Here is a 72,089-nt window from a genome sequence, read left to right as displayed (position 1 = left end):
TTTGAATTAAGAGTTATATAGAAAATGTGTACAAAATAAAAAACACTAAAAAGGTAGTTAAACAAAATAAAAAAATTCCGGTTATGAACAATTAATATTATAGATACGTATTAAAAGAACAAATTTAATTATTGTGCTTTGAGTTTCAAAAATATTATTATTATAATGTGGAATATTTAAATTACAAGTATTTTTTAATCTAGTATTATACAAATGAGTAGGATGAGATTTGCTTATATTACATTTATATAAATACTATAAAATAACGCTTTCATAAATTTGAACCAAAGTTCCAACTCTAAGCTCATAATATATTAAATTAGTAAGATATAATTTAGGTTTTCCTAATATGATCTTAATCAAAAAATTGATTGTAGTAGATAGTACAGTCATATACGAGGAGTATGTAGACCCTCACATAGAAATTCCATAAGAGAAAACTGATTGAGCCAGAGCAAGATAATTCTAAGGGTTCTGATATCAAGCATATATTTAAGCTATCAAAACTTGAATAGTAATTATTATTTTAATTGTTATTTTTTTTTTATATCCTGGTAAAATGGAGGCTATTAGTAATTTATTACAATATAAGAACTGCACAATAATATTTGCATTATATTTTGAATTATAGCTACGCACATTCTAATTAATTAAAATACTGTAAATAAATGAAATAATAAGATAAAAACAAATCTTAAATAATTTAACAAAATGGATCTACCATTCAATGTACTCATATTCCAATACTCAAAGCATAATTAAATAATATTATTCAAATTTCATAGTCTATGGTAAATTTAATACCTACAAAAAAATTATAATTGTTGTATTATTTTACTTTTTGGAAAAACAAAATGAAATTAGCATTTTAATTTATTTTTTAGATTCTAAGCTGAAAGAAGCGTTCTAAGCGTTTTTATGTTTTTTTAAGTCACTTTTTATTGCAGAAAAAATGCTTCGGTATTATGTAAATTTGATGGTTAATATAAATACACTTTGTTGTAACTTTTGAATAGCCAAATTGAAATAATGTTTAGTACCTATTAAATTTTCTTAATAATTGGAAAAAACAAAAATAATATTTATGGAAAATGGAAATTTTTCCATAAACTCATATTAGACAAAATCAACTTTCTTATTTTCTGTACCTAAATTATAAATGAATGTCCTTATTGAAAATATTAATCTGAACGTTTAATAGACATGATTATATCTAATTATATTATAATTTTGACTTTTTTTGAATTATTCATGTAGGTAGGAAATGTTTTTATTATTTTAATTTTTTTAACATTGCTTTCAACAGATAATCAAATTTAGCTTGATAGAAAAAATGCTTAAGTAGAAAATCGAAGCATTTACTGTCCCAAAATGTGACACAAACAAAATTGGAAAAATATTGAGGTGTAATTTTTTTGATTTGACTGTAGCAAATTTGTGCTATTAAATTCTGTTAAAAAATTTAAGGCAGGAGTATGCAAGTAAGGAGCTATTTTACTATAGGTTTCACATATAACCATTCATAATTCATGTACTTGGACTTCTAATTCAACCATCACATTTTGCACCATAAGCAATGTTGAGGCCAGCTCAACAAATTTCCACCAGGGAAATATTAATATGGTCCGATAACTCAACCAACCAACTAATATATTACCTAGTACCTACATTAACTTAACCTCTAAAAAAGATATCCATAAAATCATTGGTTATAAAAGAATCATGACATCTTGGGGAGTGTTTTGAAATTATCAGATGAAGATTGGACAAAATATTGAGAAATATGGGTTAAGAATATTATTACCCAGCAGTCATCATATGTATTAATTATGTGTTTGTAACCAATAAAAACAGAAATATCTGTCCAGCAGAAATTTCTATAGAATATAAATGTATCAGGACATCTTGTGGAGTGTTTTGAAATTATCAGATCAAGATTGTACAAAATATTGAAAAAAAAGGGTTAGTAATTATTACCCAGCAGTTACCCTATGTATGAATGATGCGTTTGTAACTAAAACAAAAATAAATATCTGTCCAGCAGACATTTCCAGAGAATATAAGAGCATTAGGTATAAGTTTAAGAACCTTAAGAACAATTTTAAAGTGTATCGGACCGATATGAAAGAAATCAGTTCAAAACCAAACATTTGTTAGTCAAACATAACCTAATAAATGAGTAATGTTTGAAAAGATTTCCATTATGGTAGAAATAAGTTGAGCAAGCTATTTAAGTATGGTGCATTCTTACGTGTGATTTGTTTTGAAATACTTGAAAAGCAGAATTATGACTTTGTGTTGAAAATACTGTGTGCAAACGTATCACGCAACAATGCAACATAGACAGTAGAGTAGTTGACATAGCAGTCAGGCCTATAAAAAAAAAGTGCGGCCAGTGAAATAAAAACCTAACCTAATTTAGTAGGTGTTTAATTATTTGTAAATACTAAATAGTAATACGAGCTTCTTTCTTTTGTGTAACTTGGGCCGTGGTTGTATGCACAGACCAGCTGCTGCAACCTGCAGATAGCACTATCATAAATTGTGATAAAACTATGTCTATAATGATAACAGTGGCGATATGCAAGGAGGGATGGGGACAGTTGGGTCGCTTGATAAGAATTGGGTCCCGTGATAAGAAATTATAGTTGATAACCTTTCAAAAGTTTGAATTCTAACCTCAAATAAAAAAAGTTACAAATTAATACCAACCACCAGGGATTACATACCAGGGCTATACCAGGGATTTAGCAGTGACACCAATACGAAATAAGTCACGTCAGGGATGTCATGCTAGCGGCACTCGTCGCTACGCTCCTCGGCACCGTCGCTCCGCTCCGCTAATCGAAAATATCCCCCGACTTGCTGTGCAACACCACATCAAGTTAGTCACATGGTAACCACAGAGTAACCGCCGCATAACCACTCATACCATATTTGGACAAGTGCTTATCACTCAATTTTAATAATGCTGATAAATTTGGCTGTCATCAGGTAGGGACCCAACTGCCCGATGCCCTATCAATAACAGGGAGGTGTAGAAGCGCTGTCAATTATTTTATCGTTCTGTACAACCACGGGTTGATGCGCAAATGGTGTATATTGTACAGTACCATTGCTTTTGGGGAAAATAATAATGTATAATATTTGGTATTTTATTTGATGGTATCAATAGGAATTATTATATTATCACTGATAGCATGGCTCAGCATAGGTAACCGATTTATTAAATCTTTCACAATATCTTTTTTTCCCAGAACTATTCATCCTGTAAAATAAACACTACTTATATTACTCTATGATTCTTATTATTATATTATTACTATATAATTAAAATATTAATTGTAATATATTTGTAATAAACACTTTACAAAATTAAAAATTAAGTTCTAGGTGTTTTGTCTAAAATAGGTACATAATAAATACACAATTAATAATAATTATAAAAATATGATAAGTGAAAATCTTACAAAAAGTAATAAAATAAAAAACACTTACCTTAGTGAAATAGTGTATAGTACAGTACAAGTCTGGACAACTAACACAACTCGAATAGAAGTCAAGTTAGTTATATTTTGTATTGTATAGTAAAATACAAAACAAATTTAATAAAAAAAAATTATAAGAATAAAAGTTATGAGACACTAATAATAAATTAAAATTAAAACTACAAAATTGTATAAGGGGAAACAATAATAAACAGATCATTACTCAGTAGAAAATTTGAGAATAATTTTTAAAACAGTACCATCAAATAGCTGTAATTGAGCACTAAAATTTGGTGCTATAGCGGATTTTGGTGCTGATGGTGCACCCGCTGGGACGAAATACTGAAAACCCCATAACTCGGAGGGAAATATAGCACTAATTTTGAAAGCGGTACCATCGAATAGCACTAATTCAGCACTAAAATTTGGTGCTATAGCGGATTTTGGTGCTGATGGTGCACCCGCTGGGACGAAATACTGAAAACCCCATAACTCGGAGGGAAATATAGCACTAATTTTGAAAGCGGTACCATCGAATAGCACTAATTGAGCACTAAAATTTGGTGCTATAGCGGATTTTGGTGCTGATGGTGCACCCGCTGGGACGAAATACTGAAAACCCCATAACTCGGAGGGAAAGATAGCACTAATTTTGAAAGCGGTACCATCGAATAGCACTAATTGAGCACTAAAATTCGGTGCTATAGCGGATTTTGGTGCTGGTGTTGATCCCGCTACGTGAAGTTAGCGGAGAATGGTAAGCCCCCTTATAACTTTTTACTGGCCATAGCACTAATTTCTAAAATGCTACAGTTGAATAGCACCAATTTAGCACTAAATAATGGTGTTATAGCGGAAATTAGTGCTCGAATTTTTCCGCTAACTTCACGCATCTGTTATAACCATCTATAACAATACCGATTTCACCAGTCATGCTTAAAAATAACGTACATGAATAATTTGGTACACCGAAGTCTGTTTGATTGTTGTGGACATAAATCAATGTTGCGAATTCTATAACTTATGTTTAAAATTGTTGCAAGAAATCTATAACACCTCAGTACAAGTTTGACTTTGATCAACCATTCTCAGGGAGTCAACTTCAAGACGTAAAAAAGTTATATACAACAGCTAAATGATTTCAGTTTAAAATATTAAATGTCCTAAATGTTTGTTTAGGATACTAAATACTCGGAAATTCAAATTTTGGATTCAATTAGTAGGTATTTATGTTGAAACTAAAAAATACAGAAACAATATGTATACTTAGGTATATAAGATTTTTTTATATTAAGAAATAAAAATTTAATTTATTAATTTAGGCTTTTTATTAAATTTGGAATTTTTTATTTAACTTTTTTTTAGATATATTCAGTTTTTTTATTCTAATTCGATAAAAATCTATCTTGAAAAATTATTCTTAATTAATAAATAAAAAAAAATGATTCTACATTAAATAAAAAAAAAAACTGGGATAAAAACCGACCATCATGAATTGAAAATCTTATTTGGTTAAAAAAAGTCAAGTCGAGGACTAAAATCTATGTTTTAATTATAAAAATGTAATTTGAATAAAAATTAGAAGCAATTTTTCTAAAGAAGTTTGAAATTCCTAGGTTTAAGTGTGGGGGGCTACGGCGAAGTTGCCCCCCCCCCCCCAAGTAAAAAATTATTTTTGCCATGCAAATTGTGAAAAGTGCATAGCAAATTCTAGCAAATTAATAGCAAATTGCTTAGAGTGGTTTGAAGTTCCTGGGTTAAAGTGGGGGGGCCAACTTCACACACGTGCCGTCGTGACAGCTTTTAACCACGCCCATTGTATCAACGACGTAGCCGCGCGTATTAGTCTCGGGAGAGACGATTTATTCATGTTCAAACCGTTGACTCGTCCGTATCATATCAATATCATATCATATCTTTGCACATTGCACACTATTTGTTTTCTCTTTCTCTGACTCTTGCGCAACAGCACTTTTTCACTAGAATTAATCTCGTGTTGTCAACTTTAGTAAAATAGCAAATTTACCTATTACTAAATTTACATGGGTCAGAGAAAAAAAATCAAATAGTTCACCGACTATTATCAACCCATTTTATAAAACAATCGCGCGCGTTGGCTTATATGATCTGGTTCTTTAATATCACTTATTAATAAGCGTTTACAATACTGAGGATTTATCAATTCTGGTAGTAAACATTCCATATAAAATCTGAAACAACAATTTGAATTCATATTTTAAAATTTATAAAAAAAAAATTATTAAAAGTTATAAATTGTTGTGCGATAATAGGCAATACATACGTTTTTAAATAATTTAACATTTTTTCGGCCCAAAAGTGTTGATCGTAAATTATTTTTTCAACTGAAATCCATTTTTCAGAATATATTACGAAGTAACAAACGCTCCTTCTAGTTATATGCAATTGCCCTTGTATCTGCTAATAATAGTCACATGATTTCTTTAGTTCAGTTATGTTTTCACCGTTTATATTTTTTATACTGCTATACTTAATCTGTAAAATAAAATGAATAAGTTTTTTTTATGTTTTAGTTTTTAAAATGTGTTAAATAATTATAATTATTATATTATGGTACTTTTTTTTCCTTTATCGCATGAATTATGGTATCACAGTCTTTTGCTGAGAATGGACATTTAATTTCGATCAATGAATCATGATAAACCATCTAAAATATTAATTTTATTATAATATGATAATAATAAGGTAGGTTTAATGTTGTATAGCTTGAACTTTTTGTAGTTATATTAGGTACCTGGGCTCGCAGCTAAATAAGGTATTTCAGAATCCACACATAGACCAGCTGGAGAAACCTTTAACCCAAATTTATTTTCAAATTCATTTCTAGCATATTGCTCCATACTTTTTCCATAGTCTAACGCCTTTGCATGTATGTTGTTACCATACAGTAAACCATGAACGGTATTTTTACAAGACGTATGTGGTCTCATTTTACATATTTTTCCGAAGTTAGATGCAGTTATTCGGTTTCGTCGTTCGATATGCCAAAGTTGAGAGTCGGCTTGATTTCTAGTTTCTTTTTCCAAATAAGCTGTGTTAGTTATAAATAAATAATAAGTTAACATATACAAAAGATATATTTATTTATTTTATATAATCAGGGGCGTGCCTAGGGGGATGCAAGAGGTGCGCGTGCACCGGGCGCTATTGACCACCGGGGCGCCAAATGCATTTTTATAATCTAAGTAATATTACTAAAATACTCAATATTAATTTTTTTCTCGTCGAACACCACTATCTCGACATAATTAGCATTGCCTTGATTGCCTACTGGTTGACAAATATAGTGTTTTTATTTTTAGCGTTAGTATTTATCTTTTCCCCGAAATGACGACGTCGCTGATCGCCGTCGTCGATAACAACTATATTATTATTATTGTTACTTGATAAAATTAATTTAATAACAATAATAACATAGACTGCGACATATAACAACGACTGGAAGGAGTTGTACGATTTTATTTTGAACCCATGATATCTAGTGTTCAGACGTACAGTGTTCACGTCATAGTGCATATTTTTCATTAGGAAACAATTATTCATTAAAGCCTCAAAGGTAAGTTACTTTTCGTTTAATTGAACAAATAAAAATTTGTAAATAAATGACACCGGTTTAGTATGATACTCAATAGGTGTCCATGATATTGAATTATTTGATATAATTTTACTTATGACTAAAGACCGGATTTTTGTGCAGCTAAAATCTAAAAAATGTGCAATTAAAATGTTAAAATGTGCAAAAACGTGCAATAACAAAATTTTCATTATAGGTACTTCAAATTTTAATTTTAATAAGTAATAAATAATAACTAATAACTGACTTTACAATATTTGATTAAAATAATAATAAACTGACAATATGTATATAACTGACTTTACAATATTTGATTAAAATAATAATAAACTGACAATATGTATATAACTGACTTTATAATATTTGATTAAAATAATAATAAACTGACAATATGTATATAACTGACTTTACAATATTTGATTAAAATTTATAATCATGTACATTTCCAAGTTTTTTTCTTTAAAATTATGTCTTCTGTCACTTAATATATTATGTTTTAACTTATAGTTAAATTATTTAACTATAAAATTGTATATAACACGAGTTGACTACGACGGCTGCGGATAGACTGTAGTACTGTATGTGTACCTATACTGTATATGTAATCGATAATCTATCGACTATCGTAGTACCTTAGTCATTATCTTAATTACTTTGTATTATATCGTTATATATATATAATTATATTGTTAGATATAAAACACCGATAGCAGCATTTATCGATTAGCACCGATAAAATTAATACAAAAATACAAAAATATTTGTATAAAAGTACATTTTTATAAAAAAAACCCGAAACGTGCAATTTTGTGCAAAAACCCAAAAACGTGCAATTTTGTGCAACATAAAACTTTTTTTAAATTAATCTACATCTCTTGATTTGGATTTGTAGCTTGTTTCTATTGAATTTAGAACACGCCATAAAAAGATGCAATTGCACGGAAATCCGGTCTTTACTTATGACTAAAACCAATTTTGCTTTTTAACTGTTATAATTTTTACAATGAATTTACAATGAAATCACTCAAAACAACAAATGTTATAGATACTCATATTCATATACGGTTATAATTGTATAACATATTTATTCAGATAATAATAATAATCAGATATCTAATGACATGCTGTTTTAGTTATAAGTTTTGTTTAGTTTTAGTTCAAAATAGTTTTGAAATTAAATTTAGTTTCATATTGAACCAAAAAAGCAAATGTTTTAGTTATAACTACAAAATTAAAACTTAAGTAGTATTGTGGTATTTTTTTTTTGCGTGTAGGTATTAATTGAATTATTATAATTTGTAAATTTTGACGCGTGTACCTGAGTCAGGTTACCTCCGTCCGCCCTAATTAATTTAATTAATATAATATGTGCCTTTTCCGTAACCCGTATAACGAATAAAATTAGCCTATACACTATAATGTTCGTTTGTATTTTGTTCGTTTTTCTTTTTTGCTCCGGTGCAAGAGCCTTAAATTGTCTTGTTTCACAGTATTTTTCTTAAAAGAGTAATTAATTTTTAAAAATTGCTTTAAATAAAAATATTTTATTAAAAGCAAAATTTAAAATGTGTTAATTTTAATACATACACCCCCGACTCACCCTGATTGCGCCGGGGACGGAACAATAGTTAGCCCGTACGGCCCGATCGCTTTTTACTTCGCGCGCTGTACTCACACACCGACCGACCTGTGTATAGATGTGTATGTGTGTGTAGCGACTCAAAGGAAGTGGACGGGGTCGCCGAGCAAGACCAGAGAGTGCTAGTGTGTGGGTGGGTGTGTAAATGTGTGTGTAATGTGATGTGTATATAATTAAAAGAAAATTGTAACACGTTTTAGGTAAAATGCGTTGCTGTATAATTCACAAATTTAATTTAATAATATTGATAATACACAATATAATATATAATAATACCACAGCGGTACAGATATATAAATTATAATTATAAACGGCGCTGGTTGTACCAAACCGATAATACAAAAAGATATTTATAAAAGTATATATATATAATAAAAACTTACAATACGACGGTGATCAGCTGGCCAGCTATCCTATGGTTTTTAATAATAATTATAATAATAATGACGGCACACACAATGCGTCGTAATAATTATTAAATACAATAATTAAATACAATAATCAAAAACAATAATAATAGCGCCGGCGATTCGCGCCCGACTAAATACAATAATAAAAACGCTGGCGATTTGCGCCACGACAACTAGGTACGGTATAAAAAACGACGGCGATTCGCGCCTATAAAAAGGTAGCTACGTGTCGACTGTTTGCGACGAGCGAACGAACTGATTGCCGCACCGCGCCTGGCCCTTGCTGGACAGTACCTGGTTGCGGTCTAATCTACATATTACATAATAATTAATAATCTTAATAATAACTGTGTGTGGTCGGTCGGTGGGTACATTGCTATTGTCGCGGCGGCGACACACCCAGATACTAAGTTTGATAGATTTATAAAAAATAATGAACAATTAATATATTTTAGACTAAAATGGGCCCCCCAAAAAAATCTGGTGCCACGAATAGAAAAATTCAAAAACAAAAATTGGAAGATAATGATAAGTTGTCTAAGCAAATGAAATTATTTTTGTCGAAATCATTAGAAGATAATACTAGTAGGACGGAATTATCCAATGATTTACCACTTATTATTAATTCTCTACACCCTGAAGACTCTCAGGATCAGGAAGATCATGTAGACTTTTCTATTAATGTAGGAAATGATTTGTCTAAACAGACATCAACAAATAAAGATAATGTTTCGGTCGTTTCGGATTTCATAAATTCAATACCCTCCACTTCCTCGGATAATAATTTGGAAAATATTGTGCAAAAACCATTACATTTCAATGATCCGTCTTCTTGGCCTTTCATCAATGATAAAATTAGAACACTTCTAATAGAACACGGACCTAAACAAGGTAAAAATTCAGATTTTTCTTATTCAGAAAATTTTGAGCAAAGAAAATTTTCAGCAGATTGGTTTTTTAAAACCATCCCGAATGGAGATAAAAGTTGAACGAAATTGGTTAATGTATAGTGATGTTACAAAATCCATTTATTGTTTTCCCTGTATGCTATTTCCTTCACAAAAAATGAGTAAGGCATTACAGTCCCTAAAACCGGATTTAATGATTGGAGAAAACTTAGTCCGAGAATTCCTGACCACGAAAATACATTTGATCATAAATCTAATGTTTTTACATGGAAACGTTTTGAAAAACGTTTAAGAGAAGGAAAAACAATCGATAAAGAATTACAAAAAGAAATTTTAAATGAAAAAAAAAGGTGGAAACAAATTTTAAAAATTATCCTCGATTGTGTTCGTTTTTGTTGTGTTAATAATTTGGCTCTTAGAGGTTCCAGTAATGATATTACTAAGTCTAATTGTGGCATTTTTTAAAACTTGATTGAACTAATAAGTAGTTACAACCCTATTATTGCGCAACATTTATCAAATTCCAATAGAAGAACTACTTATTTATCTAACAAAGTTCAAAATGAGTTCATTTGCTTACTTGGTAATTCTGTCAGAGAAAAAATAATTTCTAATATCAAAGAAGCTAAATATTATTCTATAATTTTTGATTCAACGCCCGACATTTCACATAAAGAACAAATGACTCAAATTGTTCGTTATGTAGTTGAATCCAATGATAAATATACAATTGAGGAAAGTTTTATCGATTTTATAACTACAACTAAAAAAACAGGCCAAGGGTTAGCTGAAGAAATTTTAAAAAAACTTTCCGAAGATGGATTAGAATTTAAAAATTGTCGCGGTCAAGGTTATGACAATGGTGCCAACATGGCTGGAAAAATTAAAGGTGTCCAATCTCGATTACAGGAAATAAATAAACATGCACAATTTTGTCCTTGTACTGCGCATAGTCTAAATTTGGTTGGAGCCCATGCATCTCGAGTTTCAGTCAGAATGGTAACTTTTTTCGGAACAGTACAAAGTATATTTAATTTTTTTTCTAGTTCGACTGCTCGTTGGAACATAGTATCTCAGTTTTTAAAATGTACATTGAAATATCATAGTGATACACGTTGGGAATCGTAGTATAATGCTGTACATTCATTACTTACTCAGTTGAAATATGTTATACAAGCATTACAACACATATCTGAAAATTCAGAATTTGGGGATGGTTTCTCCGGTGCTCAAAGTCTACTTGGTTTAATTAATGTTGAGTTTGTCTATCTTTTGGTTATGTGGGACTCAATTTTAAATCAAGTATATAAAGTTAATATTACCTTGCAAAAATCAAATATTTCTATTTCTAATGCATCAAAAATTGTGATGGGCTTAAAAAATGCTTTGGAAGAAATGCGAAATGAGGGATCAGAAAATATTAATATTTTAGCAAATAATGTATGTAATGAAGCTGAAATTTCAACAATATTTAAATCTATAAGGCCAAAAAAAATTAAGAAAATGAGTGGTGAACAAGCATCTGATTCAACATTTACTATACAACAGGAACTTAAATTGGAGTACAACCAAGTTATGGACACTTTAATTTCACAAATATCTTGGCGTTTTGAAGCATTGTCGAACAATGCTAACGATTTTGAATTTCTTTCTGGGTTCCATCTTAATACGTTGTCGATTGAAGATCTTAAAAAACACGCTGCTGATCTAGTTTTAAAATATAGTTCAGACCTGAATAGTGAATTACTGAATGAAATTGAATGTTTTAAGTATCAAGGAGAAGCGATTATACCTAATTTAAAAATGGCATAAAAACATATGAACTAAGCTCAGTGTATCCAAATTTAGTTATCGCTTACAGACTATTACTTACTTTTCCTGTAACTGTTGCATCTGGGGAAAGATCATTCAGTAAACTTAAATTAATCAAAACATATCTCCGTTCAACTATGACTCAAGAAAGATTATCGAATCTTGCTATACTGTCAATAGAAAATAAAATTTCACAAACTTTCAATTGTGATGATGTTATTTGAAAATTTTGCATCGATCAAATCTCGAAAAATAAGTTTATGAAAATCTAGTCAAGTACTTATTATATTTTAAAAACTTAATTATTATAGTATTTTATTAAGACTATTTACTATAAATCCATTCAAAAGTTTAGTAATATTAAATTAAGAATTAAGATAATATACATTTTTAATACTTGTAACCTAAATAAAAATAATTAACTCAGTGATGCGATTTTTTATTTTGATTAACATATTAACTTAAATACTGTTTACTTCAAACATTATCACCTATTTTAATAACATGTTTATACTATTTCATACTTATAATTTATAACTATTATATCAGCGTTTCCCAAAGTGTGTTCCGCGGAACCCTAGGGTTCCGCCGGACTATCTCAAGGGTTCCGTCAGATGTATATGTGATGTTGAGAAAATTATTTCATATTATATTTGGATTATTTATATAAAAAATATTATTTTATATTATTTAAAAAAAGTTCACCTAAAGTCTAAATAATAGTTATTATAGTATAATATCGTTCTTAAATATTTGTTGTATGTACTTGAAATTGAACAGAATAAAATTATAACACTTATATACCTATAAACGTTGACATTACGTTAACGATGTAGATTTGTAGAATTAGATAAGCGTGTCAACGCGATTGCCAGTAAATTGTGCGATAACTTATAAAAATAACTTATGTGCACGCGTTCGCGTTCGATACGATTGATACATTATATCCGTAATCGTAATGAGTTAAAATTAAGAGATTATGATTCAGTTGGCATATAGTTGTCATACGACATACTTAGTGTACGTTGTTACTCCGTTATTAATTATTATTTATTATAAATACAACATAAGTACAAATAAAAAGTTTGCCATGCATAATTGGCTTAGAACAGGACGGTTGTTGGCCAAAACAACAAGTAATAATATTGATGAGACTGTGGCGTCTTCATCAACAATAGAATCTCAACAAGTTATATTGAAAGATGCTATTCCTAGTTGTTCGGTAAGAAATTATTATAATTATATAATATAATATTATATTATCATTATTATTATTTAATTTATTTTAGATTACTAATGTCATGGAAAATAATTCTCATAGTAATATTTCGGAAAAAAGTATAGTTGTACCTGAAATTATTGAGTTAAAACCTTCAAAAAAGAGAAAATACGATGAATCCTACCTTCAATTTGGATTTATTCCTGTTGGTACTGCAGAAAGACCTGATGGACAATGTGTTATTTGTAATGTAATTCTTCAGAACAGTTCTTTGGCACCTGCAAAACTTAAACGACACCTCAAAACCAACCATCCAAATTTGATGAACAAGGAAATGGGCTATTTTAAAAAACGTAAGGAAGAACATAATAGCAGCTTGTCTGCCTTACATAAATACGCGAAAAACGACAGTGAAAATGCAACAGAAGCATCATTTATTTTGAGTTACAGCATTGCTTGTGCTGGTAAACCACATACAATTGCTGAGTCTCTAATTAAACCATGTATGACTGAAATAGTTCGCTGCATGATTGGAGAAGAGGCTGCTAAGAAAATTGCAACTGTTCAATGCTCCAACAACACTATATCTGATCGGATACATAAAATATCGGACCATATTGAAGATCAACTAATAAACAGGTTGAAAAGTTGTAACATGTTTGCTATTCAACTTGACGAAAGTACTGACGTTGCTGGACTTTCAATACTGCTTGTTTTCGTGAGGTATATTTTTGAAACATCTATCGAAGAAGATTTATTGCTCTGTACTCCTTTGGACACAAATACCACAGGTGAAGAAATTTTTAAAGTCATCGATAGTTATATGAATAAACATCAGGTTGATTGGGTTAAATGTATCGATGTATGTAGTGATGGAGCTGCAGCTATGGTTGGAAAAATTAAAGGAACCGTGACAAGAATAAAAAATGTCGCACCAAAATGTCACAGTAGTCATTGCGTTTTACATCGCCACGCTTTTGTTAGTAAGAAAATGCCATTGGAGTTAAAACAAGTTCTTAACGAGGCTGTATGTATTGTAAACTATATTAAGAGTCGTCCACTCCAGTCTAGACTTTTTAAAAAAGTATGTGAAGAAATGGGTAGTCAGCATTATTCACTTCTTCTTCACACTGAAGTCAGATGGCTTTCAAGAGGAAAGGTTCTAAGTAGGTTGTTTGAACTGCGCGATGATTTAAAGATTTTTTTTTCGGGACAAAATCTGTCTATATCTATGAGTTATGTCGAGTTATTACATGATGACCAATGGCTTATAAAATTAGCTTATCTCGCAGACATATTCAGTAAACTGAATGAAGTTAACAAGTCTTTGCAAGGAAAAACAATAACAACATTCGTGGTCAGAGACAAAAATATAGCATTTAGAAACAAACTTAACTTTTGGATTGCATGTGTAAATGAGAATAATTTTGAATGTTTTCCTCTCTTGATGGATTTTTTAAAGGAAAACGAATCGCAGCTAACAACTAATATTAAAAAAATTGTTATCGAACATTTGGAAAACCTCGAAAAATCATTGTCTCAGTATTTTCCTGCTACTAATAATGACGTTGATTGGATACAAAATCCTTTTGTGAACAAAAAAAAACCTGCAATGTTATCCATGCTCGAATATGAGCAGTTAATTGAAATTAAAAGCATGTCAAACAGAAATTTGAATCTGGATCTTTAAACGAATTTTGGATTGAACTTAAGGACGAGTACCCATCTCTAGTTGAAAAAGCTATTTTTACTCTATTACCTTTCGTAACAACCTACCGTTGTGAGGCTGGATTTTCCTCTTATGCGTATACAAAAAATAAATACAGAAATAGAATGAATGCCGCTCCAGACCTACGAATTCAAGTTTCAGATATAAAACCTAATTTTAAAAATATTATAAATCAAACAATGAAACAGTTCCATTCTTCTCACTAAAAATATTAATAGTATGTATATTTTAAAATCTAATTAATTATAATTTTTTAAAAATAAATATTTGTGATGATTAAAAAATAAATGTTTGTTATTTAAATAAATAAAATTTTCATTGAAAAAATGGGATTGAGTTGGAAGTAAAGACACTAGGGTTCCGCAAAACACAAACTATTTCCTAAGGGTTCCGTGATCCTAAAAGTTTGGGAACCGCTGTATTATATTATATATTATACAGATTTGGTGAATTTCTGAGTTCAAATAAAATGTATAATAATTATTAATACTATTGCATTTGTCAATATTATTCACAAAATATATTCAAAAAAGGCTCTCTCCTTGTTTACATATCATCTTTAGATGTGTTTGTACAATTTACATGTCGACAAAAATGTTTAATGTGAAAAATAAGGTAAATCTGACAATTCTATCTCCGGCTCTTCCCTAATGTTTTTACAAGTATAAAAATATTTTTAGAGGAGGTGGGGGCGCTAGAAATTATTCTTCGCCCCGGGCGCTGATTATGCTAGGCACGGCACTGTATATAATATATATTTTTGGAGTATAATATATTGCAGTTATGGTTTGGTACGCAAGCCTCTTCATTGTTGTTGATTCAAAACAGGGTATTTACGTATTATACGTATCTACTTATTAAAACATTTTTTTTTTATGTATGCTTACTTCGATCCACTTCAGATAGACTCTTAATAAACGCATTTTTTTATTTTTTATATCTTCTTCTGATATATTATCCATCAATGGCTCAGTCAAACCATAATCCTCGTTGACGAAAAGCTTGAGCCCACAAGATTTAAAATTAATTTTATTTTTAGGAAATAAAATTCTTGTCTTGTGTTATTATCCCTTATCCTTTTAGCGTCAGATACAAACCGTTTTCCAAATGTTCCTGTTTATATATATATATATATATATATGTGTATAATAATAGGGTAAGGTACATTGTTAAGAAATGTATACAAATAATTTAAAAAATAAATATTTAGGTAGTTATTTTGTTTTTAAATTACCTGGACTTGCATTAGTTATAGATTTATGAATTGTACGTAAATATGATTGTGAATTAAATGCAATAACAGCTACCTCTATTCTCGTGTTATATGTGTTTTTTTGAGACAAATTTGTTCTTTTTCCACCAATAAATTTGTTAACCATACTATTAAATTGCTCACATATATTATTGTCAACATTTTTTAAGAGACTCTGGGCATTGTTGAATAAACGTCGATTAGCCATATTAATTTCCCTCATTATACCACAGTTTTCAGCGATGTAAACAAAATTTTGATCTCCAGATTTTGATCCTTTACAAAAATATTTGTCACACTTTCTATAGTCTCCTAATATGTGATAGGGACTGTTCATTATATCATTTGCCAAATCTTAAAATATACGAAATATATTAGCTTCTAAATTGATTAAAATTTTACTGATTCAGTAAATAATATTTATAAAAATTAACACCTGAAATTTTTTGCGTTATAGACTTATTCTCCTTTTTTCTATACTTTATAGCTGTTACAATACCAGTTCTAAATCTCATTATATTTGATAATATAAATCTACGTAGATTTATAGGATATACACATTTTTTTGCAGCCGCAGTAAGTTTTTGGCAATAATTCCTTAATAAATGGTTTCTACATTCGATTTTCTGTATTAAAAAATTAGGAACATACGGCAAAACTTCGTTGAGACGTTTGGTGACAGTACTATCTCCATCGCCTAAATAATATATAAAGACAATAATGACATTCACGAACTTTTATACATATATAAACATAGTAAGTATAATTATTTTAATAGAATAAAAGCCTACATGTATCATAAATAGTAAATACCATTATTTGTTTGTAATATTTAACTAGGATTATATATAAATACATACATATAGTTTAACTAATAAACATAATTACCGATTAATTTATTATATTTCAAATTGTGCATTTCAATACTTTTTTGAAATCTTTCCACTACACCATAAGCTTTAATACTAGTAGCCAATTTATTCCAGTTTTTATAACAGTCATGTTTAGGCTTTTCATTGTTTTTTAAAGCTGCGCGATGACATACGACACAATACCGATTTCGAATCCCGACGAATAATACATTTTTTGTCCTATGTCCTATAATAGTTGCCTATAGAAAAATCGTTTGCTTACTTTAAGTAATTTTAAAATTGACAGTTGACTTAATAGTTAAAATATTTTACCACTCCAGATAGAGCATCATATTTTGACTTGTAGCTTCTTTTACCCCATTGGCCATCTGCTACAACAGTACATAGAGCATTTCCATCTTCATCGACGTCTCCATCTTCTACTGCTAACCTCCTTTCTTCCTCGCCAGCTTTTAGCATTTCTGTCCAAGCAGTATCGTGAATACTAGAATGCATCGATTTGTGTATTCTTGAATACGTCGTATTAGCCATACAAGGCATTTCTAATGCTGCTGAAAATTCAGACAGTTGTCTTTGACCAATGCCTAAGGTAACAATTTGTGAACAAAAAAAAATATGTTGTACCTACCTTCTACAAAACTTAACATTTTGATTGAAATTTAAAAAAAAATTACCAATTGCAACAGAGCCATTTAAAACCGCTTTGTTTATAGACAAATAATCGGCTTTTAAATTGTCTGACCAAATACTCATTTTAATACAGCACATTTTACATTTAAACTCAAATGTAGAAAAAAAACCATTTATTTTTTCTGACATAATATATTCCATATCAGTAAATGTGCAATCAAAACCACCTTCATGTTGAAATGTTTTAATTTGTTCAAATATGTGAAAAATGTCTACTATCCTTCGACCAACTAATGGAACTTTTTTAAATTCAGCAGTCCTACGAATTAAAAAAAAGTGGGTAAGTGGTTGTCGCTCTGCTGTACAGTAGGTTACTACATAGTGGGTCACTATAATGGATGGTGTTAAATTTGAATTCAATGATATATCATTGTATATGAAAAACGATTCTGAGCGGAGACCGTTTGTCGGTCTAAGATATTTTATAAATTTTTAACTAAAAATCAATTTGCAAATATTCGAGGTTTCGATGAATTTAGCCCAAAACTTGTCAAATTTTTTTTTAAATTTTTTTGTTTTATAGAAAATGGTAATTTAAACAATTGGTGAAATTTCATCAAATTAAGAAATTCATGCCCGGAAATAACGGGCAAATTTTTTTACTTTTGACCCCCCAAAGTACTAACAAGATTCACTTTCCTATCAGAAAAGTTGCTGGTCGAGAAAATCGGAGCACTTTTACTGCTCCAAAACATAATGGCAAACACACAAAAAAAAAGTAAATAAAAAATACACATCATTGTAAAATCAATACATTCATCGCTCCACTCAGAATCTAAAATGTTATGATAATTATTGTAAGTAAACCTTGAATTTAATTTTCAAATCTTAGATTATATAAATATGAAAATTTTTATGATTTTAACTTTACTAAATAACTTGTAAACTTACGCGATTTTGACATGGTACCTACTTTAAAAATTTTAACTTTAACGCTTGTAAAAAATTTGTACTTTTAACGATTTTTGGTATTTTCTTATTTTGTATAAGTATGTAGTAATATTACGTTAGCTTGCCAGCCTGTATCCCCACTAATATGTCATTTTTAGTCAACAGTATGCGCGCGACCGATGAAGGCGATCGGCGTCGTTGCAGTTTGTTATGCATTTTTAGTTTGTAAATTGAAATAACATTGTGATTGCAAATTGTTTGTGAAATAAATACTAGTCGTGTTTGTAATATTGAAGTATTGTGTTTATCCTGACAACATTGTACCTGTAGCGGCCGAACGACCGTTACTACAACTTCAGAAGTGGGATTCGAGCGAGATATCCGCGTATTGTTACGGATTCTCAACACGTGTTCCATATTCCGTAATTGGAGACAATTGTCTGGTGAGACATCTTATAGTTTTGGATTCTCACAATTGTAATTGGTAAGTTGACTCTATTGTCAAGTCAATTTATTGCTAGTCAAGATGTCCGAGCACGTGGATTCACAAGGTAATGATGACCATAACCTCAAAAATCATATTGACCATGATTACGTTGGAAGTAATGACGCCAATGCAACCAATAGTGCGAATTTTTTTTCTACACCGTCAACTGTTGTTACACCTACTACTTCAACTGATACTCGTAGTCAGTTATCAAATTCTACAAACAATGCAAATGTTAACAACAGCTTGCCCCAACAATCGAACGTGATCTCGGATACGAATTATGTTGTGATGGCGTTGATTGAACAGAATCGATTGCTTATGGAACAATTATTGTTGCGCCGTTCTACGCCAAGTCCATCTGTTCAAAGTAATGTGTCTAACGGTTATTACGTTATGCCAGATTTCCATGAAACATTGTCAAACTTCATCGGAACTGAGTCACCCACTGAAGCGTCAAATTGGATGAAGAGTATTAATTCGACGGCTGATCTTCACAATTGGCCAGATTCATTTAAATTGGAGATCATACGAACTTAGTTTAAAGGTGCTGCTCGCAACTGGTACCTCGGAAGAACATTTTCTGACTGGGAGCATTTCGAAAGACAATTCAGAGAAACTTTTATTGGTACACAAACTTCAACAGTCGAGCGTACAAAATTATTAATTGCTCGCCACCAACGAAAAGGTGAAACAATTGTAGAATATTTTCACGACAAGGCTCGTATGTGCCGTGAACTTGAACTCAACTTTGTCGAATCTAAGGAACAGATTATCGAAGGAATATATTCTCGCGAATTATGTTTGTATTTATTGAGCCGAAGTCATACTCACGAAAATGAACTATTGAATGATATTGTTATGTTTATGAAAGTCAATGATTCTCGAAACACAAGGTTCAAAAATTCTAGTCGTCCATTACATCCAGAAGCAACGACTAAAAATATTAATTGTCAACCTGAAGCTACAACTAAACCACCCACTTCCGATGCATATTCCAAGCAATCATCTCAAGTAAAGAAAACACGATGTTTTAAGTGTGGGTCCGTAGATCATCAGATTAGCCAATGTTCTTCAGATCAGCTTCCAGCTGACAGTAAAAATAAGCAGGCTCCTAGCAACTCAGCCATGGTATTGCAGCAGTCAGATGTGGTAACTCCAGCTTATATTATAAATATTGATGTAAAATTTAACAATAGTTTGTTATCGAATATTTTGGCTGTTGTAGATACTGGTAGTCCTATAAGTTTAGTTAGGGAACAAGTGTTACCAGAACACACTAAAATTGTAGCAAGTCCAATTAACTCTGGTATTGTAGGCATTAATAGATCAGAATTGATAATTTTAGAACAGATATATGTAGATGTTTCTCAGCCTAATATTGGCGATCCATTAAATATTAAATTAAATGTATTGCCTAACGACACAATTAAATGTGATTGTTTGCTGGGTAGAGATTTCCTGTCGCATCCAAGAGTAATTTTTGGAGTTAATAATGGTAGTTTTGAAATTGAAATTAAACGTAGTGACATAATATCATTTAATGAAATTCTTAACTTGGAGATTTTGAATATGAAGGATGACAATATTGATCTTAAGTTGGACCATACCTTACCTGAACATATTAAAGTGAAAATCAATAATATATATAAACAATTTTACTTGGATAATACTAGTGAGCAGGATTATGAACCATTGGTTAGTGAACCTTTACAAATTGTTTTAAAAAATCAGGATGTGTTTAGTTTCCAACCAAGACGATTATCATATTATGAAAAAAATAAATTACAAGAAATAATAGATTCTTTACTTAAAAATGGTGTGATTAGAGAAAGTAACTCAGAATATAGTAGCACAATAGTGTTGGTGAAGAAGAAGTCTGGTGAACTGAGATTGTGTGTTGATTACAGAGAACTTAACAAGAGATGCTGTAGAGATAGGTATCCAATTCCACTAATCGATGACCACCTTGACCTATTGAGGGAAAAAAAATATTTCTCAAGCCTTGATTTAAAAGATGGTTTTCATCATATTGAAGTGGCCGAATCATCTAGGAAGTACACATCTTTTATATCTCCATTGGGCCAATATGAATTTTGTAAGATTCCATTTGGACTTTGTAATGGTCCAAGTAAATTTCAAAGATTTGTCAATAATATTTTTAAAGAACTTGTTAAAGCAAATAAGATTTTAGTGTATTTTGATAATATTATTATTGCTACCGAGTCTCTTGAGGATCAATTAAATATTTTATCACAAGTTTTTGACCTGATGAGGAAATATAAATTGCAATTGAGGTTAGATAAATGTCAATTTCTTAAACAAAAAATTATCTACTTAGGATATCAGGTTGATGCATCTGGTATTCGGCCTAACCCTAAGAATGTTTCAGTTATTAGGGATTATCCTGTCCCAAGTAACACTAAAGCCCTTAAAAGTTTTATTGGTTTAGCTTCATATTTCAGGCGCTTTATTCCCAATTTTGCTATATTAGCTAGACCTCTTTATCAATTGCTTAAAGATAATGTTCAATTTAATTTTGGTATAGATCAAATTAATGCTTTTGAACTGATCAAACTTAAACTCTGTGAAAATCCACTATTATGTTTATTCAATCCTGGTGCCGAAACTGAATTGCATTGTGACACATCAAGTCAAGGATTTGGATCTATTTTATTACAAAAACAACTTGATGGAAAATTTCACCCTATTTTTTTTTATAGTCATCGGACATCCGATGCAGAATCTCGCTACCATAGCTTCGAATTAGAAATGTTGGCCATAGTTAACTCAATTAAGAGAATTAGAATATATCTACAGGGCATTAGGTTTAAGATTGTCACAGACTGTAATAGCATAACAATGACTCTAGCGAGAAAAGATATCAATCCAAGAATTGCTAGGTGGACATTGTTTTTGCAGGATTTTGATTATCAGATAGAACATAGACCAGGTACGAGAATGCAACACGTTGATGCCCTAAGCCGTAACCACATATTGGTTATTGAAGGGTGTACTTTTAACCAAACACTGTCAATTAAGCAAAGCTGTGACCCAGAAATAAAAATCTTAGCTAAAATATTAGAATCTTTAGAGCACAAGTTCTTTGAACTTCGAAACGGGCTGGTTTATAGGAAGAGTAATGGGCGTCTTTTGTTTTATGTCCCAGCTGATATGTGTAGTAACGTAATTAGATCATGCCACGACGATATGGGTCATGTTGGTATTAATCGTACAACAGAAAATATTAAAAGAACATATTGGTTCCCCAACATGTCTGAGCTAATTAGACAACATATTGAAAACTGCCTTAAGTGTATTATATTTTCTTCGAAAACTGGGAAATCAGAAGGGTTACTTAAATTAGTGGATAAGAATGATACCCCCTTTCATACTATACATATTGACCATTATGGTCCCCTAAATCCGACAGTGGATAATTTTCGTCATATTTTTATTGTAGTTGATGCGTTCAGCAAATTCCTAAAACTGTACCCAGTTCGCTCTGTTAAGACAACAGAGACATGCACGAAACTTCTTGAATACTTCTCTTACTATAGTAAACCAATAAGAATTATTTCAGATAGAGGTACAAGTTTTACCTCTGATGTATTTAAAAACTTTTGTAAGGAACATAATATTCAACATGTACTTATTGCTGTGGGTTCCCCTCAAGCCAATGGGCAAGTAGAACGCTATAATAGGACAATCAAAGCAATGATTTCAAAAATTATGCATGAGGAAGGAAAAAATTGGAATGAGTCTTTAAATAAAGTACAATTTGCTTGTAATAATACATACAACAGGTCTATAAAAAATACACCTAGCATGCTACTATTTGGGTTAAATCAGCATGGTGAGACAAATGATTACCTAAGAAAGGTTCTGGATGCTGAAAATTGTGTGGATAAGCGTGACTTAGTAAATACATGTCAGAATGCTAAAGAAAACATTTGGAATGCTCAAATGATTAATAAATCTAATGTAGATACTAAGCGGTGTGTAGCTAGAACATATAAAGTGGGAGACTATGTCATGGTTAAAAATGTTGACACTACACCCGGAGTTAGTAAAAAACATATTCCTAAATTTAAAGGTCCATACGAAGTAAAAGTAGTATTGCCTAATGATAGATATGTCATCAAGGATATTCCAGGTTTCCAAGTTACTCAACTCCCTTTTGAGTCAGTATTTGAGTGTAAACATATTAAACCTTGGATTCGACAAGTAAAGTAATACTTTTCTCCTTTGCGTACTTTTCATTATGTTAAATGCTATACTAAGTAATTGCTAGCTATTTAATTCTATTAAACACATTCTAATTGATGATGTTACTATCTTGTATTATTATTTTTTTGTTATTTTTTTTTTTTTTTGTTAAAGTTATATTATAATTATTTTTTTTATTTTTTGAATAAGCTATTTATTTTACTATTTTTCATTATGTACTAAGTATAAGTCAATAATTTTTTTTTTTTATATATTAATTAATTACTACAAGTTATACTATATTATACTTTATTGAGTGGAGACCACTCAAGGTCAGGTATGGCCGAGCTGTAGTAATATTACGTTAGCTTGCCAGCCTGTATCCCCACTAATATGTCATTTTTAGTCAACAGTATGCGCGCGACCGATGAAGGCGATCGGCGTCGTTGCAGTTTGTTATGCATTTTTAGTTTGTAAATTGAAATAACATTGTGATTGCAAATTGTTTGTGAAATAAATACTAGTCGTGTTTGTAATATTGAAGTATTGTGTTTATCCTGACAACATTGTACCTGTAGCGGCCGAACGACCGTTACTACAACTATGTAATACTAGATTTTGCATAAGTCTGGCTTACAATAATTATAAAAGGATTTAAATTGTATGGTACCTATTCAGGTAAATTCAACTTTTAGTCGCATTAATTCTCGAACCCTGTTTATTCGTTATTACTTACATTTTAGTATGTTCGTCGTTATAACTAGTTTGAACTTTTTGAAGATTAAAAGCTTCTACTTCATTTACTTCACTACAAGTGAAATTAATAAAATCATTTTTAAACTCTGGTAATTTTACAATTTTTGGAGTAGAAAATGCAGTTGGAGTTGTTATATCAAGTATTTCATTTGGTATTTGCTGTTCATTCAATACATTTTCTGTCGTAATAGAAGTATCAGTATTTTCACTACAAAAGATTATACTTATTTATTAAAATTAGTAAGTACTTGCTACTTGACTAATTTTAGGGTTTAAGATAAGTTAAAGATTTTTCATGCAAAATATTTGTAGTCTATATCAAAATCATATAAGAACTTTATACAATATATGTACATATTATAATTTCAACTGGTTTTAAAATGTGTAACATAGTAAATATAACACTCAGCAGATCACTCACTGTTTCGCTCCGTTAGTTTAAAAATTAGAGTAAATTGACCTCTTATAAAATTTAAAGGTATGATTATTATCTATGGCTTCTCGTATGCTTTTTATTATATTTTAATTTTAAAGCGAGTTGTGTACAGACAATTTACAATTTTGAAATACTGATAACTCGCTTCAAAATTAAAATGTAATAAAAAACCTATGAGAAGCCATAGATAATAATCTTACCTTTAAATTGTATAAGTCATAAGAGGTCAATTCCCTCTAATTTTTAACCCAACAGAGCTAAACTTGATCTGCTGAGCGTAATATTTACTATGTTACACATTTGTAAGACGGAGACACTACATGCGGGTGTATCGTACTAGCGACGTTATGTTACATAATGTGTACGAGAATGAATAATTTTACAAAAAATTGCTAGTATGTTAGACCTATTTATCATGATACCTCAACCTACCATAATATGAAAAAAGGATAACTCGTAAAAATATGTGTTTCATATAAATGTAATATTATATTGTGTATTTGCGTACTTATGAGTACTTATCCAAATAATCATTTAAAAATAGTGTGAAAATTAGTGTGCTTACTTACCCTATATTTGAATTTGTTCTAAAACATTTGGCTGTTATTATTAATTTGATGTTTTAAATTCAAAAAATGCATAAATCATTATTATAGTTGATATTTAGAATTTCTTACCGAGTATTTAGGGGTTTGTTAGGACGATTTATACTAATCCCTTTTCTAACTTCCTTCATTCGCTTTAACTTAGACTTCGCTCCTGATAGAGCTCGTCTAGCTGAAAGTGCTCGTACCTTTTTTAGTGACATTATTCGCCAGGATAAATTATAAATTTATAAACAACAATAATTATGATTAATTATCAATGTCTAATTCTATTTTACTATTTTAGTACTAGCAATAAACGTATCAGACGTCGCGGTCGCGGGTCGACGGTCGTTGTCATACGTAATAATAAAAGCGATAAGCTGGCTATAAATATTATAATATAGTTATAAAATTACTCAATGCACTATGTACACGCATTAATGATACAGAGTGGGGAATTGACGAGTAGTTACATTGCGCGCCGCACGCCACACACAGCGTCTGCGTTAGTGATGGGCGATTTTCAAAATTGAATCGATTTTTTGAATCGATTTAAATCGAAATGAAAAAATCGGTCGATTTAAAAATCGACTAAATTGAATCGATTTTCCGATTTAAATCGATTTTTTTCAATTTTTTATATGTCTATTAAATAAACATATAAATGCCGATAATTAGTGGAATTAATAGCTAGATAACGCTTTTGAACTCTAGAAAATGATATTTACTCTATGGTTCAATTTTTTTCAGATATCCAATTCAAATAAAAATAAGTTTACCATTAATATTATAATTAATTATAATATTATAATTTATTATAAGCTAATTTAAAATCAAAAACAATTATTTTTTAAAAAAATATTTGTCTCGCGTCGGGACTCTGGAGAAGAAAATATATCTTTACAGTGCACACAATTTTACAATAGAAGAAAATAAAAGAATTTACCCTAGGAGTAACCAATGTAAAAATATGAAAAAATTCCAATTTCCAAGGCAAATAAATTTTAAAAATTTTAAATTCCCAGGGAAATAAAAAAATTGGACAAAAAAAATCGATTCAGTAAAAATCGCACTATTAAAATCGATTCAAAAAATCGAAAAATCGACTAAAAAAAATCGATTTAAATCGCCCATCACTAGTCTGCGTTCTACTAGAAAATAATTGTTTTTCCATTTTTAAATATAATGAAAACTGTTTTGCGTGAACCCACTAAATGAAGACAGTATGCATAATAAAGTTACAAAAATTTTATAGAGCATAAAGGAGAACTTTATCTGTGCAATAGCGTTCTTATTTTGTTTTTAGCGTAATTCAATATTTTTTTATAAGCAAATCAAAAATTCAAAAAAAGCCAAGTACTAATAAACTAATAAATCTAATCCTATTTTGAGTATCAAAAAAATTGAAACGCTACGACACAGATAATGTTCTACTTAATATGTTGTAAAATTTTGGTACTTCTAACATAAAATCTGTTTGAGTTAACTTGGTTCCCGCAGAATAATTTTTGCGGTCGAATTGCGGGTGCGCTGACATCCTCTTAAGCCGTTTCGCCGTTCCGGCGAATTACGAACGCGGTTTCGACGTGCTTCAAAGGGCGTCGTAAAGGGGGACGCGATCGCGTCGGGAAGCGGACGACCGGCTCCGCCACCCTCAGACGTCGAAAACGCGATATTCGCGAAAAAAAATAGAACCCTCCGACGCACGTATTTATGCCTGTATATAGTAATACCCACTCGACGGCGGCGATATCGGCACTCTGCTCTCGGCGTCGTCCCGCGGCCCCGGGGACTTGTACCGGAGGAAGTACGGCCGCAGGTGGCATATACATTTAGCGGGGAACGCGAATACGTCTCCGTCCCGGAGGTCGGACCTCTCAAAGGGGGGTTGAGGCGACCCGCGTCGAAAATTGTTGAAAAATCGTCAAAAACGTGACGTCGCCGTGGTCGCGGCGACGGATTTCTCCGCGGAGGCGCTCTCCGTGAACGGTGCGCGGCCGCGCGCGGCCTATCCCGGGTAGAAATATTGGTTTTCAGTTAGTGTCAGCAGTTAAATTTATTCGTCCTGGACTGGTGCCAGACACCAGTCCAACACTAATATTTGAATACGACAAGACCATTGAAAGTGTCAAGTTTGGACACCAGTGTCTCAATGGTGTCTATAAATTAAATATGGATTAGTGTCTGAACAGTGCCTTATTACGGATTCATGAAAAGTGTCTAAACAGTGCCTTATACAAAATATAGGACTACAGACATACATACAGTGGCGTAATTAGGGGATGGGGGTTTTTAACATAAAGCTGATGTTGGGTACTTACAATTTTTTTCGACCCCAACCCCCCTCGAGCAACATTTCAGCGGGCGTCCCTCCTAGGTAGAAATATTGCTTTCAATTAGTGTTAGTTTGTTAGTTAGTCAATTAGGTTAGGTAATTGTGTAGATAATGAATAAAATAAAAGTAAAATCATATTTTTTTTTTAATAACACTTTTTTATTATATAAATATTTGTTTATTGTAATTAAAATGTAATCAAGTAAAAAAATGAAAATAATAAATTGATGACAACTGTACCTATTCAGAACCTTGCTAGGTAGCTATAGAAATTATTAACTATTTTAAAATATAAATAACAAATCACATAATATTATAATTGTATTCAAAATTATAGATTAGGATTATTTACATTCGTTTATGTTTGAATACTTTTTCACCATGATTTCATAATCCCTCTTCGCGTGTTTCACCAGGTTTGACACTTATTAGTGTCAAATGGGTCTAATTCTCCTGAAGTAATTTTAGATTTCCGAAGCCCGACTGTAACTTCTGCAACATATGTAACATAAAAGATTATTGTTATGGATTTTTTTGTTGACATAATTAAGATATAGACAATGATTTTACCGTCCAATATTTTATATAAAACACTTTCATAAAATGCTGGCTTAGTTTTAGTGCCTTTGAAAGTGAACTCCATTAATAATTGTTTAGTAATAATGATGTCTAGTACTCTTGAAATTACTGTACCTATTTCCATTGATTGGACTTTTGATACAGCCGAATGCAAATATACAATCTACAACAAGTAACAAGCATAAATAATTTAATAATATTTACTACGTTTGAGTACCCAATAGGCAATAAGGTATTTTATTTATTTGTAATTCATTAACAATACAATAATTTAATTTTCATAAGAGAAGAATTAGAATTATGAATTATAACCAAATAAAACCAGTTAACTGAATGATGGTCAAACATATTTTAATTATATTTTTATAACATTAAATTCATATTTTACTCACCAACTTTTGTTTATGCTCAAAATTGTTTAACATATTGACCAGTACATGATAATGTTCCATTGTTGTCAAAGGTATTAAATGTTGTAAAAAACCTCCAATTTTGGGTAATTCAACGAGTTTACGACGAGACCATTCCCCACTTATTGTAACCAAGTGACTGCCAATAATTTCTAAGTTGTTAGCCATTTTTTGTTGCACCTTTTCAATGGCAGTAAGGCGAAGTAAAATAGGATGCAGTAAATTGTGTAATGTTGTATAGCTACAGAGGTTGTCTGAAAAAAAATATTTTGTAAATAGCAGCAAATAGCAAAAATATTTATAAATTAAAATAACTAACCAGTTGTGGTTCTTTCATTGTGATTATTTGCTTTGAAATCAGGAATATCTTGCAGACTTACAGAATCTGAATGTATATCTATAATATACAGTTAATAATATTATTTTAACATTTTAAATAGTCATGATTATAATAATTACCCATTTGACGAGAAAATAATGAATGACTCTTATTTGAAGGTAATGAAGACTTGGAACCATTTGCGACATCATAATTATTTACCGACATAGATTCTGTAATAGCGAAATAAAATTAATTAATCAATATTTTTAGTAAAGCAATGAATGTTTTTGGTATAAAAAAGTATATTATTAAATCAGGTATAACTAAAACAAAATTGTATATTACGTGCATTACGTTGAAATAAAGACGAAGCGATAACTGACTGAAAGTTTTCAACTTTTGTAACATTCGTTAAGTCTTCAAAATTATTTGAGCAATTACTTGTATTTAAGAAAAGGTCTAGAAAACAAGAGATAAACAAATAGGCTAGAAGCTATTTATCAATTGGTAATTATTTAATGATAAAAGGTTCATACCATTGGTTAAATTGTTCAATAAATTATCAGATGCATTATGAAAGAGATCTTCATCTATAATAATTGATGAAGGCTTAATTTTCTCTGCTAGAAATTTATAAAAACAAAAATATAGGTAAAACAATCATTTGATAAATTAACAATGGTTAAAACTTTGTTATTATTAAGTATTATTAGTTAGTACGTGTAGAGGTGGATGCCGGACAGAAATCGACGCATTCTGAAGAGATTGAGTTTGACACTGTATCTAAAATCATTTTTTTCGGCTGAGACGAATCTGTACATTATATAAATAAAATGTATTAATAATTCAAAAATACACACTAACAGTTTTACAAAATAATATTACTATTGTAATTTTTGTGTTTATGAATATCCAATGGATGAATAGGTAGCTGATTAGTTTTAGTTCTTTTAACAGTACCTGTAAATATTAAAAAAAAATTAAATATTTTTTTCTATAGATCTATTGCAATACAATATAATTACTTTGTTGAGCACTTGGCAATTCAATTGACTTATCATTTTGATATCTCAGGGGAATTTTTTTTTTACGCTTTTTATTACTATTATTGACCAAATCATTTTCTTCTGAGCTTCCAGAAAGAACTTTGGCATATTCTCTTGCATCTATCAAAGTGTCTTCGTGGAAAATAACATGATTAGAATTAGAACAGAAGTATAGTCTAAACTATATATTTGTATTTACAATCTGCCCATTTTTTATTTTATAAATTTGAATGTTTTTATCTTCTAAAACTAAATTAAATACTTACTAAAATGTTCAGTACATGTAGTTGCTGATAAATATGTTCCTTCGTTTTTATTTGGTTTGTATTGTTCTTTAATCATTGTATAAACTTGTTTTGAGTTAAAATACTTATATCCTAACTGGCTATTACTTTTTTCGACATTAGGCCACCAACACATTTCAGTTTCCGAATCACAATTTCTACTCATAATCCACACAGTAGGTACTGCCGCAACTTCATTAGTTCTGGTGAAAATTGCAACAGTCCACATTTTAATAGGTAATCTAAACAAGAAACATAAATGCATGTATAACTATTGATGTTAAAGCTGTCGAGTTTTCTTAACGATTGTATAAAATAAAATTACCTATATATAACAACCTTTATATTTCTATCAAAACATTTTTCATTTTTTCATTGTATTCTTATAAATAACAATAACATAAAACCTAAAAGTTTACATTTAAGTTTATCTTAATACACAAAAACTTAAACAAAAAATTTCTCATAAATTATAACTATTTTTATTAATTATATGACTTATATATCTAAAATTATTACAATAAACATTTTTTTTCTCTGTTTTTACATTTTAAATATGATGTACAAGAGTTATTAAAACTGATCCTGGTTTTTTGACAATGCTAGCCGGAAAACATATCATCTTTGAAATAATTTCATCAATATTCCATTGTTTAAGTGGGCCAGTTTGCAATGAATAATATATACCAACGTATGAAGATTTACACGGAGTTGTAAACCAATCAGTTACATTTTCAAACGGTCTACCAATAATTATTACACTACCACATATCTTCAATACCAAATGCATGTAGTCAAGAACCACATTATCCACTAAAGAAAATCCTGGTATTTGATCCAAAATAGTAGGTTGCTTATGTTAATCATGGTTGCTGTACAGCGTAAAACTTTCATGACTTCTTAATGTTGAAACAGTTGTGGGAAAACAAACTTTTCCCAGTCAAAATCCTTTAACATGACATTTAGAGCAACTATCAAAACTATTATGGCCCTTAATGTTTAATAAAAAGGCCTTAGCAGGAGCATCTGCCACTAATGCATTCAATTTAATTTTTAATAGTCGTTCACCAATAATTATTCCTTCATTAATTAATAGTATACTTTCATTTACAAAATCAGATAAATATTCATTAGATATTTTAGGCTTTGATTTTCCGTGAAAAATGCCTATTAAGAATACTTTTGATTCTGGTACATTTGTAAATAAACCTAATATTGGCCATAACTCATCTGTTGTACTCTTTGATATTGGCAAACCATCAATACCTACATTTAAATGTAATACATCAGGTAGTTGAACATTCTTCAAGGCTAGATTTTCAATCTCAGTAGATATACCAATATTATGGTAATCTCCTCCACTTATTGGTTTAATTAGGATTGTCTTTGGTGTTTTAAGTAAAGTTTTAGCACATGCAGGTAAATTAGAATGTCCTCTTGGACGTAATCCTTTTAACAACTCGGATAAAGCTTCATGGTTTATATTATATTTGACACTCCATGAACATAAAAACTGATGAAGAGGACATAGTTCATCAGAAATATTATCGAGTGTACTATGATGTTCTATTTCAGAAATGCACGGCTCACTATGAACAGTTATACTAGCATGATCTTCATTAATATTTATATTGTCGTAAGATTGATCAGGAATATCTTCAATACTATTTACATCTTTATTCACTATATTAATTGTATTGTTATCAAGGGGGATAGTTTTTAATATAGGTATTATCATATTGGTTTCATTGCGAGCTCTAGCACGAATACGATGCTGAGGCCTTTTAATTTTAATATAGAAGCCATGTTAAATGATCTAAAATTTCCTAAATTAATAACATAAATAAGTATAGCAAATAATTTTACATTAAAACTCAATCTACACACATATTGGATTTTCAAACCTATTTTGTAATTACTAAAGATAAAAATTATATTAAAATAATACTATCCTTAAAATAATAAATACCTATCTAAAATTCTAAATATATAACAATATTAAGGTATAACAATTTAATTTATCTACAAGCTTATACAGGAGCTTTTAAAATGAAAATTGTTCTAGATAATGCAGAAAAAAAAACAATTGTTTATCTTTATACCTAACATCTTAATATAGATAAACATTTTAGGATCAAAAATAAAGTTTTCATGTTAAAACATCAAACACTAAAATTTAAATAATATAAAAAATGAATTTTAGATGTAATACATTATATTATATAGTTATTGTTATGTATAACATATAACATATTTATTGTGTTTTTTATAAACAATAAATAATAATTAGGTAGGCACTATTACATTTAAAGTGAATAGAACCAATCAGTTTATTTAATACTTAATGATTATTTGACACATATTGTCTAGACCAGGAATGGCAAACTTATGACATGCTGATTTAAATATTTTCTCTATTTCAAAAATCAGTGGCTTAAATTCTTCAAAGGTACTTTAATGATACTTGAAATTAATATAGTAAAATACAACAACAGATTTTCTCAATTTTGTTGTATAGAAATATGGAACCAACATTACAATTCATAATTATATACAAATTATATTAACAAATCTAATTAAATACAAATATTATGTTTATAAGTAAATAATGTTATAACAGCTTATAATGTCATAAACATCAATAAGTGTAAATGTTTTTGTAATTAATAAGAAGCTTATTGTATTCTTTAATGGGTGTATTTTTAAATTATTTATGTAATACTGACTAGAAAACTAAGATAAATCAATTTTTTTTTGTTTTTGACACGCAGATATTAGGTACCAGTTTGTATATACTTGGTCTACCAACTACGCGAATAAGAATAAATAGTTATTTTAGAAAACATAATAATTAATAGGTAATAGGTATAGTGAAACAATTACAACTGTGTACGCGTACACGTTGGCCACAATATAATGCAATACATATTACAATAGTACCTATAGTAATATAAAGTAAATACTAAACTTAGGTACTTGTCTCGAATTCACTGTATAGTTGAACGGTCGTTGCCTGTTTTACACTATTACACTACAATTTACGAAAATAAAATTTTCTTTTCTGTACGGACGTCGGACATTACAGAATCTGATATTAGCCATAAACTTATCAGTCTAGCGTACATATTTTGTCTAACCCCGAACCCATAGGCCATAACCGTTTATCCGTGTTATATAAATACATACGTAAATATTGACTAGTTAACAGTGTAGCCAGATTAAAACAAAAATATATCCTATTCTCGTAGACACCGTTAGGACACCATTCAACAGGATTCTATTGTGGTGGTCCAGAAATGGTCGAACTCCGTACATGTCACTATTTAAACACTTATGACACCAAAAACACCAACTTGACACCAGTGGTCCTGCACCGGGTTAGGACACGGTCCCAACACCAATTTTCAATAAATTATTTCTACCCGGGATAGATTTAGCGGGGAACGCGAATAAGGGGCAAACGGGGAGGGCGGACGCCTCGAAGAGAGCTAAAACTCGAATTTTTGAAAAAAAAACGCGCGCGACGGTCGGAATTTTGACGGGGAACACGTATAAGGTCCGAACGGGTCCGCCCGGTGACCCCCGGGGGGGGGGGGGGGGGGGTTAAAACTCGAAAATATGAAGAAATTTTGAAAATTTTGAAAAAATCGTGAAAAGTGATAAGACGGAGTGATAACGCAGCGACGGCTCCGCCACCGCCGGGAGACCGCCCGTCGAATTTTTTCATTGGTGGGTTCCCTATAAAGTACGAAAAATCGCCATAGGCGGCGCCCTCGGGTTTCTGCTTTATATTGTAGTGGGATGCCCCAAACTATCATTATTATTACTATTATTATTATTATTATTATTATTCTTATTGAGCACCTAGCCGACATTTTATTTTTTAGATTAGTTGTAATAGTGTACCGCTCTGGTGATGACAAAAGCCTTGATCGCCCGTTGGCGTTTTTGTCTTTTTTTTGTATACTTTTTTTAATTTAATTATAAATATTTTATACCAGTTGATCCTGATAGTGGCAGGATACTGTTGAAAGTACATATTTTTGTGAATTAATGTTTTTAATATATTGACAGTTGTCAACTTCACACTAACCGTGTGTATTATTATTTTGAGTGCTCTCCGTCCTACAATTCAGAAGTGGAATTCGTTTAAATAGTGTTCGATCTCAAGGTTTTCCGAAAACTACAACGTAAGTGCATTTTATTTCATTATTGGTCGAAATGAGTGAAAATTCGGCCTCAACATCTAAAACTGGCCATGAGGTTTCGTTGCCGAGACGATTGCGTAATGGTTCGGTTTTACCCAGTTCTAGTGACGTCATAATGTCTCAAAGTAATCGAGCTGGTGGCTCGAACGAAGATACCGATACTCAACAACCGTCGTCAGTGTTACCACAATCACACCCAGTACCATTTGACAATCAGTTATCAACTAATGCGTTGTTATCACTGATGGAACAAAACAAAGTGCTATTATCAAAATTGTTAAATGATAGTACACCACCGCTTGTACAATCACAGCCTTCGTCGTGTGTGCCCAATGATGGTTATTATGTAATGCCAGATTTTAACCATTCGCTTACTGATTTTTCCGGACGTGAGTCTAGTGCGGAGGTTCGAGCATGGTTAAGTTCGATCGAGAGTGTAGCGAAATTACACAATTGGCCTGATAATTTTAAATTAGAAACAGTTCGGTCGAAACTCGTAGGCCCATCCCACAATTGGTATGTTGGTCGTACTTTTTCGAACTGGTCTAGTTTTGTTGATCAATTTACTAATACTTTTGTGGGACAAGACCTATGTACTGTTGATCGCGTAAAATTAATGTCTAGTTGCGTTCAGCAGAGAAGTGAATGTGTTATTGAATACTTCCACCACAAGGCTCGATTATGTCGCGAGATTTTATTACCGTTCCAAGAAGTTAAAATGCAAATAATCGAGGGATTATATTATCACGATATGTGTAATTACCTTATGGCACGAACTCACTTAAGTGAAGATGAGTTATTGATAGATATTAAATCATATAATAATTCGCGGAATGCAAGATCTAGTCGACTTCGGTCAACTGAAACTATGAAACCGTCCAATAATAACAATAGTTCTGCATTCAGTCGTCGCATGGATACCAAGGACCGTGATACCGTTCAACGTTCATCATCTGAGATGAAGTCCAGTGTACCAAGGGATATGCCAACGTCACATGCCACCGTTGTGGTACTAAAGGCCATATTGCTCCAGCGTGCACAGTCAAGGTACAACGAAATGAAAATGGATCCTGTTTCCGGTGCAATAGTCATGGACATCTAGCTCGTGACTGTCCACAGAATAAAAGTAACCAGCATCAAGCCAAACAGTTGAGTGACCGTGGTGAGAACGTTTCTATATTGGAAAGAACCTCCCTAGATATTGTACCCCCGTATACTTAAAGTGCAAAAATTATGTATCCTAAGGGTAATATTTCTAGTATAACTGCTCTTATAGACACAGGTAGCCCAGTTAGTCTTCTTAAATCAATAGTAGTCTCGTATGCATCTGGTATTAAGCCACCTCTCTCAGGTTTAATCGGTATAAATGGTTCCATGCTAAACATTATTGATGAATTTTTTGCTGATTTACACCATGTTGATCTTGATGTACCAATTACCAATTAATTTGAAGTTTAAAGTAGTACCTGATGGTACAATTCAGACTGATTGTCTACTAGGGCGAAATTTTCTCGCACATCCTCGAGTTAACTTATCAATAATTGATGGACAATTTATCATTGCTTTTAAACAAACTGACAACATTCCATTTAACGAAATATTATCTTTATATTTTGACTTGAGTAGTTATAGTGAAATTGACATTGACTTGAATATAAATGATATATTAAGTAATGACGTTATTACCAGTGTAAAGCGTATATATATTAGTAATTATGTAAAACATTGTGCACAGTGTAACAATGATGATCTGCCCGAAATGCAGATACAACTTAAAACCCATAATTCTTTTTATTTCCGTCCACGACGATTATCATTTTATGAAAAAGAAAAATTACAAATAATACTTGATGACATGTTAAAAAAACAAATTATTCGTCCAAGTACATCTGAATATAGTAGCCCAATAATTGTTCTTGTAAAAAAAAAAGTGGAGATCTGCGACTTTGTGTCGACTATCGTGAACTTAATAAACATATAATAAAGGATAGGTATCTGTTGCCGTTAATTGACGATAATTTGGATTTACTCCGCGGGAAAAAATATTTTACTTGTTTTGATTTAAGAGATGGATTTCATCATATTTATGTGGCTAAAGATTCAATCAAATATACCTCTTTTACAACTCCACTAGGACAATTTGAATACTTAAAACTGCCATTTGGTTTAGCGACGGGTCCTGCTTGTTTTAGTAGATTTATTAAAAATATTTTTGACGAATTTATCAGAAAGAAAGAAGTAATTGTGTATTTTGACGACATTATGGTGGCTACTGAAACGATAGATGAACATTTAGATATAATTGCTCGAATTTCAACCGTTATGAAAAATAAGAAATTAGAAATTCGCTTAGATAAGACCCAAATTTTAAAATCTGAAATTACTTATTTAGGTTACTTCATTAGTGCGGACGGCATTCAGCCTAATCCCAAAAACTTAACAATTATCGATAATTATCCTGTACCATCAAATTAAAAAGAACTGCATAGCTTTATCAGACTTGCGTCTTACTTCCGAGTTCAACTTTGCAATGATAGCTCAACCATTATATAAATTGCTAAAAAAAATACTATTTATGAATTTGGGGAGGAACAATTAAAATCGTTTGATGATATTCAATCCAAACTTAATGCCCAACCACTTTTATCGATATATGATCTTAAAGCTCTGAAAGCTTACGATCTTAAAGCTCTGACAGAATTGCATTGTGACGCGAGCAGTCAAGGATATTGCAACGACCAACCGATAATAATTTTCACCCAGTTTTCTATTATAGTCATCGAACTACAGACGTAGAATCCAGATATCACAGTTACGAACTCGAAATGTTAGCAATAGTAAACGCTGTAAAACGATTTCATATTTACTTACAAGGTATCCAATTTAAGATTGTCACCGATTGCAACAACGTTACATTAACTTTACGTAAGAAGGATATTAATCCGCGTATTGCAAGGTGGGCGTTATTTCTACAAAATTATTCATATGAGATAGAACACCGTCCTAGGTCTAAAATGCAACATGTAGATGCACTAAGTCGCTGTCGACACGTATTACTATTGGAAGGATGTACATTCAACCAAACGCTCGCTATAAAGCAAGGTACTGACCCTGAAATTAAAAATCTAATTAAAACACTCGAAGGAACGGAACACCTCTTATTTGAGATGCGTAAAGGGTTAGTGTACAGGAAACACGGCAACAGACTTTTGTTCTATGTTCCAACTGGCATGTATGAACAAATTATCCGAATATGTCATGAAGATATGTGTCACATAGGTGTTAATCGTACAGTAGAATTTATAAAACAAGTTTATTGGTTCCCAAAATTAGCCGAACACGTAAAAAAATATATAAAAAATTGCTTAAAATGTATAATATTTTCGCCCATGGAAGGGAAAGGAGAAGGATTGCTAAATATAATTGACAAGGATAATAAGCCATTCCAAACTGACCATATTGACCATTACGGCCAACTCAATAAAACAAAAAATTGTTTCAAGTATATTCTAGTCGTTGTAGATGCTTTTAGTAAATTTCTTAATTTATATCCCGTTCGTTCTGTCACCACTAAGGAGACTTGTTCAAAACTAGCACAAAACTTTTCATACTACAGTAAGCCAAATAAAATTATATCCGATCGTGGATCGTGTTTTCGATCTGATGCTTTCCGTGAATTTTGTACACAACATGAAATTAAACATATTATGACTGCAGTAGCATCACCACAGTCTAATGGTCAGGTAGAAAGATATAATCGAAGCCATACGGTAATGCTTTCTAAGTTGATGCATGAACACAGCCATAATTGGAATGAATATCTAAATAAAACACAATTTGCAGTAAATAATACTCACAATAGATCCATCAACAATACACCTAGTAAACTTCTTTTTGGTATGAACCAAGTAGGAAACACTAATGACTATGTTAAAGTTTATTTAGAAACATTAAACGAAAATGATAACGATAGGGAATTTGAGACAACTAGGGAAAATGCAGTTAATGGTACACGACAAAACCAGCTAAAAAATAAGGCCTACTATGATATTAAACATAAACAAGAAAATACTTACTCCATAGGTGACTATGTCATGATAAAGAACATTGATATAATTCCAAATACATGTAAAAAACTTATACCGAAATTCAAAGGTCCGTTACACCTAACCTAACCTAACCTAACCATATTCAAAATTCCAAAAAAAAAAATACACTTACGATTGTTATTTCATTTGTACACATTTGTAATCCGGATATAAACATTTGTACACCTCCCCAAATGCCCCAAAAAACCAAATTTCCGCGGTGGTGCTAATGTAACGTTACACCAGCACCCCACTTTTTGTACAGTCGACTTATGGACTCCAAAATGGTACCAATGATTGATATTTCATTTGTACACATTTGTTATCCTGATATAAACATTTGTACACCTCCCCAAATTCCCCAAAAAACCAAATTTCCGCGGCGGTGCTAAATGTAACGTTACACCCACTTTTTGGCCAGACTGACTGACTGGTCAACCATTAAGCTATTAACGCACAGCTAAAAATTCCGAACCAATTCATATGAGATTTTGATTTAATATAGATACTTATTAGTTATTACTGTGTCTAGTCAGATGAAACTAGAATTTTAATTACACAAGTATTCACTGATTCGAATGTTTGCTACGCGCGTTAGTCGTCGTCGGAATAGTCCGTGATTTTTGTTATTTTATTTCACATTAGATATAATTTATATATTTTATACGATGCCGGGTTATTTTGATTGTATTTTACAAACGTCAACGGGAATAATCGAGCCTCGACAGTTGTGGCCTTCCCCAGAAAAGTCGGGTTATATGGCTAGTATCTATAAATATATATATATATATATATATATTAATAATTATTATTAGCTAAATATAGTTCGATAATTGCTACCAATATGTTTATTCTAAATACTTATAGTTTAGCTATAAACGGACTGAGGAATTCTCGTTATTTTAACGTCACATCTTGTACAGCAAGGTTGTCGTGTGTACCTATACATTTTTATTTTTGATGAAATCAAAGAAGTGAATAACGTTTTCAAACTTTTTATATATTCATCAGGATATTTTATACACAATTTAGGTAGGTAAGTAAAAATTACTTTCATCTATAATTTTGATATTATTCTTGATTATACGATTATTTACTGTCATTTGAGAGACATGTAATCCTGTCCTGTATATTATTATTATTTATATTTATTTTTAATTTATTAAAATAATTTAGAATTATACTTAACTCGTTTTGTATAGTCGTATAGATAATTCTTTTTTCTTAAATACTTCATGATTACTTTTGTGGTGCCTTGTAAAATTCAACACCGATATTAATGTGAATTATTATTACCAAATTAAATGTAATTTATTTAAATTAAAAATATATTTTCTTAAATACTCTCGAACTTAGATCAAGATGGGAAGAAAACCAAAGGTATCATCCTCGATAATTGATAAAGAGATTATAAAATACAAGAATGAAATCATTGACGAAAATAGCCAAAGTAAGTACACTATTTTGCAATGTATGAAACTAGTTATATTGTATAGAGAGAAAGAGCGCATGTCGGAGGAGACAAAAACTCGTCGTAGTCCGCGCATCTTCCACCAACGTTCCTACCGCCGTCGGATGATTGGCTTACGTCGTCGGCCGTCACGCGTGGCGGTTTGTGACGGCGTACGAGACAGAGTACGACGGTTTACGACATTCCACTTAGTGGGAGAAATTAGACCTCGAAACCACGGAGCGATTTCATTTGGATGCGCGAACGACTTGCGCTCTCTCGGCGCGAGGAGTAGTTTAAAATATTGTACTTTTAATATTGTATAATACACAATGCAAAAATCAACGGGCGGTGTTGGGCGCTGGCAAAACATTTCACCAGCACCGCCCAACCAAAAAAGAAATTTTTTATAGTTTTACATATCCTCCATTTAGCACGCGTTTAGCATGAATTTTCACGCCTATCGCCGAAATCCGCACGTCCGTGCAACCTCTTTTACATGCCATCATTATTACAAATTATTTTTTAGTAACATAATATTAATTAAAATACCGTAGTTTGGGGTGACTTTGATAATTGGAGGTGAGATTGATTTTTATCGAAAGTATATATTTAGTCGTATAGGGTGGCTACACTATTCATATCATAATGATAATAATTATCAGTAATTATGAGTGGTTAGATTGTGACACGATTTTAGATATACAGGTTAAACATCGACCTATAGCGAATAGTGCTTTACGATGACTGGTGAACCAACTATCTGAAACAGCTGAGGGCCCAGAATCACTAGCGCTCGTTGTGGTTTAAATATGTTAAATATATATATAATATCATGACAATATAAACCACTTACCACGGTTATCTGCTTTTGATACCAATAATACCTATAGTATATAGTATTATTGAATCTTTAAATTAGCCCTCAGGGTGTGCTAGTAGTACTGGGAACAGCTGTTTCAGATAGTTAGTTCACCGGTCAAATTATGGGAGTTCGATACGAGTAGTATACATTTGTATGTTCACAGTCTACTTTTTGTGTCACCACGGTAATTTCACACCGTTCAAGCGAGAATGTCCCCCTTGGACACAATAATTTTACCGTGTAAAAATTATGAAGAATTTGTACACTTTTTACACGGTAATTTCACACCGTTCAAGGGAGGATGTCCCCCTTGGACACAATAATTTTACCGTGTAAAAATTATGAAGAGTTTGCACACTTAAAGTCAGTTTTGTCCAAATATTTACAGTGTACATGCTAAATGGTTTTTTTCTCAACAAACCTTATTACTAAAATGGAATAATTATTTAAAATACAGAACACAAGTTATGTAATAACAGATTTTTTATTATTGTAAATTAATTCTAAAATATATTTACACAAGTTTTCTTACTTCTCTAGTAAAAGGTACATATTCTACAATACGATCATGAATTAATAAACAATAAGCAGTTACACCTGTAAGCGAATCTGAAGCTTCGATTTCCAATTGAACATCCACTGCTGAGGCTGTGGTTGAATCGTTCTGTTTTGAAGTATCGATAACTATAATTGGTGCGTTTGCTACAAAAGTAGAAGGACTCAATATCGGGTTACGAATACTTTTTTCATAGTACGATTCTTGAAACGATGTATACATATTATACAATAAGGTGAAATTATTTTTCGAAAAATCTAAATTCAAATTATCGTATGGATAAGCTATTGAGTTCAGAAATACTTTAACGTTTGTTAGATTACAATGATCGAATATACTACAATTTTTTGATAACACATTTTTGCGTCCTTTCTGTAATCCAATTACGACGAATCGTGGTTTTTCTAATTTTGAAGCAGTTTTCAAATTCCACACAACTTTTTTAGTGGTCCCGAGTTCAGGATATTCAAAAGTTTCAAAAGATCTAAAAGGGATAAACAAACTTTTTTCTTTTTCTATAAGTTTCAATAATTTCAACCTTTCTTCATCATCGACCGTTATATGTGGGACCTTCCAGACTATTTTATTTAAGGTGACTTTACCTTCAGTGGCAGTTGCACCACTTTTAACTTGTAAAGCATTTAAATCACTATGACTTAGGGTTAATATTAATTCCAATCTAGAATTCACTAATATTCTTTTGTAGTCTTCAAACAATCCTAACCAATATTTTAATGGAATACAAGCGGTAAATTCACCTTTATCATTTTCTGATTGCGTTGCGTTTTTAAAATTCCAGCCAGCATTTTCATAGCAATTGTAGTTGTCTGGCGTACCGGATAAGTAACCTTTCAACGAGCTAGTGATTCCAAGAACACGCGTGCTATCTACTTCTATCCCATTGATTTCCAACCGTATTTGCTCAAAAAGGTAAGAGTAACCGTTATTAGTTAGTTTCACTTTGGTAGCATCAGTAATTATTCCTTCCAAAAAAATAAAGCTTTCGTGTAGATATGGATAGACATCCGTTTGCTGGATCGATATACGTATTTCATCATTATTATTAAATGATGTTGTATACGGTGCGTATGAATGATATTCAATTTTTGTAATTTTAGAATCCGTTTCGTACTGTGAAGTTATATCCAAAATATCACTTTCAGGCATTCTGCTTTAATTGATAACCCAAAGCTTGTAAAATTTTTTTATTCTTCACCGTCAATTTTTTTATTTGATTTGATGTTGCTGGTAGCACTTTAGTCTTATGACTAGTTGTACTGATCCGAAGTAGTGGGTTTATATTGAATTTTAAACCCATCTCAAGATCCGTAACGTTTAATATGCAACACAATTGTCAATGCCTCACCAAAATTATCAATCGGATTATGATCTTGATCAACTAACTGAACGGTTATCGAATCAATATTTGTTTTATTCAATTTGTAATATATTAAATTTGGTGGTGACTGAATTACTTTCAACCCTGTCCTTTCACTTGGGAAAAACTCATAAATCGAATGACTCTGAAGATGGTTGTTGAATGATCCTTGAGCTATATTACACATTACTTTTATAGAATTAATTGTGTTTAAATTTACAGCTTTTTCCGATCGAAGAATTTCATTGTGTGGCTTATATACTCGTTTTTCAAAACCGAATACAGGTGCTATACTATACGGATGCTCAAAGTGTAGTATCCCATTACATTTTATATACGATCTGAAATCGTTAGGATCAACTGTAATGTCGAATGTTAAATTGGTTAAGTTTTTACTATTATAGTCATCTATTTGCTTCTTAACTCGTTGCTTAATATCTTCAATTTCATAACAACCCTCTTCCAATGTAATAAAACATATCATAGGATCATTATTGTTTTCATTCTCAGCTACTTGTATAGAAAATTTATTATTATTATCATTAATATTTGGAAACGAATTAAATGACTGTAAACATAACAAAGCTATTTCTGAGTCCTCGTAAAGGTTTATAGGTGGAAAATAATTTACAGATAATATGGTAGCATTCCCAGTTAAACTTAAAGTAACTGACTCATACATTACAAAATCTAAGATATAAATTTATTGATGAGATCCGTGACGTTTAATATGCAGAACAACTGTTAACGTTTCGTTAAAATTGTCAATTGGATTATTGTTTTGGTCAACTAACTGAACAGTAATTGAATTAATATCTGTTTTGTTTAATCTGTAATATATAAGGTTTACCGGAGATTGAACAACCTTTGTTCCTCTTCTCCCACTTGGGAAAAACTCATATATCGAATGGGTTTGAAGTTGGTTGTTGAATGACCCATGTGCTATATTACACATTACTTTTATAGAATTAATTGTGTTTAAATTTGCAGCTTTATCCGATCGATGTTCTTCATGAAACGGTCCACAAACTTTCTTTCTATACCCAAAAACAGGTGCTATACTATACGGATGCTCAAAGTTTAGTATTCCATTACATTTTATATACGTTCTAAAATCGACAGGATCAATACGTACACTGAATGTCAGCTTTGTTCCGTAGACTTTATTAACTTGAGATAACTCTTCTACCATATATTTGTTAATATCTTCTATGTCACGGCATTCGGCTGGTACAAAAAATTGAATTTTTGCTATTCTATCTGGAGGAATTGATTTTATTCTCAGCCGGTTATTAGTTGGATTTATAATATTTGGAAATGAATTGCACGTTTGCAAAGATAACAAAGCTATTTCTGAATCCTCGTAAACGTTTAGAGATGGAAAATAATTTACCGACAATACAGTTGAATTTCCAGTTAGATTTAATGTAATAGATTCATGCATTGCAAGAATTCAAGACATAAATGACCACAGTTAAATGTATTGAAGTCTTGATAGTTGGAATAGTTGTATACTATTTTGAACTGTCTGAAATAATGTTGTAATTCAATTGGTGGTGGTAAATCACCAAAGCTATCAAAATATACAACTTTGTCCTTATTTTTATAAAACGCTACCCAATGGCTTCCGTCGCCTGAAGATGTATCCAAGTTTAATATACCACATTCAATCGTATGTGGTTTTTTAGGTAAGTTATCACGTGAAAAGACACCACGGAAATGATTGATTTTCAACTTTCCGATATATTTTATAATATCTTGAGACGAAAGCGGTCTATCAGGTAGCGTGATCATCAGTTTTTTTTCCTTAACCTATTCTTGTTTGATTTCAAACCACTGCCTTTTTTTCTTTTTGAATTTTGAACCGCATTATACACACTAGCACCTCCAGACATCAAACTACCAAGTGCTGACAATCCTGCAAATATAGGTATTAAGGGAATTGCACCTCCTGATTGTCTCGGTACTAAAATCAACCTTTTACCACCATTCTTTTTTTTTGAGATTCTTTTTTTTTTCGCTGCTAGTATACAATTTGTTTTTATAGCACGTTTCCGTTTGCAACCCATACCTATTTTTCTTTTAGCTTTCATTGCGTTTGTTACTGCGTACGCAACTAATTTCTCTTTTCTAGGTGTATCTTTTGCTTTAAATCTTTCCCAAGCTCGATTTTCTAACACTTTATCAGCTTTATGTCTATCGTCTAAATTTTTACTTGTTGCATACACAATATCGTGGTCACGACAAGCAGCATCCAATGGGTTTATTCCTTTATCACCACGATCTAGTCTCTTTTTTAATTTCGTACCAGGACCACAATACTGATATCCTGAAATATGAGCTTCGAACGGGAGACTATTTATAAGGGAGTTTACAAATCCTTTACCAGTCTTGTTTGAATTGTACTTACGAGTTGAACACGCCATCTATAACTGGTTATAAATTTAAAAAATCTAGAGTATTTATACGAAAATAATATGAATTTGATTGAACAGAAAGATAAATTAGATGTAATAAATGTAGATGTTCAGGTAGTAAAAAAACCATCAAGACATTGTTCGTTATTACCTGATACTATACGTGCTATACTAGTTGGTCCCAGTGGCTCAGGAAAAACAAATATAATGTATAATCTGATCACACATGCAAACGGGTTAAGATTTGAAAATATTTATTTATACTCGAAAACCTCTAATCAGGAAAAATATGTCTTACTGAAAAAAATAATAGATGATATAAAAGGTGCTAATTTTTTCATATTTACAAGCGCTGATAAGGTTATAAAACCAAACTTAACCAAAAAAAATTCAATTATCATTTTTGATGATGTGATATGTGGTCCACAATCCGTAATCAGAGAATACTTTAGCATGGGCAGACATTCAGGTGCTAGCTCTGTATTTTATTTAGCACAGACATATTCTAAAATATCAAAACAGCTAGTAAGAGATAACGCAAACTTCTTAATGATACTTAAACAAGATGATACAAATTTACGACATATATTCAACGATCATTCGTCTACAGATATGGATTTCTCAGAATTTCGTAAAATTTCTCATTTATGTTGGAATCATAGTGATTATGGGTTTATGGTCATCGATAAAACTCGGGAAATGAATGAAGGAAGGTATAGATGTGGGTTTCATACGTTCATTAAAATAAAATAATTTTATATATTTATACCTATATAAATATACCGTCACACAGTTATTAACTACATAGTGTTATCGACAGTCATACGATACAGGTATAGTACTTTTATTATTTACAATGAACAAACAAAAAGTTTTATTGGAAAATTTAATAACATCAAAAAAAAAATATTAAACGAAAAATAATGGAAATGAAACGTGGTGTTATAGATTCTGAAAACTATTTCCGTGAGGCATTTAAACCAATAATTGAACCATTGAGTACACATGCAAAACAAAATGAAATATGTAACACACAGTCAACTGTACTAGAAAATAAATCAGAAACCTCATGCACTAGTGAAGATGATGATGATAACGAATTTAATTCACCATTTGAAAATTTTTTAAATAACCGTCCTAAATCAATACGTTATGATAAATCCTATGGTATGCATTATGATAAAAATAGTGATTCATATAAAATAGGAAAACATTCTGTAACTTTTAGTCACGGTAAATTACTGCTGCTTAATAAATATTATAAATTCACACCAGGTTTATGGTCTTTATTATGTGAGAAGGAACCAAAAAAAACAACTATAGAAGATATAGAATCTTATTACAATATTTTGAAAACTTCTGGAGTCCATTTAAAAGCAGATGGAAAACCTAGAACCTCACCCGAGTAGCATTTTGTATGTTCAGCGTCAGTTTTGAAACACAGTGTTTTTTTAACCGTGCATACACAGTTAACCAACGTTTAAGAAAAACATTTATGGTTCATCTATAGTGTTTTTGTGTTATGAACGAACAAGATATATAGTAACTATGTTCAGCGTCGGTTTTAAAACACGGTGATTTTTAAACCGTGCATACACAGTTAACCAACGTTTAAGAAAAACATTTATGGTTTATTCACCGTGTTTTAGTGTTTTGGACAAATAAAATATTTATAGTTTAATGTTCAGCGTCTGTTTTAGAACACGGTGATTATTAAACCGTGCATACACAGTTAATGAACGTTTAAGAAAAACTTTGATGTATCACCCACGGTAATAATTGTTTATTAGAGTTCAACGTCGGTTTTACGGACGTTGAACAGTGGGTAATTTTTGTTAATAAACCGGCAGTTCTAAATCGGTGCATGGAATCCGTTCAATTACGGTTTGAAAAAGATTTACTTGCACAGTCACTATGCAGTATGCAATATGCATCATCGTTATCAAAATATGTGATAGTGACCAAACGGTTTTTAGCGGAACGCCTGTTTTCTTTAATTTTAATTTTATATTTAATAAAATGCGAAGTATATACTGTCGAGGACTTATAGGTTAAGTCACTGCCATTTTAAAACACCTACGTAATTGACGATTTACGTTCATACTGTTTGCTGTCTATACTGAAGTTTATTTTTTTTTTAAATTGTGAATTCCTATTTGATTTCGATTTTATTAGTTATTCTTCAGAGTTCAGACTTCATTCATTATTAACATGTAAGTACCAACCACTATACCTATCTATTCTTGTTTTAACTAACCAGTCTAAATATTGTATTTTTTGCATACAACATTCAACCAAATTTATAGGTATATACTATTTACCTACTACTTTTTAATATTATGTAATGTAGATGAAAACTGACAATGTTAATATAGATTAAAGGGTAATTACTATAATGAAGAAATATATGCCATATGGTAACCTAACAATACCTAATATTCTATTAATTTACCTCCCAGCCTAAGATATATATATATATCTATATATTTTATAGGTGTGCACTTTATGTAAAACAATATACTAAATTATACTACAACCATTGAGTATAAATAATATTTATAACCAATGCTACTACTATACATATTACTTACATAATATTGTGTTATGTAGGTAATTACATTAAAATCTTTTCAGGATTTCACAATAATGGTAGATGTGTAGTTAAAATAAGTATATAGCCAAAAAACACCACCAACATGTGTAACCACTTTTTATACTTACCTATATAGGATATAGGTTAGCTTTAGGTAAACCTAAAAGCTATATCTGTAATTTATAAATGTAATCTATTTCAACCAAAACCGATTTGATTATTATTTAACCTTTAACTACTAACTAGTATATAAATATTTTATTATGTACCTAGTACATTTCAAATATATTTTTTTTTTTGCTTTAATATACAAACACTTAGCAAATGGGTAATGATTGTTTAGTACCTACTTAGGGTACCTAATATAATATTAATATTTTAATAGGTCTAATAGTAATATGATAATATAATACATTAATATAAGTGTGGTTATACCTCCAATTAGGTACCTAGCCCTTTTCCTTAGCATAAGTGACTAAAACTAAGTTGCACAGCTTCAAGCGTTGAAAATCCTATAGTGTTTTCAAGAAGTTTAGCAATTGCTTTGGTGTGCAGCTCTAGTTTTTTCACATGTTATTCTTTGCTTATAAGTAGTACTATTATAAATTGTGTAGTGTATTTATTATTTATATCTGGAATTTTTTTTTTAAAAAGGTCTAAGGCTACTCGATATCGCCATAGAAAAAGAGCTGCTCTCTATTTAGAATCATTATTTTCATCTAGCAGTGATGAAAATGTTGAAAATAGTATGACATCTATTTTTCCAAGTGTACATTTATCTGTTCCTTTGGTAACAAATACTGTTAATATAAACAATATCAAAATTAATACTGATCATAATGATCATACTTCAACTACCTCTAGTTGTATTGAATCAAATTTAGAAGACGTAAGTAGTTCAAGTTCATTTGATAACACATCTATTCAAGTAGTTGAAGAATGTGAAGATGTTGAGTTGACAATTGCTAAGTGGGCCGTTAGGAATTCTATATGTCATTCAGTTTTGGATGATTTATTAACTTCTTTGTCAAAACACACTGAATTTAAATATTTGCCTAAAGATTCTCGTACATTGTTACATACTCCTTCCTCTACTGTATTGAAAAATATTGACGGTGGTGTTTACTACCATTTTGGTATTGTCAGTGAAATAGAATATTTATGCAAAGTACATACACATTTACCTTCTACTTTAATGTTGATGGTTGGAATCGATGGATTACCAGTTACCAAAAATCCACCAAGTCAATTGTGGCCAATTTTAGGTTATTTTTCAAATATTCCTGATGAAAAACATAGAGTTTTCATCATAGGAGCTTATTATGGCAAATCTAAACCCGGTGATTGCAATGAATACATGCAGGATTTTGCTGATGAGTTGTGTTCGTTAATAAATGAAGGTGTTGTTATAAATAACATAACAATTAAAATATTGTTAAATGCTATAATTTGTGATACACCCGCAAAATCTTTCATTTTAAATATTCGTGGACATACTGCAAAAAACTCTTGTTTAAGGTGTCATACCGTCGGTCAATATGAAAATAACCGGGTATATTTTCCAGATTTAATTTATTCTCTAAGAACCCATGATGATTTTGTGGCATATCTGGACTCAGAGTTTCATTATGGTGAAACTGTTCTGTCCAAATTACCTAAGTTTGACATCATAAATAATATTCCGTATGATTACATGCACTGTGTCTGTATCGGTGTTATGAAAAAAATTTTGATTTTTTGGACTGGTGGTGTCAAAAAACATAATTTAGCTCTTCCAAAAAAATTGATATCTGTTTTAGACTCAAGATTGAATAATTTGGGACAACATGTGCCCCATGAATTTCAAAGAGCTCCTAATGAGAATAGTAGACAGCATCCGATACACGATGCATCTCGTTTAAAGGCCACAGAACTTCGACAAATTTTATTGTACACCGGTATGGTTATTTTTCATAAAGTAATTAGTGAAGAAGTGTATAACCATTTTTTAGAATTTTGTATCGCCATAAGAATTCTTTCCACAAATAATATCACTAGCGAGTATAATGAGTTTGCCAAATCATTAATTCTTCACTTTGTTGCTTCTTATGCACAAATATATGGAAAATGTTTCATGTCCCACAATATGCATAGTATACTGCATTTGTCTGACGATGTCAAAAAATTCGGACCAGTAAACTCGTTTTCTGCTTTCCCATTTGAAAGTTATATGCAGCCTCTTAAAAAAAAAATTAAAAGTGGTGTAAAGCCATTACAACAACTAGTACGACGCTACGCCGAGGAAAAAATACTTTGGCATAATCAAAAATTGAAGCCTGAAAATAGAAATAGTTCTATAAATTATCAATGTAAAATTAAAAATCGACCACTTACAGAAAACAGTTGTGATCCCCAATTTACTGGTTGGAAAATGACCAACTTTGTTTTAAAGTTAAACAAAGCTGATAATTGTGTACAAATGAAAAATAATGATGTAGTGCTTATAGAAAATATTGCCACATCAAAATGTGATAATAGTGTGGTAATAATTGGACGAAAGTTTAGTAAATTGATTAATTTTTTTGAGAAACCGTTGTCATCACATTTATTAAATATACACAGTGCATCAAATCTAAGTCATCTTCAGTCTTGGAAGTTGAACAGAATTAAATCAAAAATGATGTGTCTCCCTTTGACTGATATTGATTCTTACGTTATATTGCCTTTGTTGCATTTACAGTAAATTGTAATACATATTGTACATATCTTATAATTTATACCTACTTAGATATTATATAATCAATAAATATTATTAAGTGCTAATATAGTTAACTATAGATTCTTAAGTAAATAGATGTATATACCTATCGTTCTTTAACGTTACAAATAATAGCTCTTATTAAAGTGTACATCAAAGTTTATAAAATGTATTACAAAGTGTAGGTATAATATGTTTATGTTAACAGTATATGTGTATCTATAATTATTTTAATTTGGTTAAATCCTTACAAATCATCCTATCTTTACAATAGAGTGCATACTTATATGAAGATCATAATATTATATTAGGTAAATATAATAATATATTAATATACAATATAATAGAATATATTATATTACTTATATTATAAGTATTAATAATATATAATAATAATAATTTGTATTGCTATCAACCATTACAGCATTTTATAATATTTTATGCATGCAGGTTTCTATAGCTACCTAGGTATCTTTTCAGAAGCATGATATTTATGCTGAATATATTATATTGCTTAGTAATTTAATGGAGCTTGTTATTTATAAATTCTATAGTTTACAATGAACCTTTAGTGAAAAAGAGTTATCGGTGGCTATAATTTTGCTATTTATTTAGGTCTTGGTACGTTGTAATTTTTACTATATCCAATGAAATTCAACATGTCCCCAATACATGGCTTCAAAATGAAAATATTTGTTGGTTTCCTAATTTAAAAAAAGATGGAAAGGAAATATTCTTTACTATATCACAAGTTTCCACCATGATAAAAAAATGCACAGCAATAAATGATGTAGATGGCACAAATTATGACATAAGGACTGTAGCAGGGCCATTTGGTAAGTGATAGATACTAAAATATATTATAGATTATTAGTTCATAATCTCAAGTTTATTTTTCATAATATTTTTAGAAAGAGAAAGTCAAGCAAAAAAAGTGGCAAAAGCTTGGTCAGAACCGGACTCTTCTGATAGTAGTTTTGAAGATGAATCGCCAGTACAGCCTGTAACTAAAAAACGAAAAGAAACTGCAAAATGTTCACGCGAACTTGAAAAAGATTTTTTGAAGTTGCCTGTACCACCAGTATTGCCATTATGTAATATAATATGTAGTATTATTGTTATGTTACAACATCTAAATCGTTTAAAAATATTGTCGCAATAGAATACAAATATTTCTATTTCCTAATTGTATATATAGCTGCAATAGGAACTACTGCAGGTGGGAGTCCTCTAATGTCATCTGATTTAAGTACTGAATTGGGACCTCTTCTATCTGATTCAATCACTGAATCATATTCAAAATCTGAAAGTACTTCTACAATAAAGATTAAAAAGAGTAAGTCTGTAGTACTTATTGGCTAATTAAACAAAATATTTATACTTTGTTATATATTTTTTTTTACATATTATAAATATAAATGTATGAATTATTAATATTCATCAATACTGTATTTAGGTCTTATAATATGTACTTTTTTTAGATCAAGAAAGTGCTGTATCACATAGTAGTTTGAATTCAAGTAGCACACCTATCAACAATTTAAAAAAAAGTAATTTAAAACTGTAAAATGCCTTACAAATGTACACCTGTATATTGTAAATGTACAATTTTTATTACTTATTATTTAAATTAAAAGTGTTTTACTTAACTTTTAATATTTTTTATAATGTTATATTATAGCAACAACATTAAGTACTGAGTACCAATTGGAACCTCCTCTGTCTGATACAATTATTGAATCAAATCCGAACTCTGAAAGTACCTCTAACGTAATGGTTCATAATAATGGTGTGAAAAATATATATTATTAAATACTGCTTCAATACTTAGTTATCATAATTTCATGTTACAGACATTTTCAATAATATTAATATTTGATACTATAGTATATTATGCATAACACAAAAATTGGTATTCGATAATGCAAAACATACTTTTTTACTAGTGCGTTTTAAAAATGTGGTTTTAATTAAACACAATTTTAAAAAAACTTAAATTTCACTATTTATTTTTATAATACTCTTTTAATATTTTTTTATGTGTCAAGATTTCTCAATTTTGATGTTTATAATTAAAAGTTGTTAACTTAAAATTCTGATAACAGTTTATAATTTGTTTGTATAAAGAATTAATATAAAACTTATTAGTCTGTATTGCTAATTTTTGTAGGTCCTAGTGGTCCTAATACAGATATTATGAGTCCATTTTTTGCAAAAAATTCAAATATGATGTATGACGACATAATAAACATCTCTGGTGATTGTTTGAAGAAAAGTAAGTTTCAATTAGTGATTTACAATAGAATAGGAATGTTTTTTTAACCTTTGAAAAATAATAACATAATATTTTTCAGGTACTACAGAAGATGATGTTGGTACTCTTTTGACTGGTTCATTGATGTTGCTAGATGGTACACCCAGCTTTCAAGAAATTAGTTATAGGGACAGTAACGAGTATGATAATTTTGATTCTACCCTTATTAATAATGAACGTAAGAAAGGATATTGTTCTTATGCCAAAATATTTCTTATAATAACATTTTTTATAACTTATATAGGAACAAACAATACAAATACTACTGATGCTGGTTTGATGGATTTGTCAAATTTCATTAGCAAAAATGGTTTGTAACATTTTTAACATTTTTTAATTAGAAATTTATATTTTATTTGAGATATTGTGTGTTTCAGAAAACTGCTGTTGCCAAAAACTTTTAGAAATCAAATCAACATTAGCTATTAATGAAAAAGCATCAAAGGCAGTTCATAAACAAATGATGATTCAGTTGCACATGTTAAGCAACTCTAACGTGAAGATTGTTAATGCAATGAAAAACATGGACCAAAAGCTACAATTGATACTGAAAGCTGATTCTAGGATGAGGTCATTAGCTCTGCCTATACCTGTATTACCAACAGCCTTAATAACTCTATTACCTGTAAAATGTATTGAAGAGGTAGATGTAGTTGAATCCATTCTATCAGATGATATTGATGGCCTTAATAACCAAGAAGAATTGGTGAGCATTAACTATTAATATTATTTGTATATAGGTAGGTACCTACTATTTTACAATAAATACATTTTTTTAAACTATGAAACATATATAATATAATATATTTAGCCAATATATTATAATAATAATTTATGTACCTATACTATAATACTAGATAAGCAAGTTATATTGTATAATTTTAATTTCCCAATTTACAGAAATCATACCTCTACATGAAGATTGGGAGTATGGATTCCATAAGCGCAGCTGCACGAGCAGCAATAAATGTATGTTTTAATTATAATGTATTGGCTTTCTTCAGCTTCAGAGGAAAAACTAAGCGAAGTTTTACCAACTTAAAGTTGTGTACTGTTATTTATGGTAAATATTTCTAGAAATAAAAAATTCAAATCAATCTTATGAGTAATTTATCTGAAATTTGTTTGTTTTAGAATCATTGTCTAGTTTCCGTACTGATCCAAAAGATGAAGCCAAATTCAATCGAACTGTGGACAATTATATAAAACATTCAAAACAAAATAATCATGAAGATCAAATAGAATAAATAATACATTTTTACATACATTTTTCCTATAAATCTATATTTCAATTTTTACAGTTTATGATCAATAAAATGTTATCTTTAGCTAAAGAAAATTATTTTAGTAATTGATGGTACCCTAGCTATTACCCTCATGCATGGTTAGGTTAGTATACTAGTTCACGTGGTATTTTGTACAAATCTAATGAGTACATTGAACAAAAATACAAAATGTATATACAATTATAATTTTTTTAATTAAATTGAATAGATAGTATTTACTTTTATAATTATTTAATTATTTGGTTTAACTTCTATTTTTATTAAATTAATTATATAAATTGTTTACACCTCATCTTATGGATTATTTATATTAATTTATAGTGTTTCAAACCACGACTATATGCATATATACATGGATAAAAAAAAATTTATATTGACTCGTTAAAATAGTAAACATAAAAAATATTTAGGGTAGTGTGAAAACAGCAAATGATATTATGAGGGGTTTACCTATCTATCCCACAGTATTCTATTTTCGTTTGTAAATAGAATAATTTTAAGATAATTTATGTTTTTGTGGGATATGGGGTGCTCACCCCAGAAGCACAGTAAAGTTAATTGTTAAATAATCTTGAACATTAAACAATTATAACATGGTCAGGGACACTAAATAAAAACAGTTATAAAACAGAACATTGAACCGTCATAACACAGTGTTTACACTGTCGGGACACCGTATAAAAACAATTTTAAAACTCAACTTTGAACCATCATAACACCGTGTTGACACTGTCCAAAAACGGTTTTAAAACCCGACATTTAACTGTTGTGACATCTACAGAACACTGTTCGATCAGGAATATATGTTCACCATAGCACGGTTATAAAACCAATATGAGCACAATAATAACACTCTGTGTTACCCATGTAAAAAATCGGTATTCAAAATCGAAAAAACACTGTGCTCTGAACAGGATTTTAACAGTGTTTTGCACTTTTAATTACTAATGTTTAACACAGTGTGAGCACAGCAAATGCTACTCGGGTCAAGGTATCATAAATGGGTGACTGTTGTAAAACCGTTGTATGATCGAATGAAAATGGAGGAAAAACAGTTTAATGAAGAAATAGATAAAATTAATGAGAATACAACTCCACGAATTAACTTAAAATCATTTAACAATACTTTACCTTCTAGTCCTTTTGGCTTATTAAACGCTAAACGTAGAAAAATAACACAAGAAAATGATCCATTTGATTTTAATCAATCAGCAAGCAGTTTTTCACCTTCAGATCGTATGTCTACAGATATGATTAATTTTACTTCATCACCTGATCCTAAGACAGGTAGTGGTTTATATAAAGATGTCTTACCTCAAACCCAATTAGTTTATTATGACGATCCGAATGAGCTAGTAACTAGATTAAATCTTTTGACATCATCGCAAAGTGTTGGTAATACTGGTGTTAATAACGAAATCATATCTATTTTAGAAGAACTGCGTGAGAGAAATATTATAGCATAATGACGACCTTAGAGGGTATAGCTAATGAGCTACATCGACCAGCGAGAAAAATATTTCCTAGACGTAGTGTGGTTACACGGTTTATTGATGACCTATGGCAAGCTGATTTAATGGATATGCAATCTCATTCTAAAAAAAATTACGGTTTTAAATATATATTAGTTGTTATAGATACATATAGCAAATATGTATTTGTGGAACCGCTGAAAAATAAATCAGCAAAAGAATGTACAAAAGGAATGGTTAATATATTGAAAAAAGCTAATCCGAAATTTTTACAGACAGATAATGGTACAGAATTTTATAATACTCAATTTCAAGATTTAATGAAAAAATATAAAATTAAACATTACAGTTCATACAGTGTTATTAAATGTTCAATCGCAGAACGTGTGATACAAACACTTAAAAATAATATATATAAACATTTCACTGCAACAGGTACATGGAATTGGTATAATACAATATCAAAAATTATAAATAACTATAATAATACAAAACATAGAACAATCAAATGCACACCTAATGAAGCTCGAATGGATACAAACAGAATTAAATTTAGTACATATAAAAATTTACAAACATTGTATAAACCAAAATTTAAAGTTAGCGATAAAGTACGAATATCTAAGTATAAACATATATTTAGTAAAGGATATACCCCGAATTGGACAACGGAAATATTTACAGTTTCAAAAGTTTTACAGACAAATCCAGTAACTTATCAACTAAAGGATGAATCAAACAATATAATCTTAGGTGGTTTTTATGAACAGGAAATTAAATTAACTAATTTTCCAAACACCTTTCTTATTGAACGTATTGTGAAAAAAGTTGGGAATAAAATGTTTGTTAAATGGTTGGGTTTTGATTCAAGTCAAAATTCGTGGATAACATCATCAGATATTTTTAAATAATAATTTTTTATGTATAACATGTAATACTTTTATAATAAATGCCAGAAAAAAGTTGAAATAATTATTTGTTTTCAGTTTGTAATTTTTTTAAAAACAAAAAAAAAAAAAAATTTACTTCACTACCGTTTGATAGCGCTTTCTGTTTATACCGATTGGAGATTTATCAAGTCTTTTTTTTCTTTAATTATATAATTTATCTAGTTTGTAGTGACCATAAGCCAAAGTATTTATCCCGTCGTCATTTATATAACGTTTATCGTCATTAGCGCTTAGAACAAGTTCGTTCATTGTTTTCGATTGAACAACATGTTTGTTTGATTGGATAAAATTCATGACCCTGTGAGTTAATTTATCCTTAACAGATAAATGGTTTATAAAAGCGTGTAGTATATCCTTATAATTTTCGAATTGCATATGTTTTTTAATAATATATTTCTTTACGCCTTTTGCTTTTTTTTCCTCAGTACCGTCTACAGTTTTGTACGCATATAATTTCGGTCTTAATGAAACGAATTCTTTAAGTATAATTCCTTTCAATTCATCCTTGAAAAAGCCTGGCTGACTTTTATGTAATTCGCTAAAACAATAATGGTCTTTGGGATACTTAGATGTATCAAAATATGGTAATAAATCATTTTTTAAATCATTGAAAAAATTTGTAGTTTGAATAGCGTATATCAAGGAATCAGTATCCGAATATAAAGAACTAATTTTAGTACCATACCTTTTCTTCATGACATTATAGTGAAAATCGTACATAAATGTTTTCGAAACGTCTAAAATTGCAAATCCCACATAAATTGCCTTATCGAATTTAATAGTTTCCTTATGTTGGTGAATAGCCATGAGATTTTTAGAGTATATAGTTCTGTCTTTAAAACTAGTTTTTGTCATTAGTTTATTCGCTTTTTTTTCTGATGAAACCAGTTTTATAGAAGTTCTTGCTCGGACATTCTCCATACATTTACCAAAAACGCTATTAATTAACAACTTCCAGAAATTTTTTTCAAACTCATTTTTTGCTTCTGCTCTCATTTTTGTACAGAACTCAATGTATGATGCCATCCATTTTTTTTGTGAAAAGCGGATAGCTCGATGAATTTTTACTAATTTAAGACCGTGAGAAATCGCTTGTTTTAAATTTTTGTAATGTACAATATAGTTTTTTTTCGGTGATAGAGTAGTTAACAATTTCTCAACTTTCGAATTTGGTGGGCATTCGTTAAACGGTAAAAACGGAAAATCATTATGGGTTTTATGTAAATGTTTAGGGTACTCGATATCAACTTCTAATATATATCCTACTTCAGAATCTTCAGAAATTTTAGTTACATCTATGTCGAGATCATCAACCCATTCAAAATCTTTAAAAGGTAGTTCTGTCAACATAGACTTTCCATATAAATTTACACAGTCGAGATATGTAATCCAAGTAATCGGTTCATTCGAATTATAGTCCAATCCTTCAATATTTGGTATGTTTGCTTTAGCATATCTTTTAGTTGATTGACAAATACCGCCTCGGATTGATTTTTTGAAGTAGAGTAACATATTATAATCCTTTAACCTCTCTAATTTAACCTTTGTATACTTAAGCATACAATCAAAAGCAAATCCAGGGGCAGTCATATAATGAGCAGGATCTATTCTGAGAGTAGATAAACATATGTCTCTAAAATTTTCGAACACGTCAGCTAGTATGGTAACATCAGTTTTTAAATAAAGATCGCTATATTCACCCAAAGTCTTTACGTCAAATGTATTCCATACATTTTTTGCATGTCTATAATCTTCATCACTAATTTGTTCATCTGTTAACGAGTTATAAAATTCAAGCTTTGATGGTAAAAAAGCATTGTCTAATTTACTCCAACTATCGACATATTCGTAAGGGAAGACTCCTTTCCGTGTAACTAAATCTAATGATTTGATTGAAAATATTTTTAGGGTTTCTCTAAACCTCAACTTATCTTCAGATAAATTGGCTGCAAGTTTACTTAGCGACTCACTCATAAAACGGAATGTATCGACAAATTTAATACTAAATCTAGGTGCGATTTCCTTGCTAAAGGATATATATTTTTCCGATGAATTAGGAATAATATGAATATCTTTATCATCGCAACCTAGTTCCCGAATTATGAAGTGACTATCATAAGATAAATTATGAAAGAATATTGGAACGAACGATGGACTAGTTATTTCGAAATTACATTGAAGACAGAGACATTGCCTATATTTGCCAGTAAAATGACAGTGATCTCGAACTTTAACCAAATTATTGTTTTTAAAATGTTTTGAACATTTTTGACAGAACTTGGTTCTTTGAAAACGTTGTTCCTCTTTATCAGTTAATTTGTCCATCGGTGTATTAATTTGATAAATTTTATTAATTTAATTTCCAATATCGATCATATTTTTCATAAATTTTTTTGCAGCTTTCTTACCTCTATAAATAATTACTTTCGTCGGAATTTCAAACTGTTTTACCAGCTCTTTCGATATAATACTATAGTCAACTTTTACATAAAACCCATAACTCATAATTTCATGTAAATGTGTAACATGAGTTTTCTGATTTTTTTGTTTTTTACGTCTATTAATGAATTTATTAGGTTGTTTAGGAGTTAATATACATTCGAAATCTGCATAAATGACAAATGGAATCCTCTGCGTTTTTTTATAACCTTTGAAATAGATGAAATCATCATCCCCCTCTTCAAACATTATAGGCCTCCCCAACGGATTCTTTCCACAATTGCGTCGATGTTCATTTAATCCTTCTACACCCCAAAGCTTACTTTTGCACGGTTGAGTACCAAAAGTTGTGAAACATCTCTTACAAATAATTAGCTTCGAACAATTTTTCGTTTTCTGACTTCTGATTAATCTTGAAAAATTATGAATATAACAATAATGTGATGTTTCATCATTATTATACAAAAATAGGTCAAAATGATCATTTCTTTCGGTATTACATACATACAAGGGAAAAATAGTTTTTTTGTCATTCAAACTATAAATATTTATTGAAATATTGTTTATACGTTCAAATTTAGGTATCTGACTGATTGGTGTTGGAAAATCAACACATTTAAAATTTAAACTACTTTTTAACTCTAACATCTTAAAATATTTTTCATGAAAATTAGTTATATTAGAGCGATTATCAAACTTGGATAATAATGCATATTTAAAACATTTATTATCACTATTTTTCACATTAATAATCGCTCTTTTATCTTTAATATGCTTAGGTAAATCAATATATGTTCCTCCTTTAAGAGGATTCACTATATTGATTCTCAACTGTAATGTTTCTATTACCTTAAGCGTCCATCCAGAACCTTTCTGTGTAAAATCTGTCTCTTCCCGCAACAATTTATTGAACATATCGTTTAGTATTTTTTTAAAATTAGATGAATTACATGCAAGAACATTAAAAGTTTTGAATGCAATATCCTGTACTTCTTGTGTAATAATTCTTTCGTAAACACTATCCACGACTAAATTAAATTTTATAGATGTATTTTTACACGATTCTTTTAACTTGAAAATTAATTTCTCTGAAATATAGTTAAAAAAAAGCGTGTAATCTATAAAATCCAATGTATTTTTAATGATGAAAGTTTTCGAGCATTTTTTAAATCGTTCAATTTCGAATAATTCTTTATCAGTAGAAATTGTCCGCTGGCATTTTCTCACCGTTTGTCTTTTCATGATGAAACTGTAATAGAATATATAAAAAAAAAAAAATATAATAATGTAGAAAGATCATTTTATTTAAAATATCATTCAAATAAATTAATACATTTAGAATATATTTACAAGACATGAAAAATAAAAAAAGCTGTTTTGAGGTGAAAAAATAATGAATGAAAACAAGAAAATTATGAATTACTATTAACCATTGTTCATATAATTGTACTGTGCATATAATATAGATAATTCTTTTCGAATATTTTTTTCACGTTTCTTATCTGTATGTAGCAAATGTAAATAATCACTTGCAATCTTTTTTTTTTCATTCATTATTTTTTTTTGTTTTAAACCCGCTTTTTTTATTTTTATATCAATAATTTTAATTTTTTTTTTAAATTCTACTGCTGCCTCATCCATTGCTTGATCAATTTGCTCGGCCTTTCGGATAACATCGTTAATTTCATCCATAATAAATGATTTTGATTCCATTTTTTATTTTTTATTTTTTTTTTTTTTATTCTGAAAATGTCATAGTTTTTTTTATACACTAACTGATAGTAATAAAAAAAATAAAATAGTGTATATTAATTAGTGAATAATACTTATAATAATAGACTAGCTTATGTATTCACACATATGTATAAATATTATTAACAAATTAAAATAAATTATGGTTATACATCATCTATAAACATTAGTTTGTGATTATTATGTTAAGTTTACTTCAATTAATAAATAAAACATTTTTTTTGTATGGTTGGTATATTTAGCTTATTTACAATTAAATAATTGAACAAAAAACTTTTAGTTTAGAATGTTTATTTATTTACATGTGTCTATCATCAAATTATTTTTTAAACATAAACATAATAAATACAATACTTTATATTAAAAAAATATAATCTTATTTTGTTTTTAACAGATTGTACCCAATTCCTGTAACTGATAATTAAGATTTTGTATCTGCATATTAAAATTATTTATACATTGCCAATAGTCGGTACATCTAGAACGATAAAATATAAGGATCTTTTCTTTCTCTTCTTTAAAAAAAAGCAATTTTTCTTTTAATACACATGTATGTATATAATATTCGTTAATATAAGTTACATTGAGAGAAGGAGAAGGACTTATTCTAGTTAAAAACAATTGATATTTTATATTTTTAATATTTTTTTTATTCTGTTTAAGTCTCCATCTTCTCATGAAATGGTCTTTTTCATCCGTTTCTGTATAACTTTCAATCATTTGTTTATAATAGTCTATTTCGTTTAAAATATCATTGTGAGAATTCATTATTTAAAATGGTTAAAAAAATGTTAGAACTAATATATATAAAGAAATATGTTAAAAAAAAAAAAATCTGATAATTAGAAACTGGTTCCTATATCAACTAGCATTGCGTATAATTTAAAGTTAGCTGATAATCAAGTTTTATATCATGTTATTCAATAAATATAATCATTTACATACTGTATACGGAATACAAACTTGTTTTTAAACGTATCCCTACTTTTTAGCATTTTTTAATCATTAAATATACATTATGGTAGTTAAAATGACTATAATATATCAGTCAGCATAGTGAATAATTTAATGTAAGCTAATATGTCTATATTTTATATATTATAATAATCAAGTTTTTATATTATGTTATTCATATAATTATAATCATATACATACTGTATACACTTGTTTTTTTTCAACTTATTTCAACTTTCTAACATTTTTTTAACCATTTAATATACAACATGATAAACATAGATATTTTAATTAATCAACCTTTTAAATTTAAAAAAAAAAATTAATTATAAAAACCTTGTACATTTAATATTAAAATTACTAATAAAACTATTGAATATCGGTTCATTATAACCACTTATAACCACTTCCCTAAACGCTTATGTTATGTTATGTTTTTTGCTATCGTGTATTATTTTTCGTTTAAAAACTAGTAAAGATGTGGAGTTTTAGATTCGATAAGATGATTTTTTTTTTAAAAAAATATATAAATAATGAAATAAATAGGTACTTACATTAAAGTATTTTCTAATGTTTAGAGACGAATGACTGTTGATGATGCCGGTGTTGGACTGGTAAACTATGTAGGTTTGAAGTATTTTCCAATGTTGAGTGATGAACCCTTATTGATGATGTCGATGCTGGACTGGTAAACTTGGTAGGATTGAAGTATTTTCAATATTCGATGGTGAATGACTGCCGCTTGTTGTTGCTGGTAGAGAACACAAGCTGGACTGATATCGTTTGACTATCAAATGCTGCGTTATATAGTCGAGAATCATCTCCTACTTTCCTAGTTATCGTTTAAAACTTACATTCTATTCGAAGAAATCGTATGACCTGTTCATGTAATATTAATTTTAAAAACAACTAAGTTATTTTGTAGTAATAGTAATTATAATATATAATGTATGTATTGGTGTTGACCGTAGTCCGGAATATTCATTTAAAAATAGCTAGGTAAAATTTAGGGCGTTGTCCGAATAAAAACTAGTATCGATAGGAGGTCGTATAAGACCGTTGGCGGAATAAAACTGATATTAATAAGAGGACAAATTAAGGGCGTTGGCTGGTTTAATGAACATTGCTATGAATATTCCACATTTCAAAGTATCTATGGTAGTGGAAACATTACAGTATATAAGGCTAGTGTATTAACAGCAATATTACAGTCAACATTCAGCAACTAGAACTTCTTCATCATCTATAACAATTCAGCTTCAAGATGTCTTACAGAACTTCGATCATCGATTCCGGATCAGAGGTTAGTAATTGAATCACTTTAATAACTAAAGCAAATTGGAGGTCAGTCGTAAAACTACTCAACGCTATGGTTATAATAAATTCGTGGTTGATTATAACTTTATTTTAAACATAATATTAAAATTAAATAATAATTAGAGTGTGACTGTAACGTTGCTCAATATTGTTTTAGAGATCGGCTGTAAGCCACTCATACATTTATAGTTATTCACCTTAGTTTATGTTTTATAGAACGAATTTGAGTCCCTGGACACAAAAAAGCCTTCTACTTCAAAGCAGGTCAAAACATCGTTAAAAAGAGGGGCTGAAAAAACAGTAGACAAAAAAAACAAAAAAAAACAGATGAAAACAGTAAGATAAATAATAATTTATCATATTAATACTTTATCTAATATTCTAAGGTTATGAATTATGGCATGAATTTATTTATTTGTTTTTTTTTTTAGAGTTCATCATACAGAGAAATTGCGGGCGGAAGAATTTGATGAAGAGATTTTTAATTCTGTCACTTTTCGTCAGGGAGATGGTTTGGCTACCATCAAAAGCCAATTTAATCCAGACGAAAAGCCGACGGATTATTGGACGATAACACATTACAAGTGTGCGAATATACACAACGTCCCAACAAAGGAAAGGTAAAGACTAGACTTTGGTTTATTTTTTAATTAAAAAACTATTGCTAAATGAAAAAAATCATTAGTTTTTATTCACTGCCAAACTGATTGAATAATTAATTTATGTTGCAGGTGGCGACACTCTGAGGCATCTGTCAAGGTGACGACATCGGACAAGTCAAAAGATCAGACTCTCAATACAAGTTTAAACGAGACCATGCAGGTTATATTTGATGTAATTTTGAAAGACCCGGAACGTCGTACAATAAGAAATAAATTAGCCGCATGAAAAAAAAAAAAATGTAGTATAAAAATATTTTTATTTATTTAATAAAAAAAAACAATACATAAATATAAATGAATTTGTATTATATCATACTATTAAGTCCTGTAAAATCATGTCAGACATTACATTAAAATGAAATTGTAAAATCTCACACAAAAATGAAGTGTCATCGTTTTGTAGATGAGAATAATAACTAAAATCATAGTTCTGTATATACTGGTTTGTGAATTCGTTTCTCTGGAAACTGATGGGCAAACCACGGACATCGTTTTTAATCAGTTCGTAAGCTGCATCGAATGTTGTTTGAAAACTCGGTAGACGTTTCTGTTTTTCTGCGATATAAAGGTCGACACAATGTTGAAGTTGTTTTAGTCTGCAGAAATCTATATGCGAGAGTGTAATATAATCATCATTTATATGCAAGGTTATTGAACTCTGCTTCACATTAATTGAATATGTAAAGTTCTCAGTAATTTTTACACGTCTACACCTGGTATGTAAGTTGTTAGTAATTGAAATGTAATTAGATTCAGACATGAGCGTACACCATTGCTCTAAATTTAATGTAATAATTTTTTTCGTTAACTTACACTCTAATAACACAATAATTGAAATTTGTTTGCTGATTAATAGTCCAACCGTAACACTCTTCTTACCAAATGGACGTATGTCAAATACCGATTTTGACACAATTACCGGTAGACCCATAACAAATTAAAGTTCTTTTCTTTTTAATAATTAAAAACCTTTAAACTATAAACGTAATTATTTTTTTTAAAAATTTGATGTAATATAACCGATGAGGGACATACTTTGAACTGAAAGCGTTTTTACTTTGCAAGCGTATTATATACTAAACTTGATAGATAAAAAAAAAAAAAAAAAAAAAAAAAAATTCAAAAAATGTGAACGTATAGCATAGTCGGCTACTGCATGTAGTAGAGGGGAGAATTACATATACTTACCTGTTACCTGAAAACATTTAAATTATTGCTACACGCGCTAACCCACTAGGCTATACGTTCACGAGATATTAAATCAAATATTAACACATATAAGTTGTTTTAAAAAATCAACATTTATTTTCATTTACTATAACATAATATAATAAAAAAACATGATTAACAAACGGTATCGTATGACCCAGTTTCACAATTACAAATATGTTCGGTTTTACAATATTTACTTAATATGTTTTGAACATATTGATTACCTTTCATTAATAACACATATAAACACCTTGGGCTGAATCTGCAATGTTCAATCCATGGATCGTCCAGCCTTTCCCAGTTATGAAGAATAAGTCCGCAACAAAAGCATTCTACAACATCATCCACTCCTGAATATTTTAAGCCACATTCAGACAATGTATATTTATTTTGAAAAGTATTTTTTGGGAATAATTTGAATGTTTTAAATCTTGATGAAAACGAAGAAAATTCTGGATGAACTGCAGCCGGATTATTTCGTATACGATAAACTAATGATTGAAAATCATTTGAACATTTTTGAAAGTTCATTTTTGAAAAAAATTTATAAATTGTAAAACAATTTAATGAAATTTTAAGAAAATAAAGTAAAATGAGACACAACTTGAGTAAACGGCGGATCATTGACGACTGAATATAAAAAACGATTAGCTTATAACTCAAAAGTATATAAATTAAAAAAAAATATAGACATTCATTAATTAGATAAATTACAGTGAAACCAACCTAAATGAAAAAAAAATGTGAATATATAGTAATATTTAGTAATTATAATTTCAGTTTTATAATAAGGCTTGTGTTCTGTTTTTTAAATAATTATTCCATTTTAGTAATAAGGTTTGTTGAGAAAAAAACCATTTAGCATGTACACTGTAAATATTTGGACAAAACTGACTTTGAGTGTGCAAACTCTTCATAATTTTTACACGGTAAAATTATTGTGTCCAAGGGGGACATCCTCCCTTGAACGGTGTGAAATTACCGTGTAAAAAGTGTACAAATTCTTCATAATTTTTACACGGTAAAATTATTGTGTCCAAGGGGGACATCCTCCCTTGAACGGTGTGAAATTACCGTGGTGACACAAAAAGTAGACTGTGAACATACAAATGTATACTACTGATACGCAACCTGTATATCTTAAATCGTGGATTGTGATAATATTTATCGTTAATACAATCAAGTTTTCTCATCGATTTGTATTATCACATTTTACTAACGAGCGTGTTAGTCGACAAATTTTTGTTGGTCTCAAAATATCGCCGCAAAGTAATTAAAACATTATATAATTAGTTTTTTATTAATGTGGTCCAAATGATACACCTGCATGAAACAAATTTGAATTATCGTTACAATTTAAAAAAATATATCTATTCAGTATGATAGTAATATGTATCTTAGGGTGAGATTGATAATTGTGTTGCGGTGACTTTGACTCTAATGCAAATACATTTTAGTATGCACTTTTTGTGGTTTATAGTAGCTTGTAAGTACAAAAAAAAAATGCGGTGCAGACTCTATTGGAATTATGCAGATTCCACAATAGGAGATGGCTTGAAGACCATAGTTAATGGCGAACTATCAGTTTTGGCTGCTAGCAAACGTTATAATATACCTTATGGTACATTATATAACCGTTTTCATGGTTTTATACCTATTTTTTATTTTTAAAAATTATATAATAAAGTTTGTTTTGTTTTAATAAAAATTGTAATTTTATATTAATTATTACAAAAAAACCTAATTATTTAAAAATCCTATCAAAGTCACCCCGTTGTACATTTTAGGCAATAACTTCTAAACTACTCAACCAAATGTTATGTGGGTCTAGATTGACTGGTCTATATGCAGTACTATCAATTTAACATAGAAAAAAATAGGGGTATCAAAGTGACCCCACATGTAGCTTAAGATTGATAGGAACATTCAAAAAAATATATTTCAAAAACTACTTACGTTTTTTAAAATATTACTTAACTTAATTAAAGGCAAAATAGAACTTGAAGTAACGATACCATTTTTAGATTTTCAATTATAAGTATACAAAAGTTATGAGTAATTATGTGTAAAAAAAGTTGTAAAAATTATCAAAGTCACCCCAAACTACGATAATAAAAAGAAAACAATTAATACAATTTTCAACTTTTTATTAATAAATTATATTTATAAATAGATTATTTATTCAAATAAGATTTTTTTATTAAATATAGATTTTTTATTCAACTGATTTCCTGGTTTTATTTATTAATTTTCCATTTTTTTTTATTGAATATCATTTTGTATGTCCGGTTATTGATTTTTTAAACTAATATTTATTGGAATCTAAAATACGATATAAAAATCGGTTGAATAAAGTTGATATTTAATAACAATTCGAAAATTAATAAATAAAACTCCAAGTTGAATGAAAAATTATATTTAGTTAAAGATGAATTTCAGTTAAAAAAGGTTAGTTAGGTAAATAAAAAACTTAAGTAGGAAAAAATATAAAAATCAAAATATGATAAAAAATCAGTTGAATAAAAAATGTATATTGAATAAAAATCTAATATCAATAAAAACGGTCAGTTAAATATGCATTTTTTACTGAAATTAGATTTTTTAGGTCCTGTTGTGATGTATAGTGGACTGTAATTGGAATGTACAAATTAGGTTAGGTACTTCTGAGTAGAAGCGTATCAAAGAAAACAATAGGCAAGTTGTTATAAATCAAAGCCGGGTTGCGGTCTACTATTTTACAAAAATAACGTAAGGGATAGAGGGCACAATAGGTGCTGGCCAGCTAATGGGAATACTTAAGATAAAACATACAATAATAATAAATAAATAAATACAAAATTGGCCTATAATAGGTATCTATAATAAATCCCAAATTAATCATATCACAATATCCATTAGGTACGTATAACGCGTTAAACATCAACAACAAACCGTGATACTATCATAGATATATAATAATACACTTTAAAAGTTTCAAGTACCCATGAATAATATTATACAATCACAATAAAATAACTAAAATAGTTATTCTAGGTTTTTTGATATGTAATTTCGTCCGAATTTGAATTTAAAATGACTATAAAACAAAACTGTGCTTGTGTATTTTTTAGAGTTTTTGGTAACAGAATTAACTACTTACATGGAACCTTGTTTTAAATTTTCAATTCTTAGATATAAAAGTTGAATATTTTATAAATTTTTAACTACAAAATAATTATTCAATTTTAAATTTGATAAATTTTGTCAACATTTGATCTTTAAATGCTTATAAAAAAAACTGTGACAAAGGATTTTTAATATTTTTCATCTGCCTTTGAAACAATATACTAGGAGCCTTCTATTAAATTTTCAAGCTTTTTGATGTGAAAGATCCATAGGTGCACGTAAAACCAATTTCTGGCGTGGCGACGCATGAAATAAAAAATTTTAATTTTTCAATAGGCGGTACTGATGCAATGTACCTACGTACAATTTTTTGTTTCCGTAAAATTTAATTCGTATGTTCAAAACTCTTGAACATTTAGTACAATGCTCTTAATATATTAACAATGGAGTTACAATGGCGGCTTAAAAAACATTAAAAATAAATAGTCACATTTGTAGGGTTCTGTACGGTAAAACGGAAGCCCATTACTAAGGATCCGCTGTCCGTCCGTCTGTCACCAGGCTGTATCTCATGAACCATGAAAGTTAGAAAGTTGAAATTTTCACAGAACATGTATTTCTGTGTCTGCTATAACAACAAATACTAAAAATCCTAAAATATATAATATAAGCAGTGTTGCCATCACGTTTATAGGTGATGGTAAGGGACCCTTCGTGCGCGAGTCCGACTCGCACTTAGCCGGTTTTTTTTTATTAACATTTTAAGTTAGAATTTTGACAAAATACGTAAAAACCACGAAAATATGCAAATTATTTTCAGTTAGAAATTCATAAAAAATTTTCTTTTTAAATCTACAATTTTTAAATTCAATACAAAATTCCTCATAAATTTGTCTACCTAAAGTCCTAAAAAATGTCTACCGGAATGTTATATTAAATTTTTATGAACGTCTGAAGTTAAAATAATTACAAGATTGGATATTCTTTCGATTTCTCATGTGGCAATTTTCTTATTTAGCTGAAATTCAAAAACAAATTACTGTAGATCCTTGAAATTTACACTGTATGTATATTTTATCAATTCCTATACTTGATAACATTTTCAAAATTTTTTGACTCACTTCAAACTATTTACGAACATTTTCAATTTTAATATTTTATTTTCTATAAATGTCAATAAAATTGTATTTGTTTGGTCAAAAAACTTTAAAATTGAACACAAGGTTCCTGATGTATCGTTCCAATCGCAGTTGAAAAATTTAAAAATACATTGTCACAATTTTAAGTACTGTGTAATGTGTGTTATATATTATGTACATTTATATATAACTTTTATTTGTTCATTTATTTGCTGAAGACAAATCTTATTTCTATGTGATTCTAAGTATTACATTACAATTTAAGCATATTGAAATAAATGCTAATATTAATTTTTATTATTTTAGAAATAGTGGGCATAAATGCGGATGTTTGGATAAAAATATCGTCTAATGTAAGTGTCGATCTTGTAGACAAAGTTACTCCGGCATCAGTACGTATGCATGTTGCTCGGAATAATGGAAAACTGTTGCAAACATTAGGTCTGGTGCCATTAACAAAACCTTGCAGTGAAAATCGACAAATTGATGAATCTAGTATGTTTAAAAATACACATTTTATAAAAAATATCTATTTTAGTTTAAATTTGGTAAACAAGAAAAATAACCATGTTTTGCAATATTTCAGAAACAAAAATAACTAATTTTAACGACAATGAAACTGCAAGTGACGAAACTGACGAAAGTATAACTGGTTCAGAAAAAGAAAAATTGAAATTTTATATTACTTTCTCTGTCGAAGAGTGGGAAGTAATTCAACCACGAGAAAAACTATACCAGGAAAAACGAGGTCCAAAAACGTATACAATTATGACACCATACGAATGGAGCAACGTGGTGCAGGATCATTTCTTTTTACACACTAAACTTCCTTGCAGTTTAACATTTAAAAAGGCAAATGTACCATCATATGGTATTGTGTATTTAAGTCTAGTTGGACGTTGTTCAGACTGTGGTTCAATATTTAAAGGAACTGTAGACACAATTCCTGCCTCAGATATTAGGTAAGCATAAAATAAGTATATTAATTAAATACTACAAAAATAAACATTTAAATAAATTCATTACGAAAGGAAAAAATTAAAAATTTGCTACTTATTTTTATGAGATTAACTACAAAAACAAACAAATTTATTAAAAAAAAATATGCAAATGTACCTTACACAAAATGTTATAAAAAATTAAATCAAAAATTAACCTTTTTTTTAAAATAACAAAATTTACCACAATTAGAATTTCAACTTTATTTATAATGATATTAAAGTAAACATAAAAATGAAACCACAAAAAGGTAAGTAATCAATTAATCCTCCTATATTTTACGAATATCTTGATTATTATTCATATATTAAGAATAATTCTTATTAAAATCCCAGATCTTAGAAATATTATAGATTTAAATAATGCATGTGTTAATAAATAAAAAAAACATATCAATTTTACATAAACATAAAATTAAAAATATAAATCTTATTTGACTCAAAGTAGAAAAAGTAATAATTTTTTTTTTTAATCAAACCCAAAAATCGCATTAAAACCAGATATTAATATAGTTAAACAAGAAATCACTATTCAATAATTTTAAAAGGAAAAAAATTAAAAAATTTCATTAAAACAAATTATTAAATAAATACTCGCAGTTACTAAAGTAGAAGAATAAAGTAAAGAAGAAACAAAATTCAATATTAAAATTATAGACATAATAATAAATAAATCACCTAAATGATTTAAAATAACAGTAACTAATCTAGAAATAAGATTTTTTTATTTTGATAAATACAACTAAACAAAAACATACCATTCCTAAACCATCTCAACTCATAAAAACTCGTAAAAGATATTATTTATGAAGTATTTAAATTTATAAATAATACAAAACTTTTGAATGGATATTGTTGATCGACTCATCGTTATCTAATAATTTTTAATTTTTGTTTTATTATTAGAGTAATAATGAAATGTAGTTTCAAAGGAAATTTTCGTGTTAAGCATTTTCATAAACGCAGACTGATTGGAACACAAAAAGATAAGGCTTTAAATGCTATGCTGAAATCTGGAATTGAACCTTCAGTATTTGTTCGTAACGAAGCTCGAGAACTTATGAAAGAAGGTATATTATTAAAATTGTTTAATGCTTCTCTATTATAGTTAATTGCTTACTTTTTAAGCATATGATATTATTGTTAGCCAGATATATTTAGTAATATGATACATTTATAATACCTAAATTATTAAGTGTATCTAATAAATATTTAATGAGACAAAAAGGTTTCTCATAAAAGAAATAATTATTGTAAGAGTATGCGTTATGATGTTTGTTTAGTTTTAAGTTTTTAGTTTACTTTTTTTCAAATGCAAAGAAAATCGGTTGCATATAAATTGATTCCCAATTCTTATACCTGAAAATAAACATACGAATAGGTTTCCCGATATGTTACACGGTACACATAAAAAATTGGTTTCTGATGTTTCATATTTCAAATTGAAACATATTATTATACCCACACAGCACAAATATATCCATTGGTTATACAGTGGATGTACTTTCCAGATATCCATAATATCCATTAAATATTTAAGACATCCAATGGATATCTATCAGATATCCAAATGTCCGTTTTTTCGGCATTTTTGGATATGGGATTTCAATATCCATTAGTTATTTGTTTAAGTTAACCATGAGATGTACTATGTTATCTAATGGATAACCATAAGTTATTATTTATGTACTTATATATATATCCAATGGATGAGTTTGAGATATTTTTTTGGGTATTATAAGAATACAGTTGCAAATGTAGATTATGTTTATTAAATTGAATTAATGAATAACAACAAATTTAACATGTTATTAATTTATTTTTTATATCATATTCATTCATATATATCATTTTTGAACATTAACTTATTATTATATAAAAAACAACTAATTATATTCAGTCTTTGAATTAATATCATAATTTGAAACTATCAATACATATAAAATTAAAAAAAATTAACACATACAGATACATATATTATATTATAACCAAAATGCATTATTTAAATATTTCAGTGCCTTAATATATTTAATAATTATTTTGAGATTCTTTTTTTACTAAATAAAAACAATAACTAATATTCAGTCTTTGAATTGCACCTTATCATAAGATTATAAAATAAACACAATCACTAAATATTTTAGTCTTTGAATTAACATCATAATTTGAAACTATCAATACATATAAAATTAAAAAAAATTAATACATACAAATACATATATT

The 72,089-nt window shown here is 29.6% G+C and overlaps 5 protein-coding genes and 1 long non-coding RNA gene across 6 annotated transcripts; 5 read left to right on the top strand and 1 right to left on the bottom strand.

The window, feature by feature from the left end:
* Positions 1–10,739: 10,739 nt before the first annotated feature.
* LOC132933048 (uncharacterized) lies at positions 10,740–11,870 on the top strand. The gene is made up of 3 exons (XM_060999385.1): positions 10,740–11,057; positions 11,217–11,489; positions 11,559–11,870. The coding sequence occupies exons 1-3, from the start codon at positions 10,740–10,742 to the stop codon at positions 11,868–11,870; spliced, it is 903 nt and encodes a 300-aa protein (XP_060855368.1).
* Positions 11,871–12,960: 1,090 nt separating this feature from the next.
* On the top strand, positions 12,961–14,779 carry LOC132933047 (zinc finger BED domain-containing protein 5-like). Its single transcript, XM_060999384.1, has 2 exons — positions 12,961–13,092; positions 13,160–14,779. The coding sequence occupies exons 1-2, from the start codon at positions 12,961–12,963 to the stop codon at positions 14,777–14,779; spliced, it is 1,752 nt and encodes a 583-aa protein (XP_060855367.1).
* A 36,235-nt stretch (positions 14,780–51,014) lies between these two features.
* LOC132933498 (uncharacterized) lies at positions 51,015–53,840 on the top strand. Its single transcript, XM_060999768.1, has 11 exons — positions 51,015–51,102; positions 51,178–51,360; positions 51,465–51,602; positions 51,748–51,816; positions 51,948–52,055; positions 52,437–52,541; positions 52,621–52,758; positions 52,825–52,890; positions 52,958–53,286; positions 53,481–53,643; positions 53,715–53,840. Exons 1-11 carry the CDS (start codon positions 51,027–51,029, stop codon positions 53,825–53,827), a joined length of 1,488 nt encoding a protein of 495 aa, XP_060855751.1. The 5' UTR covers positions 51,015–51,026; the 3' UTR covers positions 53,828–53,840.
* A 2,589-nt stretch (positions 53,841–56,429) lies between these two features.
* LOC132933045 (uncharacterized) lies at positions 56,430–58,613 on the bottom strand. Its single transcript, XM_060999381.1, has 2 exons — positions 56,691–58,613; positions 56,430–56,603 (listed from the first exon to the last, which is right to left on the bottom strand). The coding sequence occupies exons 1-2, from the start codon at positions 58,611–58,613 to the stop codon at positions 56,430–56,432; spliced, it is 2,097 nt and encodes a 698-aa protein (XP_060855364.1).
* A 3,991-nt stretch (positions 58,614–62,604) lies between these two features.
* On the top strand, positions 62,605–63,200 carry LOC132936977 (uncharacterized). The gene is made up of 3 exons (XR_009663567.1): positions 62,605–62,736; positions 62,967–63,086; positions 63,182–63,200. It is a non-coding gene; the product is annotated as an uncharacterized LOC132936977 (long non-coding RNA).
* LOC132933044 (uncharacterized) lies at positions 62,698–63,672 on the top strand. The gene is made up of 4 exons (XM_060999379.1): positions 62,698–62,736; positions 62,967–63,025; positions 63,182–63,370; positions 63,482–63,672. Exons 1-4 carry the CDS (start codon positions 62,698–62,700, stop codon positions 63,636–63,638), a joined length of 444 nt encoding a protein of 147 aa, XP_060855362.1. The 3' UTR covers positions 63,639–63,672.
* Positions 63,673–72,089: the final 8,417 nt, after the last annotated feature.

Source organism: Metopolophium dirhodum, chromosome 1 (assembly GCF_019925205.1).
Source record: "Metopolophium dirhodum isolate CAU chromosome 1, ASM1992520v1, whole genome shotgun sequence".
Classification (NCBI taxonomy): domain Eukaryota; kingdom Metazoa; phylum Arthropoda; class Insecta; order Hemiptera; family Aphididae; genus Metopolophium; species Metopolophium dirhodum.
The sequence above is the reverse complement of the archived record's forward strand: the minus strand, read 5'-3'. Positions and strand labels throughout refer to the sequence as shown.

Excerpts from the sequence above, each read along its gene's own strand:
- LOC132933048 (XM_060999385.1), top strand. The coding sequence starts at position 10,740 with ATGACTCAAATTGTTCGTTATGTAGTTGAATCCAATGATAAATATACA. Across the intron at positions 11,058-11,216 it reads CTCGAGTTTCAGTCAGAATG|TTGAAATATGTTATACAAGC; the intron begins GTAACTTTTTTC and ends TTACTTACTCAG. Across the intron at positions 11,490-11,558 it reads CAGAAAATATTAATATTTTA|AAAATGAGTGGTGAACAAGC; the intron begins GCAAATAATGTA and ends AAAAAAATTAAG.
- LOC132933047 (XM_060999384.1), top strand. The coding sequence starts at position 12,961 with ATGCATAATTGGCTTAGAACAGGACGGTTGTTGGCCAAAACAACAAGT. Across the intron at positions 13,093-13,159 it reads ATGCTATTCCTAGTTGTTCG|ATTACTAATGTCATGGAAAA; the intron begins GTAAGAAATTAT and ends AATTTATTTTAG.
- LOC132933498 (XM_060999768.1), top strand. The coding sequence starts at position 51,027 with ATGATAAAAAAATGCACAGCAATAAATGATGTAGATGGCACAAATTAT. Across the intron at positions 53,287-53,480 it reads TTAATAACCAAGAAGAATTG|AAATCATACCTCTACATGAA; the intron begins GTGAGCATTAAC and ends CCCAATTTACAG. Across the intron at positions 53,644-53,714 it reads GTTGTGTACTGTTATTTATG|AATCATTGTCTAGTTTCCGT; the intron begins GTAAATATTTCT and ends TGTTTGTTTTAG.
- LOC132933045 (XM_060999381.1), bottom strand. The coding sequence starts at position 58,613 with ATGGACAAATTAACTGATAAAGAGGAACAACGTTTTCAAAGAACCAAG. Across the intron at positions 56,604-56,690 it reads AGGAAAAAAAAGCAAAAGGC|GATAAATTAACTCACAGGGT; the intron begins GTAAAGAAATAT and ends TTATCTGTTAAG.
- LOC132933044 (XM_060999379.1), top strand. The coding sequence starts at position 62,698 with ATGTCTTACAGAACTTCGATCATCGATTCCGGATCAGAG. Across the intron at positions 62,737-62,966 it reads TCATCGATTCCGGATCAGAG|AACGAATTTGAGTCCCTGGA; the intron begins GTTAGTAATTGA and ends TATGTTTTATAG. Across the intron at positions 63,371-63,481 it reads AACGTCCCAACAAAGGAAAG|GTGGCGACACTCTGAGGCAT; the intron begins GTAAAGACTAGA and ends TTTATGTTGCAG.